This window comes from Oreochromis aureus, linkage group 14 (assembly GCF_013358895.1).
Source record: "Oreochromis aureus strain Israel breed Guangdong linkage group 14, ZZ_aureus, whole genome shotgun sequence".
NCBI classification, from domain to species: domain Eukaryota; kingdom Metazoa; phylum Chordata; class Actinopteri; order Cichliformes; family Cichlidae; genus Oreochromis; species Oreochromis aureus.
This window is the reverse complement of record NC_052955.1, coordinates 763,858-829,283: the sequence shown is the minus strand read 5'-3', so window position 1 is coordinate 829,283 and position 65,426 is coordinate 763,858. Positions and strand designations below refer to the sequence as shown.

The window sequence follows — 65,426 nt, the reverse complement described above, 5'->3', positions numbered from 1 at the left end:
AGGTTTTGTAGATTTTCTTTGTTCAGCAATAAATCTGTTTTGAGTTCACCGTTTTGTCTCCGGAGTCTGCACCTTGGGTCCTATTCCTGTCTGCACACAGCCGTAACATGACAGATTAAAGTCTAAATATAGAGTCCACTCTTTTTTTTTTTAAAATATTTAATAAAGTCTTCATCTTTAAGCAGTGATGTATTAAATCTCCAGTTTTTACTTGGCGTAGTATTATTCTTGTGCATTAGTGTTAAAGATACAGGAGCATGATCGCTGACAGCTATAGGGTGAATCTCAGTGTCTGAAATGTCCCTCAGCAGTGAGCTGCTGACCAAAAAATAATCCAGGTGAGAGGAGTGATGGACGTGAGAAAAAAGCATATTCCTTACTACTGGGGTGAAGGGAGCGCCATGCATCGCAAAGACCAAAGTCGCTCATATACTGTTTGATTATATTTGTGGACTGCCAATTACGCTGAGTTCCTGCTGTGTTGAGCCTATCCACTTCATTTAGTCCAAGGTTGAGGTCTCCCCCAAGAACAAGTGTGCCATCTAAGTGTTCAGAGAGTGCACTGAAAAAAAAACCATGAAAGAATGAGGGATCATCAACATTTGGACCATATACACTTACAATACATAGCTTTTATTGAGTTGGTTAAATATTTTTAACCTCTTTTCTCTGGAGCCAGCTCCATTTACATTCCATGTAACAAACCTCAGTGCACCCATAGATGTCTGTGTATAACTAGGGGTGTACGCTGTGTGTGTCGCTTAGACAGGTGGAGAGAGTACATCACTTGTTCATAAATAAAGAGAAGGAGAGAAAAAAAAATGTGTGGCGAGATGCTCCCTGAGTCTGACTATGTGTGTGCATATTTACTAATATGAGTACACTTGACTTAAGTGTGTGTATCCTGTAGGTCTGTGTGCACTGTCTGACGTAAATGTCCTGCCGTTGAGCGCATGACTGTGCGTGATCGTCCTGTGCGTATGTGTCGAAATAAAGGATGTTGTTTGTGGATGAGTGTGGAAGAAAACAAACGAGAAGAAAACAAAAACATTCCAATCAAACCATTGACGGAGAGTGACGGTGTAAATTCTGCTATGATGTCACACTTAAGTTGCGATTTGATACTGGTAAGTTAAACAGATGTTAATGCAAATTAGTGTGAGTGGATGGGAGAAGAGTGTAGTGGATTCTTATCTGGTGTGAAGTTGATACAGCCACGCAGTGATGTCGGTGTCGCGGTGGAGCTGTCCGTCCAGGTACAGCCGGCCCACAGCGATGACAGCGCGGGAGCCCTTCTGGATGAAGCCGCGTCGGATTGGGAAGAGGACCCTGCGTCGTTCCAGGATCTCTTTTGGGAACTGGTCATTTACGCTGAAGTCCGTTCCCTTTAATTCCCTGCCGCGACTTTTCACCTGTTCCTTTTGTTTGAAGTGGCCACGATAGGACGTGGTCTCCCGGCCGCAGCCCGCATGGGGCCGATGCGATGCACTCTATCAAAGGCGATGTTCTTTACGGTGTCCTCCGGCAGCTTCAGGAGGGTTTTGATGAAGCTTTTCACCGTGGTCTCCGCGTCCTCTCCAGAAAATACAAGATTATCTTGCATGCCACGAGCTTGTAGATCAATAACTGTCTCTTTTATTTTTTTATTTTCTCTATTTAGCTGGGTAACATTTTCAGTGAGACATTTGACCGACTCCCTTAGCGGCATTTTCAGCAGCGAGCGTTTCCACCTGCTGCTGGCTGAACTCCAGGGATTCTCGCAAGGATTTAAATTCCCGGTGAAGAAGCTCCACCAAGCACAGCCTTGCATCGAAACTGGACAATTGTTTGTTGATTGACTCTAGGATGTCTGCAATATCTTTGCCAGCTGGCGATGTTGTGCCAGGGGAATCTGCCGGGCGACATCTTTTCGATGATGGCATCTCAAGTTTGGCTGGGGAAGATGCACTCTGAGCCGCCTTCATTACGAGATCCTGGAAGCACTGATCAATGTAATCTTGGAGAGCCTCTAAACTCTCCCCGTTGTTCTCCAGGGTGTTGGAGATTATTTAGACAAATGTTGTTAGTTATAAGACAATTGATAAGTGTATTTGGTAATACTGAAGCTTAAGGGAATTTGTTCAAGTCTAAGCTACCATTCACTTTAAATTTCCGCCAAATTCTCCGGCGTCTGACGTCAGTTACAACATGAGTCGCTTACCTTGTCCGTCACTTACCTCTTACACCACACACATGACTGTGTTAATTGTCTGTTTGCGCTCACATGCGCGTGGTTATAAAGGTATTGATTACAGCTAACCGTGTCTGCAAACTGTGTTAATCAAAATAGGGGGCAGGCTGGTTCTGTTTTCCAAGCAGGGGTCTCGTTTACTGACAGTCTCCACTGTCGGTATGCAAGTGAACAGAGAGACCACATCAGAGGACTCTGTGGTTTCATCTGGACCGAGTTTCTGGACCTTGTTGGTGAAGTTCAGTTTTATTTATACAGTGTAAGGTGCTTTATAACGTAGACCCTACAATAATACACACAGAGAAAAATCAACAATCATATGACCCCCTGTGAGCAAAACTCCCTTTTAACAGGAAGAAACCTCCGGCAGAACCAGGCTCAGGGAGGGGCGGGGGCATCTGCTGCGACCGGTTGGGGTGATGGGGTGTGTTCCCCACAAGGGAAGGATACTGGCAAGGTGCTTGGAAATGATGTAGGTGAGTTTATACAGCTAACAATGGGTTGGTGTGTGGTTGGTGGCTCGGCTGCAGGGGAGGTTCAGGGTGTGGTGTCAGGGAAGGCTGCTTTTCACAAGCATCATTCAGTCTTCTCTGTTTCAGCAGTGGCCTGGCCGGAGAGGAGGAGAGAGCTGACAGAGCAGAGCAGCGAGCACTGCAAAGTGCTGAAGCGCACAGTGACAATAACATTGTGTATATAAAATAAAAAGCAAAAATCTGAGTCGTGTCGGGTCCTTTGGTTACAATCACCATCCAGGTAGAATCACCGACGGTTCACTACTTGGTCCCACCACAGCCAGGGTGCACTGATGCAGCGTGGACACTCGCTCTTTCATGTTCTCACAGTTTTCCTCGGCTCTGATTCAACATGTTTGATGATTTGTTTCTCTTTATGTAAACGAAAACATTTCCACCATCAGGATGTTTTTCCACTGAACACCAAAATCACTGATGTAAGAAAATCACATCACTGTTTTGTATTATTGTGCGAGCTCCAGTACAATATAATAATAATAATAATAATAATGCATTGGATTTATATAGCGGCACCCAAAGCGCTTCAATGACATTATTCATTCACGCTCACATTCACACACTGGTGGAGGCAAGCTACGGTTGTAGCCACAGCTGCCCTGGGGCAGACTGACAGAAGCGAGGCTGCCATATCGCGCCATATAAAGCGCCTTGAGGCGACTTCTGTTGTGATTTGGCGCTGTATAAATAAAATTGAATTGAACTGTTTTTAAACTGATTTCTGTGTTGTGTTGTAAAGCTGCTGTCCACCAGGGGGAGCTGCAGCTCCTGCACACCAGCCTGGACCCACACACATATCTGAGGCCTGTAAAGACAACTTACTGAAATCACATGTCAGACATTTAACTTCAGCTTTTACCTGGTAATTAAACTTTGTCCTGTCATAATGAAGGTGACACAACTGAGCCAATCAGAGGTAAATAAGATCTTTATGTGCCTTTTATGATTTTTGGTCATTTAACTTTGCATTTCAATTACAGTAATACAAACGCTCTCTTTCAAACCTCACTTGTTATATCCTGTGTAGCAGGTATCCTCAGTATACCCTCTGACACCACATCTGTCCACAACACACACTTAAAGGGATACGGGGTCCCCGGACCCCCTTATAACAGCCCCTGGCCCCACACCAGGGATTCTGTAGTCCTGCATCAGGAAAATTTACTTAACGGTTCACTGCACTGTTATGTGAGGAGGAGTGAGGAGAGAAGCAGCGGTCAACTTAGGAACTGTGTTGAATGACAGAGGCTCAGCAGGCAGCACTTCACATGGTTTTTCCATAAAAACGCCACCGTCGCAGCCGGGCACAAAACCAAGTCTGCTCTCCTTCTGAGGGTGACTGAGACCATCCAGAGTGCAAGAGCTTTTTTCCACACGGCCACTCTGATCACCAACAGTGTGTATTTGGAAGATGGTGAGCAGCTAGGAATATAATTGCTTATCAGTGCTCTCTTTCAAATCTGTTATGCTTCCTTCAGGATTTGCTAGATTAGCGGAGAGCATCTTCCACTATTAAAATGTATTTAGCTGCTATTTCAGCCTGTCATATTGGCTTTGGTATTGCACCAGTTGGCCGACATCTCTGAAAAGGTTTAAGAACAGGACGCACAGATTGAGGCCTACTGGTGAGCCTGTTGTTCCTCACATGTAGACAGGACTGAGGGGTATGTGTCCTGGGCTCACTCTCATAGAGGGAAGCCTGTAACAGCGGTGGTTATCACACTGGGTGGAAGAGGCTACTGTGATGGTGTGCAAGTCCCAGGACTGCAGTCTCGTGGGGCCTTTGGGAGTGTTTCTGTGGGACACATCTGCACACGCCGACTATGATTGTGTCACAGCTTTTATATATGTGTTATCATAAGGAATTATTTGTTTAAATAAATATATTTGTACACATAGGTATAACAGTTATTATTTACAGGTACAGACATCTTGACTTCATGTTTATTTTGCTGAAGAAACACGCAGATAGGACTCCAGCAGTTAAAATGTCTTGCTTGTACATTAACGTGGACCATGTTGTGAAGGTGTGTTTTTTCTTGTGTATGAGACGCGTTTATCTTGGCACAAAGAACAAGATTTTGTTGCACGCTATTATGGCGAGGTTTGGGCGTGATCAGGCTGTGAGGCCTGCGTTTGATAATCACGCAAAGGCTTTCAGTGAGCAATCTGCAGAAGCCTGGTTTATCTACCTTGTACAAGGTATTTGTTATACTTGTAATATTGTGCAAATTTGTAATGAATGGTGTTTAATTATTTTATATCTTAATTTAGAACACACAGGACTTTAAGGTTATTCATCTAGGACCTGCGACGTGTTTCGCTGCCACTGTTTTCTGTAATGACTGTGTGTTTAGTTCTCCGTTCACCAGCTTTTGTTGTGTTTGCGTGTCTTACTTTGAACTGACTGAAGGGCCTAAAGCATTTATGTTTGTAGTTTTCACGGCGTTCAATAAATGCAGCAAAGTGCCCGTCTTGAAGAAGCCATGCCTGTGTTGTGGAGTTACAATGATGATGCTCCATGTGACTGCACCCTCACTCGCACACTGAGTCCTTAGTGTGGGCTCCTAAAGACACGCAGACCTTGGGAAGCATTAACCTGCCTGGGTCGAGGAGTTACAGGCTTTGGTGCACGTAATCCGGGAGTGGCGCTGTTTCCCACAGCAAGATACTGAGTGCTGTTTGAAAGAGAAGGTTGGTTACTTGTATAACACCGGTTCTCTGAAAACTGAGTGAGATATCTCACCAAATTGCCCTACCTGCATGGGCAGAGGGCTGGGGATCCCCGTGTCCTTTGAAGTGACTGGACGGCCTCACACAGACCAATCACAGGAAGCGGAGGTGGTGGAGCTTCCATGATTGGTCACACCAGAGGGGGGTTACACAAGTGACCAAATTTTTTGTTGAATTTATTAGAAATAACTGCTTTATTTTCTTTTTATTACCAATAAAAAAAAAAAATGGAACAACTGTGAGGCAGAGAGGAAAAAAGTCTATTGGAAGTAGGGCAGTGACAAAGCTCGGCAGGTGTAGCCGAGTTTGTGTAAATGAATCCAATTAAAAGGAGCCGACTCTGGGGCACCGGGTTAGCTCAGTGGGAGAGCAGGTGACCGTAGTCGCAGAACAGCAGGCCTGGGTTCGAGTCCGACTTACTTTGTTGTCTATCAGCACTCCCACGGCCAAGGCCAAAAAACAAAAGCAGCTGACTCTGGTGACAAATAAAAACTGGTCTCGTGATCTGTTACAAAGTTTATTACTGGACAACCTCCAGCTGAGAGAGAGGAGCACTCGCCGCTCGCAGCCACAGGCAGGGCATGAACATAAAGAACAAACATCCACTCAGTTTAACCCTCTGGAGGCATGCCACACCTGTCAGATAAGCCCCGCCCCTCAACTAAAAACTCAATCACAGACGCCACTGTCCCTTTGAGTTCTGCAGGATGGGAGGCGTGGCCTGTAGCTCCCAGGGACCTCTTACTGTCCGATCTGCAGCTCCTGCAGCTCCTTCAGCAGCTGCTCCTCCTTCTGGATCTTCTCCACCTGCGGAGTAAAGGTTACGCTCAGAGTTAGCGTCGCTCTGCTCACAGCACCAAGATGTCAGCAATCAGTGACCAGTCATCATCTACAGCGTGATCACAGTTCCTCCACGCACCACCCAGGGCACGCTGATGACTGCGGTGCCCGGCGTTTGCCCCTCATGAGCCCACATTAGTTTGGGGGACATAAGTGTCAGGTCGTCTGCGTCAAACAGGCAGAAACAAAACACATCACCTGGTTCTTCTGCAGGACCTTCCCCGATGCCTGCTGCTCCTTCAGCTCCTCGATGGCCTTCAGTTTCTGAAACATACAAACATCACTGAGAGACTGGCCAATCAGAGCACCACACACCGCTGACCCCACCCCCAGGCTGAGATCCACCTGACTGACGTTCACAGAAATAAACCACCCTTCACCTTCTTTAAGTTCTTGATCTTCTTTTCCACCTCTGGGTCACCGCTGCTTGCCTCTGGTTGGCTGTTAGTGACAGGGGCGGGGTCAGTGGGAGGTTCTGGTTCTGGTTTCGTCTCCTGTTGAAATAATCAGATCAGCAGAGTTCTGAGTGACCACATGAACAATGACAGTGTTCACATAAAAAGGTGAGGCGCGCTCAGGTTGGCCCAGACGCCGATCACCACGTGTGACGCTGGAATCAACTCCCTGCTCATCTACTGACTGCCTCGAGCACCTTAAAACATGGCAGAACCCGGAATAACGGGAATGCTGGCAGGCGGTGTGAGTCAGATCCAGGTGAGAGCAGACAAAGATCCTCCACACCTGAAACTTTAAACTGAAGCCCAGCTGGCAAACGAGGCTGAAATGATCAGTCAGGCTTTTCCTGTTTTTAGCTCGCAGATTAATATCAGCAGATCACATGATCACACATCAGCTGATGATGAAGAAGCCTGTCAGCTTCTTCGTCATCATCCTCTCTGCCTATCCTCATCCTCTGCAATGGTTCAGTGACACATGAATTTAATCGGGTGTTATCAGACGCTGAATATCAGATATTTTATGTAAACAAGTGTTTCACAGTAAAAGGCAAACTTTAAAGTGCTTTTAATTTGAAAATGGCACAGCATGTGTAGTGTTCGTATAAACAGCTGATGCAGGAACTTAAAGAGAGCAGGGGCAGGTGATCGACTGCTTCTCCAGCAGCAGACGTGAGGCAGACGTCGAGTGAGCAATGGAGTGACGGATTTCAGCACCTGTGCTCGCACGTATGTCACACTTTCGAGTCTCACCTGCTTCGCTGCCTTCTTTGCTTCTCGTTTCCTCTGATTCTTCAGAGCAGATTTAGAGAGACTCTTCTCTCCCGAAGCTCCGGGACGAAGGTCCTGAGGAGGCTCGTCCTCGTGCTGACAGACGGGGAAAGACAGGTGAGGTAAGGTTACCATAACGACGACTTCTGCCTAAATAAACCAGAAAGCCATCGTCATCTTACCAGTTTGGAGCTGGGTGTGGCGGGCAGGTGTCTCAGTGCAGGTGGCCGGTATGCCTGTGTGGGCGGGGCCTGCGTGGACCCCAGCTGGCTGGGCGCTGCCTGGTACTTGATCGGTCGCTCGGGGAAGCTGCCATCGGGGAGCAACTGCCAGCGCACCTCCCACAGCTCCGAGCCGGCCGCCACGTCCCATTTTTGAAGCACGGAGCCGGTGTAGTGCCAGATCTTATAACCGTTACTGACCCGCAGCCGAGGAGAGCAGGTCGCCGTGACGATATGCTCACCATCGGGACACCAGGAAAAATGAGTGGCGTCTGGCGCCTGAGGTTTGGACACCTTGGACGAGACAGGTGAGACTGGTGAAGCCAAAAACGATGACGATGGCGTTTAAAGACAAACCGATGGACAAGACGCCAACTTGTTTGAATAAATCACCGATTCTTCCTATAAAACTGCCTGTAACAGGACGGCTCAATGAGGGCTGGGTTTAAAAAAATCGATTTGAGCTCAATTCATTAAATCCTGAATGAGTTTTACATATAAATATTTTATCAGAAACATCAGAATCTCAGGTTCAAGCTCACAAAACTATTTTGGCAAACAGCTCAAACGATTAAAGAGCAGGTAAAAACAGTAACCACAGAGCGTGGATCGTCCACAGACACGCCGTCGGGGCTGAAAGTCGACCGCTCACAGATTCTGAAGCTGCAGGTTTCGTCACTCTGACCAAAACTGACTGAACCAGCAGCAAAAGAAGATCAAACTACGCTTCACGTTTGATAAACATGCTCATTAACTCCCTCTGACTTTGGCTGCTTTACTTCCTGCACAGCTCTCTCTCTCAGTGCACTCAGAGACCAGTTTACCATCAAACCTCTGTTTTCTGCATTATTCTCTGCTGCTGTGCTCAGTGCTGTCGGCCTCTGACAGCAAAGCCTCATTTCTGCTGTTCAAACTGAACAAATGGAAACTTTTACAAATGATTGCTCAGCTGTGTCTGTAATCAAACCTCTGTAACTTTGCTCTGCTTCACTCAGCAGCATCAGGTCACGTTCACATGTTGATTCATGGTTTGCTTCAGTTTTTGATCGACTGCAGAACATTTTTAAGGTTATCTGCTATAAAAAGCCAGGACAGAAAAATCTGCTTCATGTTTTTCTGTTTTATCCTCAGTTACTTTTAAATTTCCAAGGTTTAGAGGGTTCTTTGGACAGCACACATCTAAATGATCAGAATTATATTATTTCTGACAGTCTGAGTCAAAACTGAGCTGAATTGAATCAGTGATGATACGAGCTGTAAATGAGAGCATCGCTTTGACATGTGATAACAGAAACACACAAACATGACGGAAAATACGTACGAAACAATAAAACTGTGTAATGACACACTTAAATAAAAAAAGCTTCAGCAACAGTCAAATCAGACTGAACATCATCCACAACCACAGATGGTTGTGGATGATGGGATCCAACAGCTCTCTTTTACATGTTTTGTGTGCTTGGTTTGAGGCTCCACCATCGTGGCCGGGTCAGAACTTTGTGACCTGGCCTGGTGTCCCTCAGGGCTCCAGTCAGCACCCCCTATGACTCTCATGTGTGAGCTGACAGCGTGTTGGTGATTTATTCCTAAAAAGAGCTAAAGAATGAAACTCACAATGGGCGTGTGCTTCAGCACTAACCACATGGCGCTGTGACGCTCACAGGAAGTGAAACACTGATCCACTGAAGGTCCATTTACCTGCTGCTTTTTGACCCACCCCCACCCTCCCTCCGCAGGTGTTTTTCCCTCACCTGTTTGTAGTTTTTCGCATCCCAGACCTCCATCTGACCTCGCAGGTTGCCGAAGCCGGCCAGGATCAGGATGTGGCCCTGAGGGCTACAGACAGGGAGACAGACCAACATCCAGCAGTTTAAGGTTTGACATCCAGCCTGATTTCTCCTCACAGTAAAAAGCTACCAATCAGGCGCAGCCTCTCACAGGAAGCATCCCATCCTACTGGCTACACTGGGTCAGGAGGTTTTGGTAGGCGTTACCCGGCTGCGCACCGAGCAGCCAACCACGTCTTCTGCTGCAGTGATATGACTCCACCGTCACGGTGGCGTCATTAACAGATCTGACCAAAGAGGCGCTAAAACGCCGTCAAGCACAGGCGGATTCTCACCTGTAGTAGGCTGCGTTTCGCGGTCCGGTCCCAAAGTCGTAGACGGGGTCACATTTGAGGTTGAAGACGGTGGCTTTGGCCGGCATGAAGCCATACACCACGCAGAACTCGGTGGAGCTTGGACTCCACGCCACGTCGTAGATTGGGCCGTTCTTCGCTGTTTCAAAGCGATAAAGAAAAAGTTGTTACACAAACCTTTCCTGTCGCTATCGCCATATTTTACCCCTCAGGTGACCAACGCTGGCGCCGCAGCGAGAAGCTAAACTGGGAAGTAAAAGGAGGATTTACATAGCTGGACCAGCGCCGTCTCTCCATTAACGCCGAGGTAATGCAGCGTCTGCTCTCCATAGTACGACGCGCCGGTTTTATCCACTTCAGTACTCGCCGTCACCAGCACGGCCGAGGCTGCGGGACAGACAGGCGGGTTAACGTCAGCGCTCACAGGGGTCATGGTTCTAGCTGTCTGGACTCGGGACGCCTACCTTTCTTGTTCCAATGCATCGTCACTCGGTCGGCCTTGAAGAAGCTCTTGTTGGCGAGCGCAGCTGTCGGGCCTCCAAACGCCGGGTACTGATACAGGCGGACGAACGAAGGCGCTCCTTTGCTGCCTGGAACGTAGACGGCAACCTGACGGGGACAGACGGGTGGGTGGGACCGTATTCATGTAGAATGAACTATGCTTCTGGACGCTCTGCTCACCTTGCTAGGCTGAGCTCCAGGCGACAGCGCAAAGTCGGACACCTTCTGCATGTGGAGCTTGTTGGCGATGGAGTCTGGGGAAAAAGATGGTGCAGACATCAGCTGCTGGTTGCATAGCGACAGAGCGAGCCGCCGGCTAAACACTGCACGCGTCCTTACCGAAGTCGTTGTTCTCATAGAAGTGCAGCTCGTTGTTGACGATCCTCACGCAGATCTTCTCATCTTCAGACCAGCTGGGACACCTGCAGACCACCACAGACATCAACACTGACAGGCAACAACCAATCAGTCGATCAATCAATCAGTCAGAGTGCGTCGGGACTGACCACGACTCAACCTTCTTCTGATAGAGGGCTTTGATGAGTCGTCCGCTGCGCAGCTCCCACAGCTGGAGGTTGGCTTCCCCCTGAGGACTGTCCTGAGTCTCTGCAGTGTCACAGAGTCAACTTTATTTAAACAGCACCGACACACCCGACACTCAAACACGCCGATCAGCAGAAAAACTGACAATTTAGATTCAAGCACAGCAACTTTCTTTCTTAAAAACTGTTACCTGCAGCAGGCCACACCCCCACACAAACTAAAGCCATGTGCTGCTGACACCTGAAAGAGTCGGCGTGGGTTTAACCCACACAGGAAATGTCCCTTTCCACCAGACTCCATTCACAAAAACAGTCATCTAACCTCAGAACACGAGCTCTGTGACCGTTCAGCCAGAACACATACTGACGTCTTTACCTGTGAATTATTTTTACATATAAAAAGGTAAAAACAGCACCACCAGGTGTGCAGACAGCCCTCACCTGTAAACGCCTACAGAACTCATTTTCTTTGTTTGGATAAAATTAAACATGCCATGCTGCAGGAGAGAGGCTCCATGCAGACACAGGCACACCTGCCTGCACACGTGCCTGCACAGAGGAACAAAGAGGAGTATCTGCGCAACCGGTCCAGTGTCACTGTCTCTGTCACCGAGCAGAGTCTGCAAACACCTGAGGAATGTTTTTGTCACATGACATCAGTCTACCTGTCCGGGTATAGAAGGACTCATGACCTCATGTGAACTTATTTTTATTAATCTCTCTATGGACGTGAAACTCCCTCCTCGTCTCTTACTTGTGTACAGTTGCCAGGTAACCAGGATGTTGTTCAGTGGGGAAAACTCCAGCAGGGCCGTCTTCGGGAGGTCAAAGGTCGACACCACAGCGCCATCTGAGGGGTTTACAACTGAGACACTGAAGTACAGGCAAACAGAGGGTTAGAGGTCAGACAGGGTGCAAGACAGTTGTTACTCGCAGGGATGGAGAGGCGGTCCTACTTTTGTCCGTTACACCAACCAAAGAGTGTCCCGTCTCTGCTGAAGGTCACACATCTGCTGGGCCGGCAGTCCCTGCCACACACACACACACACACACACACACACACACTGTAATCAAACAAACTGTGTCCGTGTGTGTTGGTGACAGGGTGCGTAGGGGGTGGGGTTACCTCTGAAAAGCTGCATGTGGCTCACAGTGGGGGGGGCCTCGGAGCAGAGACGTGCCATCGGATCCTCGCACTGAAACACAAACACACCAAAAGTATGTGGACGGCTCACTGACGCGTCTGTGACTCCTGTGCACTGACGTTAGCTCAGCGCTGTGAGGGAAGGTCTCACCGTCATCGATGCTCTCTAATATTTTTGAACTTTTTTTAATTGTTCATTCCTACATTGTTTATTGTTAGGATCTCAAATGTAAAACTGATTTTCATCGGAGCTTTTATTTTAGTTAACTGTAATTTTAACTTAAACATTTTCAGTTATTTCTTTATGTTCGCTGTATTGCAGTCAGACTGTTATGAGTCAACATCTCTTCGTGTTGACAGAGATTTGGAGAATCTGTGAGACTGAAATTAAATTCTGAACTAGAAAAATTTGCATTTCCTGCGAAAATGCTGTGTGGATGCCTTAACGCTGAAGCTGTCTGCTGAAAAACTGAAAAAGATGAAAAGTTGCAAAAAGTTGTATGGTGGTGAAAAAAAAAAAAAAGTCGCCCTGAGCAGGATTCAAACCTGGCCGTTCTGGGCTCAAGGCAGCTACTCATCTCACTGAGCCAAAGTCATTCTCACAAAGAATAGGTGGAGAGACGGACAATTCTGCTGAAATGAGCAGAAGCTGCTGAGAATTGTGCTGATAAGAGCTGAAAAGGCTGAAAATTTTGCAGAAAAGAGATGAATCAGCAGAATTTGGGCTGAAAAGAAGTGAAAATTCTGAAAATTCTGCTAAAAGAGTTCAATCAGCAGAACTTCTGCTGAAAAGAGGTGAATGAGAATTCTGCTGAAAAGAAAAGGAATGAATGAGCAGAATTCTGCTGAAAAGAGGTTTTTGCTGAAAACAGCTGAAAAAGCTGGTATTCATGCTTAAAAGGGGTGAAAAAACTAAAAATTCCGCTGAAAAGGGGTGAAAAAGCTGAAATTTGTGTTAAAAAGAGTTAAAAAAGTTTAACTGTAAACTCAAAGAAATGTTGCCATAAGCGGGATTTGAACCCCGGCCTCCCAGTCTGAGAACGGATGCTCATCTCACTGAGCTAAAACACAGGTCAACCCGGCAAGGAAAATCAGTGAGGCCACCTATAATATGGCAGAAATGGGCAAAAAATATTGCAAAAAAATTTCAATATCTCAAAAAGTATAGAAGTTATGAGCACCAAAAGTCATAGCCGGAAAGAGCAGAAAGAGCAGAATTTTTAAAGATTTGAACGGTGAAAATAGCACAAAAACTGTGGGAGTAGTACAGAAGCAACTAGAAGAATAATAATAAAGAAGAAAGAGAAACAGGAAAACAATAGTGTGGAAGCCCTTTTAGGGCATCCACACAATAATAAAGATAAAGAATAAAGAGAAACAGCAACTCAATAGTGTGGAAGCCCTTTTAGGGCATCCACACAATTATTCTTGCACCGTTATTGTAAACAGATCAGATTAAAGCGGCTCGCTCCTTCAGCGGTGAGATGCTGTTGAAAACAGATGCTTTACAACAGGGGTGTCCACACATCGGCTCTAACACAGACCCTAACGCAGCTGCTGCTCTGGTGTTTTAAAGCTCTTAATACCCAAAACCTCACTGACGTCAAACAGAAAACAGCGTGGGAAAATTCAACCAGCTCAGTTTTATTAACGGAAACACACACGGGCGTTATATTAGAGCCGAATCAACCCAAAGACTCCACCGATTTAAAAACTTGCAACATTTTCAGTCCGAGCGCACATGACTTTGTTATATTCGCACAAATTAATATTTTATCCGATTCCTTACAGGGTTTGGCGGGCTGCTGGCTCTACCTAACAGCACGGAGGTTTACGCTGGTCGTGGCAGATGTGTCGACTTTGTGTCGCTGTCCGTGAGTTTTTGAAAAGACAGACATTTTTTTTTATAAATCAAAATAAACAAAAATGTACCCACCTGCCAGCAACGGGACGGGGGGCGCCATGTTTACATGTGCCGGAAGAAGAAAACAGCATCCCGGAAATGCGTCAGATCACCGAGAGGTAGGTCTATCAGCGCCACGTCAGCAGACAGTCAGTGACACGTCGTTAAAAACTGAAAAGAAGACGCTTACTTTAACATTAATTAACATTTAATTAACGATTCTCTGATAAACGCGAGCTTATAAGATCAGCCACGTTCAACAATTATCATTAAATATCTTTTTTTTTTGATTTTGTAAATTTGCGGTCAAAGCTACATCAAAAGTGTCGGACACTGACTAAAAGGGATTCCACTTCCGCTTTCAAAATAAAAGGCATCTGAAAGCGAAGGAAGGGTAGGAAAAATTTAGGACCTCAGTTGAAAAGTTTTATTTAAATCAACTTTGTAAAAACAGTTTAACCTACCTCCTTCTCCGTACTTTCAGGGGTTTTGGGAATTCAAATCTGAGAAGACCTTTTAATTGCCATATTTGGAGTTCCAATGACCCCTCTTAATATAACTCCCCAAGCAAACTGAGATCTTGGCTTTTTGTTCCCTTCTTGCTAGACGCTGTATTTTACTTCTTTGGCAATCTCCAAAGATCTCTTCTGCATCGCAATGGCTTAATACTGTCCAGACATTTTTGAGGGTGGAGAAGATCTCACTCACAGTGAAAGGTAGTTCTGCAAAATTTATCCACAAGTGGACACCCTTTGTGGAATATCTCAAATCTTTTCCTTAGTATTTAGAACAATGCAATGTACCCACCCTGCAACGAGATTAAGAAGAATTTGAAATTTACTCTTTTTTAATGTAGACATAGGATTTAAATAAATAAAAAAATTAGAGGCGGGGGTTATTGTTTAATTTTAATGTTTGTTTTTTATTTGTTTTATTTTTTACTTTAGTTTTTACTTTATTTTATTTATTTATTTAATATTTATTTATTAATATATTATTTATTTAATATTTTTCTAATTTACTTACTTTTTTCTTCTGTTTTTTCAATTTTCTGTTCTTGTGTTGGTATGATGTTTTTTGTATTTTAATTTGTCTTTTGTTTAACAAGAAAAGGTCAAATGTTTGAGAAAATATGTCATGTAAGATGCATACAATATATATAAGTTTGTATAATCTCTTGATAAACAAAAGAAAAACTTTACAAAAACAACAGTTTAAACAGTAACACTGAAATGGCATGAGAGAAACCCACAGTGGAGAGAGGAATTTTTTTTAAAACACACATTTTATCAGAATTTTCACTGAATCTGGAATTGCTTTATATGGTTGTAAATAAATAAATTGTATGGGTATTAAAAAGATATAGATGAAAAAATGTGAACCTTTCCTTCTGACTGGTTGCAAATCATTAAAAACTGATAATGAACAGTTGAACCTATTTTATACTTTATAAATTACAGCCTACAAATTAAGTAACTATAAAGGGTTCAAAATAAAAGCTAACAGATATTACATCACCAGTTATTACGGCACAGAAAGGATATAAAACTTTATTTAAACACGATAAAAATGGATCCACGTCCTCTTGAACGGCAGACTACAGCTGGCTTTAATTTTGAAAGGGCCTGCAGGAAATCATGTTTGCGCAGTAAGGCACTTTCCGTGGAGTCCACGCGACCAGGGGCGTGACCAGCACCAAAAGGGGCGGGGCGTCAGGTTTTTGAGTACGTAGACAAACGAGAGTCGGTCCCAGTGCGTGAAGCAGCAGAGCGACGAGCGCGAGGACGAAACGACGACAAACAAACAAACAAACAACAGCGACGACAAGATGGTGGCCAAACAGAGGATCCGCATGGCGAACGAGAAACACAGCAAGAACATCACGCAGAGAGGAAACGTGGCCAAGACGACGGTGAGTTAAACCGGCATCATCATCGTCAGGGCGAAGAGCGCGAGCCGAAACTGATCGATAGCTGATCAGAAACCGATCGATCGCGTGAGGATCCGTCGGCAGGTTCAGTCAGGCCAACTTCAGGAGCACCTGAGCTCCTGTACAGACAGGCTGCAACAGATGGTTTTAAAAACGGGAAAAGCCAAAGGTCAAAGGTCAAAGATGACCGTTTTAAAGGTGAGACGCTTTAAAAGTGTCTCCACAGGAGAGTAAAGCGCAGGCATTGATCACAGCTGATCGAGTTTAGAGCTAATGTAACTCAGAAGTCTGAGAATTCCAGAGAAACGGGCTGTCCGTGAAGGCAGCACACTTGGAGATGGTCCCAGCAGGCCTGGGAGAAAGGTGGGGTACACCTGGACAGGTCTAGTTTTAGTCACCATCAGATTCAAACCCACAACCTTCCTGCAGCGAGGCGACCGTGATAACCGCTGCTCCACCCAATCGACAATAAACACAGATCGGGATGAGTGTGAAGGGCTGATCAATAAAGTGTGTGTGTGTGTGTTTGTGTTTCAGAGGAGCCTCACCGATGACAAAGGTGTGGGGCCGTGGCTGCTCGCCCTCTTCATCTTCGTCGTCTGTGGATCCGGTGAGTCCTCCTCTTCTTCTTCTGTCATAAATGATTTTCTGGTTTATGAAAGTTTTAAATAACTGATGACTAAAGTGCTGGAAATGGGCGGGGCCTGTCCCTGTGATGTCATGGCACGCCGTGCTGATGTGACCTTTAATCGATGAAGAGCACCTGGTGCTTCATGTGTGTTTAACCAGGCTGATCTGAGCACACTCAGACGTGATCACAGAGGTCATGTCAGGTTATCTTTAATGGAAACTAATTTTAAAAAATATATTTAAAATTTATTTAAAATAATATAAAATCAAAGGGAAAAAATGCTTTAAAAAAGTGCTAAAAATGTCATAAATATTCAAATAAACTGAATATTTTAACTTTAGAGCTAAAAAATAATAATAATATTACTAATGGATTGGATTTCATATAGCACTTTTCAAGGCACCCAAAGCGCTTTACAATGCCACTATTCATTCACTCTGGTGGAGGCAGCTACAGTTGTAGCCACAGCTGCCCTGGGGCAGACTGACAGAGGCGAGGCTGCCATAGCATTAATACTAAAAATAAGTTTGTTTTTTAAGTAAAAATAAGATAAAAATGTAAACAAATTCTTTAAATAATATCAAAAGGATAAAGAATTACATTTTCCAAGTGAAATCATTTTTCAAATAACTCGAGTGATAAAATGATCAGTGATTATTATTTTATTCTGAATAAAGATGTGAAACGCAGTAACGCTGATGTCTCGCCTGTCCTGCAGCCATCTTCCAGATCATCCAGAGCATCAGGATGGGCATGTAGAGTGACGTCATTGACGGGGGCGGGGCCACGGAAGGCGCGGCGAACGCCAACACCATCGGAGCGCCGTGTTGCCACCCCAACCCGACCAAAACATTCCTGAACTCTGACCGCGGTCACCTGAGCAGACCAACCCCCTGCCCCCCCTCCTCAAACAAACCCCGCCCCCTGATACCAGCCTGTTATCTGTTGATTTAACCTGTCGCCACCCACTGTCCTTCTCACAGTGTTCATGTTTCACTCTGTGCCTTTCTGTGTATACCTGAGCTTTGGCCACGCCCCCCTGCGGGGCCAGCTGCAGACCAAAGTGATGGTGGCGTCTGGACATGAAGGTCTTTTGAATCAGAAGGTAGTGAGGAGCTCACAGGTGAGCCTGCACCGTGTGCAGCTGCACCTGAACATTCCCGTTCACTCAATAAAGTTCACTTTGAATACGGAGCGCCGTGTGTGTGTCATGTCTAAGCCCCGCCTTTCCTCGCTCACCAAGTCAAAGCTGTCGGCGCGATCGTCTCTAATCAGTCATCAGGCCTGAGACGGCGACTTCGTCAGAGTCAGACCTCTGTATCTGTGAGTGTACTGTAGTTCCTGATTACATCACAGCGATCAGTCGGTGGTCACTGGTGGGTGTGACGGTGTCACAGTTGCAAAGATGATGAAATTATTTTCAGACTCAAACTGAAATGAGCGTGTTTACAGTGTAATCAGATTACATTTACCCTCACAGGAGGGTCGGTCGCTGAGTGATGTCACAGGTTTCAAATCAAAGGTAACGTTAGGACTCACGCTCTGACGAGGACCGTCAGCTGTTCCTCTGAGGTCTGTGATGATGTCATGAACTGACTGATCAGCTGATCAGTGTTGAAGCTTCTTCCTGGATCAAGGCCTGTGCTGACCTCTGACCTCTTACTGTGCTGTTACTCTGACCAATCAGGTCTGAGCAGCTTTGGTGTAGTTGGTTCATCCTCCAGGGGGCGCTGCAGATACTTCCATGCAGTTAAAATAATTTTGTTTCATCAAAGTAACAATTGACTATGTGCACGTTAGCATATGCTACTTCCGGTGCGGAAACTCCTGTGGGGAGCTTTGTTTCCGGTGTCCTATTCGCGCCTTGTTTACGGTCCAAAACAAGTTAAGCAAATGAATGAATCAAGCGGCGATTTACATTTCTATAGATGTTTTGGGCATTTACCCAATATACCTGTAAATGATGTTCATCGACTTGTCGATATTTTTCCCCCGCACCTCAGGGCAAAAGAGAAAAGGGATTCAAATGTTATATTTCTCAGCTGTCCCTCGTTTATGGCGGGTGTTATGTTCTAAAAATAACCAGCGATGGGTGAAGTCAAGTAGCAAGTTTTATTTTTTGATGCGTGGACATCGTGGACATCCAGTACTGCACTTCAGAGTCACACTGCTAGCGATCGATGCAGCGATTCTGTACTGTACAGGAGAGACGTCACGGAGGAGATCGTCTGCAGCGATCAGGAGGCAGGATGTGATGTAAAAAAACAAACAAAATAAGCATGCAAACTTGCACTAAAAATCTGCGAAACAGCGAGGTGAAAGGTGAACTGCGTTATAGCGAGGGACCACTGTAATTTTGAAGGTAAGTCACAACACACCCTTCATAAATACTAATGTAGAGAAACCCTCACCAGCAATCGTTCATTTTTTTGTGTGGCTTTTTTTCATGGTTTGTTAACATGCTGTGTAGGTGTGTACTTGACTAGCTGATATCGACATAATGGGGAAATATCTGGTTTGACTATCGTTCACCTGTAGTTTGAATGCTGAACATTTGCCTGTTTAAATGTCTTCTGCATGCAGTAATGCAGTTCTGCTTGTGTTGAGTGATGTAAACAACTGATCGATCTAAACTCTTTAAACGTCAAAATTGATCATTAGATTTTTTATGACACAACAGTGGTGAGTGTTCCCACCTTCTCCTCTTTGTAACTTAACGCGATCTTTCCGTTTTCGAGTTTTGGACATGATTTTGGAGTATATCTTCGCAGTAGCGATTGACCGCAAAGTAAAGCTACCGGAAATGTACAACCCCACATCCGGTCTCAAACCAGGAAGTTAGCATTTTCTCGTGCACAGGGTCTATTCCTCACCCCTCAGTTTATTTATTACACATTAGCTGCGTCTCAGTTCATAGGCTGCGTGCTCCTGAGGACCCGGCCTTCGTCGTCTATGTGGGCCGGGTCCTCTGAAGGCTGAAGTGAGCGACTGTGAAATTGGACGGTCTAACTTTCTGATCTGCGTCACCGCCGTCTTGGTGGAGTTTAATAAACTCGGCCGTCTGCTCCTTGCTATCTAAAATATAACAGGACACTGGAGTAAACCGTAGACCGTCTCACACTTCTGTTTAATCAGCTGTGTGAAAACTATAACTTTAATCTCAGCCAAACCGATTTACTCAGGAACAAATGAAACACTGAAAAAAGCCAAACATTTTGAAGTTATCTAAGTGACTTATATATCATGTTTAACCTTTTACAAATATGTGGTGTCTTGATAAATCTGCAGATATTTGAGGTTTACACAGCTACATTCTCGCCTGAAAATATGTTAAAAGTTTACTTTGTGACCCAGAAAGATTAATAAGAGTAATATTAAATCTAAGTAGCTGCCGCCATTGTTGGAAACGCTATGAATGCTGGGATATGGTGGGCCACGAAGGATACACCCGACCCACCCTTCAAATCTGGAAAAAAGAAGGACGCATTTAGAGGCGTCTATGAATTTGGACACCCTTCGTCGCGTTGCTGTGACGTAATCGGCCTCAGGAGGATGCAGCCTCTGAATTTGGACACAGCAGCAGGAAGCTGCTGCAGTGGCTCTGTTGGCCCACCAGGTGGTGCTGTGTGAGGGTGAACCATGTTTTCAGGCCTCATTGATCAGCATAAACAAACAGCTGATCAATCAATACTCTGCAGTCTGAACTTTTGAACATTTCGAACTTATTTTCACATAATTATTTTCACATAATTATGTGAAAATAATTAGTTTCCATTTATTAAATACAATATAGAAACAACAACATGAATACACACATAAGACTGTCAGTGTGTGTGTGTGTATGTGTGTGTGTGTGTGTGTGTGTGTGTCAAAATGGTTATGTACATTTTTTTGTCCTGAGCTGCTCGTCACCGTAAACAATTATTTTTTATAGATTTTATTATAAATATTATTTTGTATCTTTTTACACTAAATGTGTTTTAATTCTGTCATTTATTGTTTTTAGTTTACTTCCTGTTTCCTGTTCGCTGATTTGTTTATTTATTAATAGTAATTGTGTAAAAATCAAAAATATCACAAAACAAATCTTTGATTTACTTTCAGAATATTCATATTTCACGTTTATTTTTATCTATTTATTCTATTTATTTGTTGTAGTTATTTAGTTTATAATATTTTAATTTGAGATTGTTAAACTTTGTTTGCCTGTTTTTGATTTTTAAAACGATTTTGTCGGTTTGTTTGTGTCTGCAGGGTTAGCGACCCACGCTAACCCTGCAGACACTCTTTGTTCTCAGGCCTTTGTTTCCACGAACATCAGCGTCTCTCTCTCTCACACACACACACACACACACACACACACACACACACACATTCATTGTCTAACCCATTTCTGACCTGTTTTCATCTGAATATTCATCATATTTCATCTGCCACCAGCGGGCTCGACCCTCGACCACATATGAGCTGCGTCCAGCAGGAAAACATTTACTAAAATGTTTCTGTTTATTTCTGTAATTTTTAACAAAATAACAAACATATGTCACACATTAAGGACAGAAAGAGGACACCGCCAGTTTACTGAGTGAAGGACTCACACCTGTCGTAGCATCCATCACTCGCATCCAGAGTGCTGCCTCCTGTCCTACGGGTTCTTCTGTCCTCCAGTGGACGGACGATGACATCAGACCCACTCTGCTGAACTGCCTGGTCTACTGTTTGTGAGGCGGGATTAGTCTGAACTGTGAATCATGCAAAGCTGCTCTGCTTCAGTCCAGCAGTCAAACCGTGGCGGTCAGGACAGGCGGGGCGGGGGAAACAGGAAGTGCACAAAGATGTGAAACAGCTTTCCCATGATGGAGGACAGAGGAACAGCGTCTGACAGGATACAAGTCTAAGCAAAGGTCAAAGGCCAAAGAGGGATTACATGACTGTCGTTGCTAAGTAACTAACTCAAACACTGCAACTAAAGTGGGCGGGGTCAAAAGCTGCGGTTCCTACGGGGTATAGAAATATTCTCACGTACGATGAGCAGCAGGCTGCTCATCACCAAAACGCCATCCACTCAGCTCAGTCACCACTTTACACATTGTGATGTCATTCGCAGTCATGAGAAGGGGGCGCCGTGACATCACAGAGCTGCCAATGGTTCGTTGTTCTTTAATCTTTAAAGTCCATTGAGGTCAGGAAAAAAGTCCACAGACACCACGCTTCCTGTCGGGTCACCTGTCTGTCGTCTTCAGCTGTTGGATGGCTGCTCCGGCTTCAGTCGGATGGCCCAGGAGTTTGCAGAGACGATGTCGCCACGGCGATGGACACGGCAGGTATAAACGCCTTCGTTGAACTCGTTGGCGACAATGCGCAGGTCTCGGTCCTTCATGACGATGTACCCTGGAATGGATGAGAGGATCTGCTCGCCATCTTTGTACCAACTGCAGGAAAACCACAGACACAACAGACCTTTAAGCTTTCAGCTCCACCCACAATCATTCAAACAGCTGTACAAAAAACGACCACAAGCCCCGCTCGTTAACTGTAACTCCTCCTGGCTCCTTTATTTGAAACTCTCCGAGAAAGATTTTAACCTTGATGAGCTGTGACCATGACCAGTGACACCTCAGCATTGACTTCAAAACATGAAAAAGGAAAGTTTGAAGCCTAATCTTGAAAGTAGAGATAGTGTCTGTCTCCTGAATCCAAACTGGAAGCTGGTTCCACAGAAGAGGGGCCTGAAAACTGAAGGCTCTGCCTCCCATTCTACTTTTAAATACTCTAGGAACAACAAGTAGGCCTGCAGTGTGAGAGCGAAGTGCTCTAATAGGGTGATATGGTACTACAAGGTCATTAAGATAAGATGGGGCCTGATTATTTAAGACCTTGTATGTGAGGAGCAGGATTTTGAATTCTGGATTTAACAGGAAGCCAATGAAGGGAAGCCAAAACAGGAGAAATATGCTCTCTCTTTCTAGTCCCTGTCAGGACTCTTGCTGCAGCATTTTGGATCAGCTGAAGGCTTTTCAGCGAGTTTTAGGACATCCTGATAATAATGAATTACAGTAGTCCAGCCTGGAAGTAATAAATGCATGAACTAGTTTTTCAGCATCACTCTGAGACAGGATATTTCTAACTTTAGAGATGTTGCACAAATGGAAGAAAGCAGTCTTACATATTTGTTTAATATGTGCGTTGAAGGACATGTCCTGGTCAAAAATGACTCAAAGGTTCCTCACAGCATTACTGGAGGCCAAGGTAATGCCATCCAGAGTAAGAATCTGGTTAGATACCATATTTCTAAGATTTTCAGGGCCGAGTACAATAACCTCAGTTTGATCTGAATTAAGAAGCAGAAAGTTAGCGGCCATCCAGGTCTTTATGTCTTTAAGACATTCCTGCAGTTTAACTAATTGGTGTGTGTTACCTGGCTTCATGGATAGATAGAGCTGCGTGTCATCTGCATAGCAGTGAAAATGTATGCTATGTCTTCTAATGATGCTTCCTAAGGGAAGCATGTATAATGTAAACAGAATTGGTCCTAGCACTGAACCCTGTGGAACTCCATAATTAAGCTCAACGTGAGAACTGAAGAGGACTGTGAGATAATTATTGGTAATTTTTTCTCTAATGATAAAAATTTTATTTGTGAAGAAGTTCATGAAGTCATTACTAGTTAACGTTAAAGGGATGGTTGGCTCAGTAGAGCTCTGACTGTTTGTCAGCCTGGCTACAGTGCTGAAGAGAAACCTGGGGTTGTTCTTATTTTCTTCAATCAGTGATGAATAGTAAGATGTTCTGGCTTTTATGGAGGGCTTTCTTATAAAGCAGCAAACTATTTCTCCAGGCTAAATGATGATCCTCTAAATTTGTGACACGCCATTTCCTCTCCAGCTTACGAGTTATCTGCTTTAGGCTACGTGTTTGAGAATTATACCACGGAGTCAGGTACTTCTGATTTGAGGCCTTAGTTTTCACAGGAGCTACAGTATCCAGAGTCGTGCGTAGTGAGGAGGTAAAATTATTAACAAGATAATCGACCTCTGTTGGAGTAGCGTTCAGATAGCTGCTCTGCTCTATGTTGGTACAGGGCATTGAAGATGATAACAGTGGGTGGATTATATTCTTAAACTTAGTTACAGCACTTTCAGAAAGACATCTACTGTGATAAAGTCTACTCTCCACTGCTGTGCAATCAATTATTGTAAATGTAAATGTTATCAGGAAATGATCAGACAGCAGAGGGTTTTCAGGAAACACTGTTAAATGTTCAGTTTCTATGCCATATGTTAAAACAAGATCTAGAGTGTGATTAAAGTGGTGGGTGGGTTCTTTTACATTTTGAGAGAAGCCAATTGAGTCTAATAACAGATTAAATGTTAAGGTTATCATTTTTAGCATCTACATGGATGTTAAAAATCACCCACAATAATGATTACGTCAGCATTGATGAGCTGACCTGACTTTGGGGGGGGAGCGGGTGTTTTTTGTCCCACACCGGAAACCCACCACCTTCCCCCGAGGAACCATCTTGATCTTCGTGTTGGCTGCCGGCGGCGTTGCTGTGGTGACCACCTCCAGAGGCTCTGCAGTGGGAAGAGGATGGAGACGGGCAATGAGCGTCATGCGGGCTTCTGTGAGGGTGTCGGAGGTCAGAGGGGCCTCACCGTAGCAGAAATCACAGCGCTGAGGACAGTTCTTCTTCATGAACGTCTTCCTTCGCTCGCAGAAGCCGAGCCGAGCCCACGGGTCGCAGACTCGCTTCTTATCCAGACAACCTGCAGAGCGACAGACGCGTCCAGTCACTTAAACACAACAAACACACGTCACATGATGCAGCGGCGTGTTTCCGCCTGTCTGCATCAGTGGATGTTTATTTCTGATCGGTCAGACCCCAGAGCAGTTTCCCCTCAGTCCACCTTAAATATCTCAAATACATATTTGTGCTGTTTCCCAGCTTTGCAGTGAACAGCTGTAAACCTGACTGAAGCAGGAAGAGCTCGTTGCCGGCTGCTCTGGTCGTTACCGTAGAGTCTCTGGATGCCCCACACGTCGTCCTGGGCGATGTTCCTCTGTCCGGTGTAGGTGGCATTGGGATGCATCAGAGCCTGAGGGTCTCTGGAGTGCCACAAACCCAGAGCGTGGCCGATCTCGTGTGCCGCCACCTGGACCAGGTCGTTCAGCCAGACTCCTGCAGGAGGGATCACATGACCGCAATCAGTCAGAGGCTCACAGCGTCAGCGAACGGTCGAGAACCCTCCGGCCTGGAAACTGCAGCTCTGCAAACATGATTTCAAATTTTTACATCCAATCATCATCATCCTCAGAGCACCGGCTTCAGGGTGGTAATGATGTATTCTCAGAGGAGCGTCACTCCTGCTGCAGTCTCCTACAAACAGACCACGCCCACCACGCTCGCAGCCTGTGACTGCTGCCCCTCAGCAGGCTTCCAGAAGCTGATCAGAATGATCTCTGTGAGGTTTCTGCTGCGCTCTTCCTGTCAGTCATGTTTCAGGTGTTTGTTTAGATTTTGTCTCATTTAAGAAGCATTGAGGGATAAATCCTGTCACGATATCAACACTGCTGTTTATAACACACACACACACACAGTGTTTTTCTCCCATTAGAGACACAAATTCAGACAAAAAAAGAAAAACGTATAAACTCTTAAGCTGAAGCTTCCCTTCAGAACCTTAAACTTCAGACTTTCAAAAAGTCTGAAATTCAAAGAAGAACACCTGAAACAACATTTGTACTGTTTCTTTAATCTCTCAGAGTACGGTGGCCTTCTAGGAACACACTAAACACACACAGAACCATCCTACGTGCTCCAACCTTGTTTCCAGCTAAAGCGGGACTTCCCGAGGATCCAGAACTCGTGGTTGTCAAAGTGAATTTCTCCCCGTGGTGGCAGGAAGGCGTGCGCCAGCTCGCCGTTCAGCCCATCGAAACACGGGTGGAGAGGAGACCACCAGCAGTCCGTGTGGTTGAAGGTGTAGAAACCTGGAAACAGGAAACTGAAGTGGAACATCTCAGAGGACCAAAGCAGAACTTAGCCAAGTGCAGGAAGAGCTCCTCATCCTGCAGACGTGTCCTTTCATGAGGACGACCTACTGAACCACCTGATCCACCAAGATAAAACCCGTTTCACGCACTTGTTTAATTACCATCAGCAACATGCAGCCTTCACCCTTCACCAGCAGGGGGCAGAGTTTTACTCTTACCGCCGCTTCGTTCAGAACCTTCAGCTTGTCCAGCCCACTAGCAAAGGTTTGGCTGACTCACTACGCCATCTTGTGTGTGTGATGGCCAATCCCATGGCCACACTCTAAAGTCGGTAAGTCTTGTGTATTTTCATTTCTTTGTTTGAACACAATAACACACTTTAGTTTCCGATAAGTTTGATGAATGGTTTGGATACATTTGTTCTATTTGTAAGCGCGCACATTTAGTTTACTTATGTATTCACACCAGTTCATTACTTTGATTTTTGACTAACCTTTGTTTCTTTTACTTCTTACCTGCCATGATCCGGGGAGTTGCCAGACAAAAGGTGGTAGCCAGGGTTTGAAACCATTAAATACAAAGAGGGATAATTGGACCGCACCACCACTTCCTGCTGAAGGGGGAGAATGTGTGTTTTCTTTAATTAAAAACAAAGTATTTGTATTTAATTAAATATTTGAGTTTAGGATTTAATGTGTTTGATTTTCTTCTTTGGTGTTTAGTTTATTAACAAACCAGACTGCATTGTTTGTTGTTTATGATTATGTTTTGTTTTGTTAGTGTGTCATGGTGGTCTGATCAGCCATCATATAAACCCTTGTGTGTCATTTCATGTTTAGGTCAGTTATGTTTGTTTGGTTTGTTAAGTTTTGGGTTCTTTGCCTGAGTTCAGTTTTGTTTCTTTGACCTTTTATGAGCTCAACATTTATTACTTTTGTAAATATAATTTTGGGGTTAAATAAATGGCAGCCCTATTTTTCTAATCATTCCTGTGACTCCTCCTGCTTTTTCAACTCGGTCCATCACAGTGGTTCAAACTGGTATAACATGAAACAACAGCCTGCTCTATTTTAATATCAACTGATTTCTGTTCAACACAACATCGAGGTTGTCTCTCCACCTTCTGTTGATACTTTGGTTGTTTTTTCTAAGGTTTGAATCACTTTGAACACAGGCAGTTACAATTGCGAGGTGACCTGTGACCTGTTTAGTGCCCGGGTTAGGGCTCTAATCCATGGCTTAGCATCACGTTAAGCAGAAGTTAGCCCTTTACAAATGAAGTCTCCCACACAGAGAGAGGTGCGTGTTAACCTGACCCTGCGGGTCAACAGCAGGTGTCAAAGTTAAGATAAGATGAGATAAGATAAGATAAGATAAGATAACCTTTATTAGTCCCACACGTGGGAAATTTGTTTTGTCACAGCAGGAAGTGGACAGTGCTACCAAAGTAAACGTTCAGTCCTACCGATGGTGATGTCAGCAGTAGCGTTGCCGTCAGTAACCTCGGTGAAGGTCAGCGGAGACACGTCACTCCACTTTGTGAAGGCGATGCCGATGGCCTTCCTGGTGTCCTCCACATTCAGGGTGTTGGGGAACTGGATGATCCTGAGATGGAAGAGACAGACAGGTATCTGGACTCTGATTGGTCCTCAGAGAATGATGCTCCGCCTCCTCTGATCTCAGTTGTGTGATTGGTGTAGAAATACAATGGGAGGGCAATCAGTGAGGTAGGGACTCATCAGCATCGAATCAGGAAACATATGAGCCAATCATGATGCTGCACCATTTGCTTTCTTCATCATCATCTGTGAACGTTTTTCAGTCATTAACAAAACAATGTTAATTGTCAAATAAAGTCACCCGGGCTCCACCTGGGACTTAAAGCCCTTTACCTATACCTGCATGGGAGGGACCAGAATGAAAATAACCACCCAAATAACTGCCTGCAGGAGTTACAGCGATGGTTCCTGAGTGTCAAGATTGTTTCTAGACTTTGACCTGAGGCTGCTGCTGATGATGATGAGGAGGAGGAGGAGGAGGAAGGGTTGGTTTCTGTGCTGTTTATTGGTTAGACTCTCGGACACCAGAGATTATTCTCTGTCTTGTGGTTTATATTCGTGTCATTATTTTTGACTTGTATAAATTGGAGGCCGACCACGAGGCTCTGAGGGTCACTTTCATTGTTCAGGCTCCTGCTGGGTGACATCCTGAATCATAGTAGATACGACAGCCAGCAGGCCCTCAGTATTAAATTGAATTTCAGGCTCCAAATGTTTACCTTCATAATTAAATATTCTACACGTGGAATGTGCTTTAATACAAGCTGTGGCAGAGATGCAGAGGTCCAACCAATAAACGCTGAAATGCAGCAAAATAAGAGAAAGAGCCACAATTAGACAATGAAGACATTAAATCATTAACTTACACACGATCTTGGAGAACAATTAGAGAAACGGAGCATTTTGAAGTTCCTGACCTTGTAAGAGTACATGTGATGACCTCAGAGCTTCACTGAATGAATCACAGGATGTTATTAAGTCTGTACAGGTGTTTCTCTACCTGTACGTGACGTTGTGGTGAGTCCACTTGTGTCCCAGAGGGTTGATGGCATAGCGTTTGCTTCTTGCTGCTCGGTCCCCGAACACTTCCATCGATCTGCTGCTGTCAGACATCTGAAACACAGCAAACACGCAGAGTTAATGACCAATCAGCTTTCTTAAAATCAGTTGCAGTGCCTCTAGCGTCCAGCAGAGGCAGCAGTGAGTCAGTCCCCATAGACTCCCGTTTTCAAACTTTGCAGAAGAATTAAACATGTTTACAGCCTGATACACAAACTGTTTGGTCTCTGTGGATACGGGACGTCTGGACTGTGTTTGTGCTGTTGGGGCTTTTTTAATGACATCATCTGACCAATAATATGTCTGCTGTGAGGTCACTGTAGTGACAGAGCATCCACAAAGGCTGAGCTCCAGGATTAATGCGGCAAACTGGAGGATTTTGATTGGATGGTACTGAGCCCTAATTAGCCAGTACCCGTGTCTGTGGATGCAGACCAGCTCATGACTCAGCCACGTTGGTTTTGCTGACTGGTGCTGTTTTATCGAGCACGGCGAGCTCCGTCTGGAGGTTTTCTGTCATTGATGATTTGGCACCACCTGTAGTTTCAGGTCATAGGTCACATAAGTGACTGGTTTTACCAAAGTCAGGAGCTGATGCAGCATTTCGCCCCAGTAATAACAGGAAGTCCTGACCTCTGTGATTTCCTGTGACTATTTCAAAATAAAAGCTCGAATCCCAGCAGCCGTGAATGTGACGCTGTTCAAACAGAATCAGAAATACTGCAGCTCTCTAATGAAAAAGGAGACTCTGGCAGGCTCTGTGCGCAGATGTGGGCAGATGTGGCAGTAGGCTGATTCCATACAGATGTGAAACACTTCCTTCTTTGTCGCTTTCATGTGTGGCTGCTTTGATCCCCCCCCCCACATTTGTGTCAGCCACATGTGAACTCGGCTGACCCTCCTCTGCCTCCACGTTTCACTTGTTAGAAAGTCCACTCGCACATCTGAGCGCTCAGACTGAAACGACCCCACAGGCTGCACCCAGCGCCCCCTGCTGTGTGGACACCACCATCTACAGATTCTGCTGTGGCGCTGTTCATTCACCCGTTTATGCTCTGCTCCCAGCAGCTGTTTGCTGTTACTGCAGGAAACTTGCAGAGCGCCCTCTGGTGGACAGACTGTGCAACATCAACACTCCAAACCTGGCTGAGGGGTGTTTCTCCTGTTATCAGTGCTGACACTGACAGATCAGCTCACAGACAACATCAGCGGCTTCACATTTGTGACAACGAGCAGCAAAAAATGAATATTTGATCTGTTTCAGATCTGGATCGACTGAAGGAACCAAAACTGTGATAACGATGGGTGAGTTCAGACTGACAGCAGACTGCAGGTGATGCTAACACACCGGGGACCTGAGTGTAACTGAGGAAACGAACCTGAGACCTGGCTGGAGTCTGTTTCACAGGTAGTGTCAAACTTACAGAGTTTGATCAGATTTCAGACAGTGTGAACGTTTTTACATTCAGTCTGAGGCACAAAGCAGTAAACATTTTAATCAGCAGTGCAGGACTGTGTGAGGTCACCTCTACGCTCTGCAGGCTTTTAAAGGCTCATTCCAAATATTCAAAACCAAACCAGTCAGCTATTTCAGCAAAGTCAACTTAAGATGTTTAAAGAATCATTCCAAAAGTTTCAATGAGCACAAAGAGACGGCAGAACCACAGAGACCACAAAACGTCTGCAAACGTCTTCAGAGAGCTTCGTGGAAAACAGACTCAGACTACATCACAAAGAGACGCAGCGAAAAAAAGATTACAGCGCAGACACACTCTCGTCACGTTTCACTTTTGTTTCCTAACTTTAAATCGAAGAAAATGTTGTAAACCATTTCACAGATTTATGCTTCAAGGACTTTTCAGACCCAGAAATCAGCCCCCCACCCACTCTCACAAAAGCTCCAAACTGATGTTGGAGTCTGAGCGGGCCACCGATCAGTTGCTGTCTGACCTTCAGGGTCCCTCAGCTGAGAGCCAATCACGTGACTCCAATCGCGTGTTTATTTGAGTTTGATGTGTGAAAGAGTGAAAAACGTTCAGATTCATCTTCAGTTTATCGTCAGAGAGAAAGAAAAGCGCGAAAACATCTGATCTCAGGTCAGAAACTTCATCATTTCCTGTTTTAAGGATCTGAACTAAGTTTGAGCGAACAAGAGCCTGCTCCAGCGCCAGGATGAAGAGGAGGAGGAGGAGGAGGGTTATGATCTGTGTCTGACCTCAGGCTGACTGCGCGCTCTTTGTTCTCTCCCAGTTTGTCTGAAGTCGGTCCCGACACTGACCTTCATCATCACCATCACCATCATCATCATCAGTTGAACGAGGTCCATGGCGAGTCTCGGACAGCGTGTCCGTCAATCAATCAGTCAAACAATCGATCGGTGAGCGCGTGCGTCATCCCACGGAGTTTCCAGGCGCGCAGATTTACGCACGGATGCTCCGCGGAGCTGAGAGTCGCGCGAGCTCCACTTCAGGCAGAAAAACAAAAAGCGGGAAAGATCCGAACCCTGGAGACCCGCCACGACCCGATCCGCTCCGTGCGCGTGCTCAGCGTGGTCCGGGACCCGAGGGAGGAACGCGCTCCGCTCGGGAACAAACTGAGTGAAGTTCCCGGAGTGTCCGCTCGCTGCTGCAGCGGGGCTGGTCCGGAGGGGCGGGGTCAGGTGAGGAGAGCAGTTTAACCCTTTCCCACCGGAACCACGGTTCTGTTTAAGCACTGAGCTCACTCAGCGGATAAACAAAGCCAGACCCGCTCCTGGTGTTCCCCTCTGGGGCCTCAGGGGCCCCTCGGGGCTCCAGACTGCAGGTTGGGCCACCCTGAGGTGTTTTCCCAGCAGCAGCGGTCCAGATGTGCAGCAGTTGTTTCGTCTCTGCTAAGAACATCTGTCCAAACACTCAACAGCTTCCTGTGAGAGAGGCACGAAAACAGCAAAAACCAAAAATCCTTTACAAACTGAGAAATACTAACAAAACAGACCTGTAGACCTAAAAATACACACATCAAAAAGTCCTTACATACTACAAATACTACACTACTAGTACTACACACACACAAAGGTCCTGTTATTGAACAGATTGAACTCGGTGCAGGTTTCTATCCGTTTATGACTTTACAGAAATAATGAAGAGAAAAAACTTGATGTGGGAGGATTCAGAGGAGAAACCTGTGATAAACTCAACAACGTGTGGAGTTCCCCAAGGCTCCGTCATCGGTCCTCTGATGCTGATGATCTGGCTTTATTGATTTGCTTCATGCCGTTGTTTGACGGGTCTTACATGTTTAGACTTTCAGTTTAGAGGTGAGGAGCATCCACAGTTAGCTTGTTATTCACACAGCAGCGATGGAAACATCCAGCCACGTTTTCTGTTGAGACTTGTGCTCTGAATGTGGTCGTGACCTTTTGCACACCCACAGTCATTAATATTAAAGTATTGATTAATGTGGCTGAAACAACAGAAAGGCAAAGCCCTGCTGATGGATTAATTCTGGACGTCTTATTGCCTAAAGTAATCTGGGAGGGATGAATTAATCACTCCTCGCAGGCCCCTCAATAACACCCCCCCCCCGTTTGCATTGTTGTCTTGTTTATCTCTCCGCCCACACTCGGCGTCTCTGTCCAGTTCACGGTCACCTTCACTCTGACAAAGTGCCTGCAAGGCATCTTTAGAGGAGCTCATCATATGGCGCATGTTAAGCAGCTCATTAACGCTGCATTGTGAGCTGAATGAGGTTTAAATGTTGGCAGCTGAGTGGCCTGGCAGATTCCCATCATGCACTACAACACTGCTGTGACCTCACAGCCACTCGCTCTGTGCTGGCAGGGTGAGAATCGATCGATACATTGACAGAAACCTGAAACCAAAACTCATCCGAGAGCCAGTTTGTTAGAAAGTCAGTGTTCTCCTGAGGAAAGTGAAGGTCAAACTGAGAGAAGAGCCGTGATTACGCTTTGGTCCCTGAATGTCTCATCATCACTCTTTCTTCACGATGAGCCTGACATTAGTCTGCAGGACTCGCATTTTCCACATTTCTCAAAGAGAAATGACATCTGCAGCAGGTACTGCTGATACTGCACCTGCTGTGAGACTGCTGACATCACACTCAGCGCCATCCATCCTGTCTTTGTCTTTATTGTCATTATAAATACATGAAATAAATACATGCAATATAATGAGATCAAGTGCCTTCCTTACTATGACAGTCATTCACACCATTGCACCTGTAACTCTAATGTGACACCATCTAATGGGACGGTGGCAGAACGTGGACGTGGTGCGGCTGCAGCGAGGCGGACGCACCTGAGCGGCACAAACGATCACGCTGCACCTGCGTTAAAAGGGTGAAATAGATCCTGTCTTAGTTGTTGTTGTTGGGGAGCTGTGAGCTTTAGAACTCTGTGTGTGTGTGTGTGTGTGTGTGTGTGTGTGTGTGTGTGTGTGTGTGTGTGTGTGTGTGTGTGTGTGTGTGTGTCGTGACGAGAGTAATAACAGAATCCTGAAAAGCATTGAAATGTGGTCGCCTATGCTGTGTGTTTATTACAGTGGACAAAGCAAAAGCCATGATTGTTGACCTCAGGAGAGCACGGAGAGATCACTGTCCCCTGAACATCGATGGATCCTCTGTGGAGGTCGTCAAGAGCACCAAATTCCTTGGTGTCCACCTGGTGGAGAACTTCTCCTGGTCCCTCAACACCAGCTCCATAACTAAGAAGGCCCAGCAGCGTCTCTACTTGTGTGTGTCTGTGTTGTTCTGTTCTGTCGGGTGTTAGACTGTTTTTTGTTTTTGCACACTTTGCACTTTATGTAGTCCTGTGTTGTTGTCTGTCATATGTAGTATCATGGTCTCGTTGTCTCACTTCACTGTGTACTGTACTACTGCACATTGTTGGAATGACAATAAAACCACTTGACTTGTTTGATGCCCTGATGGCCACCGGATAGAAACAGTTTTTCAGGCCTCCTGTGTCATGCCAGATGGCAGGCTGTTGTTCCAGATGGAACAAATTGTGACTGGGGTGTAAGGAGTCTATTAAAATGTTCTTGGCTCTTCTAAGGCAGCAGGAGCTTTGGAGCTCTTCAGAGAGGGCAGAGGAGAGCCGATGGTCTCCTGGACAGTCTGAATGATTCTGTGGAGTGTTTTCGTCTACGCTGTTGTGCAGCTGGAGAGCCACACACACAGACAGTAGCACAGGATGCTTTCAATACAGCATCAGTAGAAGGACACCAACAGTTTTTGGGAGATGTTGTTTTTCCTGAGGACTCCCAGGAAACAGACGTCCAGTGGTCCACAATGATCCTTGGTCTTAGCTGTTTCTGGATCAGGTAGTTCCTTGTGCACCACCCTGTCAGCAGTTCCATTTTGTCCCCGTAGGCAGAGACATCCCCACCAGAGAGGAGCCCCGTAGTGGGCGGGGCTCAGCACACAGTCCTGGAGAGAGGCGGTGCTGATGACCGAGGTGTGAGGGCCCACCTGTCAGAAAGTCCTTAATCCAGCAACAGGTGGAAGAAGGCAGTCCAAGGTCTGCACACCAGTCTGTAAGGAAGGATGGTTTTAAAAGCCAAGCTGAAGTCAATAAAGAGGAAGTGCGTGCAGCTCCAAGACAGCATGGAGGCCAATCGTCAACCTGTGAGCCCTGTAAGCAGACTGGTGTGCAGCAAAGGAGGGAGGGATGAACGACGCGCTATGAATCAGTCTCTTGAAACATTTCATCATGCTGGGGTGAGAGCCACCTGCCAGGAGTCATTCAGGCAGGCGACAGGTGATTTTTTGGGGAGGGGGAGGGTGTCAGGCGGGGTGGGATTGTGGCGTCAGACGGTGACAGATCAAAGATCTATGGTAAAGACCACGGCCAGCTGCTCTGCACACATCCAGGAGCAACATCAGGTCCAGCTGCCTTCCTGGGACAGCCTCACCTCACACTCCTCCACCTTGAGGATGGAGGTGATGTTGTTGTACGCTGCTGCATGCAGCTGCCACTGGAGGCTCTGCCTCAACATGAGCAAAGAAACAATTCAACTTCTCCACTAGTGAGACTCCACCTTTAGCTGCTCCATGACTGGTCCTGTAGTTGGTGATGTGCTGGACCTGCCTGCTCTTGTTACTGTACAATACAGTTACAGTACAGTTTTATTTATATAGCACATTTAAAAACCCGAAGGCACACCAAAGTGCTTCACAGTAATATGGAGAATCAACATAAGTCAATGACAGGGTACAGATCAGGCTAGTGCTAGTGCACAGACAGAATAGAGGCATTAATAGACCAGAGTTAAATAAAATAGGCATCAACCTCAATAAAGAGGGAAGGTCAGATCTCAAATAAAAAATCCACTACGAAGACAAAAACCGCAGTAAAATTAATAACAAAATAATACATTTAATAATTTTAAATAAGTTTAAAACGGTATTAACTGGTCAGGAAAGCCAAGTCAAATAGATATGCTTTCAATCTTGATTTAAAGGAATGGATAGAGTTCAAGGCTCGAAATAGAAGCGGGGAGGCTGTTCCAAAGGTTGGGTGCAGCTGAAGCAAAGGCACGATCACCTCTGGTCTTCAGTCTAAACTTAGGTTGGGCCAGGAGTAACTGACCTGATGATCTTAATGCACGACAAGGAGTGTACAGATTGAGGAGATCAGTGAGGTAGCTGGGCGCAATGTTATTCAGGATTTTAAAAGTGAGTAGCAAGATTTTAAACTCAATGCGATATTTAATAGGTAACCAGTGTAGATCAACAAGAGCCGGAGTAATAGGGTCAAATTTTCTAGTTCCAGTAAGAAGGCGAGCCGCAGCATTCTCAACGAGCTGCAGTCTTCGAAGAGAGAAGGCTGGGAGACCACAGTAGAGAGAATTGCAATAGTCTAACCTGGAGGTCACAAAAGCGTGGATAAGTTTTTCCAGGTCCCTGTGTGGTATATAATGCTTAGCTTTAGAAATCAGGCACAACTGAAAAAAAAAACAGATTTAACTACAGATGATACTTGCTTATCGAGCTTAAAGGAGCTGTCTAAATAGACACCCAGGTCATGTATAGAATCAGAGAGAGAGTTAGCTAGGGGCCCCAGCAGGGCAACAAGCTGGTCTCGAGGAATATGTGCAGGTGCTCCTCAACCCTCTAGTCCCTCTAAGCCTTTCTGGACCATGACATGCTGTAGAAGGCCTTGTTACCAGGCCTGAAAGCTCTCTTTAAGCAGCCGCTGGACCTTCCTGGTCATCCAAGGCTTCTGGTTGGGAAAAGCCCAGATGTGTTTCTTCACACCGTCAGTGAATAATTCCAGGTCTGTATGTTCAAAAATGTCCCAGTTAGTCCTTTCAAAACAGTCCACAGAGAGGATCATCAGGCCAGGTTGAGATGGTTCTCGTAGTTGTTAATGCAAATGTCCTGAGAGGGTGTATGCAGGAATCATAACCAGTGACATGTGGTCATACTAAGTAAAATGTATTTATATAGTGCTTTTCACAGATAAAGAATCACAACGTGCTTCACAATAAAATAAGAAATGAATAAGAGATAAGATAAGATAAGATAAGATAAGATAAGATAAGATAAGATAAGATAAGATAAGATAAAACTTTATTAATCCCTTGGGTGGGTTCCTCTGGGAAATTCGGTTTCCAAAAGCACAGCACCGACAGAAGTTACAGAATGTGAGCAGAATATTATATATATACATACAGTGGCTTACAAAAGTATTCGGCCCCCTTGAACTTTTCCACATTTTGTCACATTACAGCCACAAACATGAATCAATGTTATTGGAATTCCAGGTGAAAGACCAATACAAAGTGGTGTACACGTGAGAAGTGGAACGAAAATCATACATGATTCCAAACATTTGTTACAAATAAATAACTGCAAAGTGGGGTGTGCGTAATTATTCAGCCCCCTGAGTCAATACTTTGTAGAACCACCTTTTGCTGCAGTTACAGCTGCCAGTCTTTTAGGGTATGTCTCTACCAGCTTTGCACATCTACAGACTGAAATTCTTGCCCATTCTTCTTTGCAAAACAGCTCCAGCTCAGTCAGATTAGATGGACAGCGTTTGTGAACAGCAGTCTTCAGATCTTGCCACAGAAAAACAACAAATTAATTAAAAGCTTGTCTCAATAAAAATGTCTCCAGCTGCTTTTTAAAAGACTCAGTGGAATCTGCAGCCGTGGAGCCTGAAAGGCCCGATCACCACCAGCAGCCTCTGACATGATGACCTCAGAGCTCGGGAAGAGGTCAGAGATCTACTGGGGAGCTTGACCATGTAGGGCCATGCTCAAGCTCTACATGGTCAGAACCTAAATTTACTGCCAACCAATGAAGAGAAGCAAGAACTGGAGTGATATGAGATCTTTTGTTTGTGCCTGTTAAAAGTCTCGCTGCAGCGTTCTGCACAGTCTGAAGACGATTCAAAGCTGATTTATTAAAAGAAGTAAAGAGACTGTTACAGTAATGCAAACAGGAAGAAATAAGAGCATGAAGATCGTGGCTCAAGAGTTGGGAGTTCGCCTTGTAATCGGAAGGTTACCGGTTCGAGCCCCAGCTCGGACGGTCTCGGTCGTTGTGTCCTTGGGCAAGACACTTCACCCGTTGCCTACTGGTGGTGGTCAGAGGGCCCGGTGGCGCCAGTGTCCGCAGCCTCGCCTCTGTCAGTGCGCCCAGGGTGGCTGTGGCTACAACGTAGCTGCCATCACCAGTGTGTGTGAATGTGTGTGTGAATGGGTGAATGACTGAATATGTAAAGCGCTTTGGGGTCCTTAGGGACCAGAAAGGCGCTATATAAATACAGGCCATTTACCATTTACCAAGAATCATCTCAGGTTCAGCCTTTGTCATCAGCAGTCTGAAATGTTCCTGAGATAATAAAAACATTTCTGGACCAGCCGTCTGTTGCTCAAACAGAGTGTCAAATATGACACCGAGCTTTCTGAGGCTCGATTCAACAGAAGAGTCTAAGAAGCTGAAATGCTGCCTGATTTCTGAAATCATGTAGTCGGGAGCAAGAATCAGAGTTTAGCTGGAGGATGTTGTTGTTTAACCATTGCTTGATTTCTGTCAGGCAATTTATAAAACTCTTTGAAAGAAGAGTATAACTGAATGTCATCAGCATACGGATGATAGAAAATATGATTGTTACGCCTAATGATTTGGCCTAGGGCGAAAATATAGAGCAAAAAGAGAACTGAATCAAAGACAGATCCCTGAGGGACCCCACAAAGCAGAACAGTAAAAGATCTCTCAGACAAATATGACAGCAGAGCAACTCTTCTCCATTGTTTATGGGAATGTCCTAAAATCCAGGAATTTTTGAAAGATGTCATCAAATGTCTTAAAAGGTAAACTTTGTGTACTTGGAATATACCCAAGGGAATTTAAGCAACCGGGGAAAAAAACTAAATTACTGGACTATGGACTACTTCAAGCCAGAAGAGCCATTGCACTATGGTAGAGGAGTATGGATGCTCCCTCCATGGGACTCTGGAAGAAGGAAATTGCAGACTCTCTAGGCCTGGAAAGATAAACATATATTGCAAAAACTGGAACTTTGTGAATATGTGGAAGCCATATATGGATATTTTAGGGAATGGAGGTGAAGGATGTTTATGAGAAGGAAGAAAAAGAAGAAGGGAAGGAGCGGAGAATCTTGTTTATCCTAATTCCTTGTATTTTTGTATTACTGTGAGAACTATGCTTATTTCTACATTTGAATATGATGTAGGCCGGTTTGATGTATGGATGGGTGCGTGAATGTGAGGGTGTTGAAATTTTGTTTGTATTTTACAACAGAAAATTTCAATAAAAATATATAGAAAAAAATGAACAGCAGTAATCCCAAACAGGTGCTTGAGCCTGTTTATCATGATGCTGTGATCTACAGTATTTAAGGCAGAGCTGAGGTCCAACTGAACCACAGCTCTGGACTCTGCTGCCATCAAGATGTCGTGACAGTCGTTTCAGTGGAGAGCAATTTGCAAAAAGCAGACGGAAAATGTCCATAACATTATTTTTTTCCCAACAAATAGTTACATTGTGTTGCTACTGTTTCCACGATCTTTGACAAAATTTGGACGTTGGCCAATAAAGTCAAACACACTAAGCAGGAAGGACGTCAAGGGGGCTTAAAGTCGGTTTCATATGACCAAGACGAGCCCTGACATCCTGTAACAGGAGCGTACTGGGTCAGACGTGGGAGCTGCTTAGCTCTGTAGCCCAGGTTGATGTTAGAGTACAGCTTGTCCAACGTGTTGAATCTTCTGGTACTTCTGCACTTTACACGTTGATGGAATTTGTGGAGCGCTATCCTCGGATCCACATGATTGAAGTCCCCGCAATAATGAAACTGCGTCAGGATAGCGCCTCTGCTGTCTGCTAATGCTCGTGTATAGTTAGCTGAGTTAGCATTAGCAGTCAGTGGAAGGTAAACAACAGTGAACTCCCTTGGTAGGTAGAAGGGTCTCCATTTCATTTACTCCATGTCAGGGAAGCAATGGCTGTCCACAGTCACTGTGTCTGTACATCACTTATTGTTGTGTACAGACACAGACACACACACATTCACAGTGCGTGAATGTGTGTGTGAATGGGTGGATGACTGGATATGTAAAGCGCTTTGGGGTCCTTAGGGACTAGAAAAGCGCTATATAAATACAAACTTAAAGAAGTCCAGACGCCTTTCTTTGCAAACTCCTTTGACTACGATGACCTGGATGACTGAGAACCTTCACAGACATAAATACAGGCCATTTACCATTTATTGTTGATCTACACACACCCCACCTACTCTTCTCTAACCATGGTCCTGTCTTAGCCCCATGTTGTGTAGTCTGTTGGCATGATGGCTGAGTTCGGGATGCATGGATGAAGTCAGGATTCTGTGATCATAAGTACACAGCTATCCTAATGGTGCGATCTGTCACAACCTGGAGCCTTATTTCGTCCATTTTGTTGAAGAGGGATCTGGCATTACTGATGAAAAGACCGGGAAGCGCTGGTTTATGAGGCTGTCTCTGTAACTCCAGCTCTGCAAACTCACTTCTGCTTCCTTTCCTTGCACCACCTTCGCCGCCTTACGCTCTGAGCTGAAGGAGCACCTGCGATGCTGGAGGACGGTGTAAGTGTTATCCATGTTAGTCCTCCTTTAAAATCACTTTTAATTATTTTTAGTGGGTTTTATTTAGCGTGACTTCAGATGCATCGATGCTAAATGAAGAATTCTGCTCCTGCAGCTCTGCTGGAGCGATTGCAGGCTTCCTGAAGGAAGTTCAACCAAATGCTAAATGAGTACAGAAAATGAGCCAGGTGCCAACAGGTGGGCTTCCTGTTCAGGTGCACCTGAGGGCTCATTGCCTCACATTAAACAGGTTTTATTACATTACTTTGAGTATTGACTACAGATGGAGACCTCCACCCCACAGAGCAGAAACTGAACTGTTGTCTTCATCCTTTTTAAACAAACCTGAGGAAACACTAACACCCGCACAGCTTACCGCCTCTCAGGTAGCACCTGCTGGGTATCCCATCATGTTTCAGTGTTTCTGGACCACTGCCTGGGGCCCGGGGCCTCGGGGCCCAAGTCCAGCTGGCTCGGAGGCCCGGAACGTTGGGATCCTGACGGCACATCACTCAGAGAGACGGAGGAGGAGACAGACTTTCAGCCGGAGCTGAAGGATGACGATTTAATTACACTTCTGTCCATTCATCTGTCCATCCACACACACACACACACACACACACACACACACACACACACACACACACACACACACTCGTCAGCAGATTCCCACACCTCACAAACAGACCCTCCGTCTTGTTCTTTTCTTGTATTTTTTTCTGGCCGATGAAAAGAAACAATTCGCCGTCTGTTTTTACAAGCTGCTGGTTGCCATGGTGACCGGGAGCGACCAAAAACCGTCCTGCAGGTCAAACTGGACGCCTCAACCATCAGCAGAGAGACGAGAAATCAGGTTCCTCAGTTTAACTGAAGCTCCAGTTTCATGACTGAATATTATCACCTCTGCAGAAACTCTGTGTGTGTGTGTGTGTGTGTGTGTGTCGGGAAGCAGAGCAGCTTCATGTTTATGTTGTCTTTAGTGTCATAGCCTCAGTATGAGCTGCTGTTAGACTGAACCTGCAGTTCCTCTGACGTCCAGCAGGGGCAGCAGTGAGTCAGTCTCCATAGACGTCCATGTTAAAGCTTCACAGCAGAAACAAACATGTTTACAGCCTGAAACACAATCAATCTCTAGAGGTGTCCAAATTCATAGGCGGCGTCCTCCTGAGGACCCAGCCTTCGTGGTCTACGTGGGCCGGGTCCTCAGAAGGTTGGGTAGACCGGAAGTGAGCGGCTGTGAAATGGGACGGTCTAGCCTTCAGATCTCCGTCACCGTTGTCTCGGTGGAGTTTAATAAACTCTGGAGTAAACTCTTGACCGTCTCACACGTCTGTTTAATCAGTTTTCTGTTTGACGTTTATTCAGCTGTGTGAAAACTACAGGGAGTGCAGAATTATTAGGCAAATGAGTATTTTGTCCACATCATCCTCTTCATGCATGTTGTCTTACTCCAAGCTGTATAGGCTCGAAAGCCTACTACCAATTAAGCATATTAGGTGATGTGCATCTCTGTAATGAGAAGGGTGTGGTCTAATGACATCAACACCCTATATCAGGTGTGCATAATTATTAGGCAACTTCCTTTCCTTTGGCAAAATGGGTCAAAAGAAGGACTTGACAGGCTCAGAAAAGACAAAATAGTGAGATATCTTGCAGAGGCATGCAGCAGTCTTAAAATTGCAAAGCTTCTGAAGCGTGATCATCGAACAATCAAGCGTTTCATTCAAAATAGTCAACAGGGTCGCAAGAAGCGTGTGGAAAACCAAAGGCGCAAAATAACTGCCCATGAACTGAGAAAAGTCAAGCGTGCAGCTGCCAAGATGCCACTTGCCACCAGTTTGGCCATATTTCAGAGCTGCAACATCACTGGAGTGCCCAAAAGCACAAGGTGTGCAATACTCAGAGACATGGCCAAGGTAAGAAAGGCTGAAAGACGACCACCACTGAACAAGACACACAAGCTGAAACGTCAAGACTGGGCCAAGAAATATCTCAAGACTGATTTTTCTAAGGTTTTATGGACTGATGAAATGAGAGTGAGTCTTGATGGGCCAGATGGATGGGCCCGTGGCTGGATCGGTAAAGGGCAGAGAGCTCCAGTCCCACTCAGACGCCAGCAAGGTGGAGGTGGAGTACTGGTTTGGGCTGGTATCATCAAAGAGGAGCTTGTGGGGCCTTTTCGGGTTGAGGATGGAGTCAAGCTCAACTCCCAGTCCTACTGCCAGTTTCTGGAAGACACCTTCTTCAAGCAGTGGTACAGGAAGAAGTCTGCATCCTTCAAGAAAAACATGATTTTCATGCAGGACAATGCTCCATCACAAGCGTCCAAGTACTCCACAGCGCGTGGCTGGCAAGAAAGGGTATAAAAGAAGAAAACTAATGACATGGCCTCCTTGTTCACCTGATCTGAACCCCATTGAGAACCTGTGGTCCATCATCAAATGTGAGATTTACAAGGAGGGAAAACAGTACACCTCTCTGAACAGTGTCTGGGAGGCTGTGGTTGCTGCTGCACGCAATGTTGATGGTGAACAGATCAAAACACTGACAGGATCCATGGATGGCAGGCTTTTGAGTGTCCTTGCAAAGAAAGGTGGCTATATTGGTCGCTGATTTGTTTTTGTTTTGTTTTTGAATGTCAGAAATGTATATTTGTGAATGTGGAGATGTTATATTGGTTTCACTGGTAAAATAAATAATTGAAATGGGTATATATTTGTTTTTGTTAAGTTGCCTAATAATTATGCACAGTAATAGTCACCTGCACACACAGATATCCCCTAAAATAGCTCAAAAAGTAAAACAAACTAAAAACTACTTCCAAAACATTCAGCTTTGATATTAATGAGTTTTTTGGGTTCATTGAGAACATGGTTGTTGTTCAATAATAAAATTATTCCTCAAAAATACAACTTGCCTAATAATTCTGCACTCCCTGTATAACTTTAATCTCAGCCAAACCGATTTACTCAGGAACAAATACAACACTGACAAAAGCCAAACAATAACATTTTTAAGTTATCTAAGTAACTTATATATCATGTTTAACCTGAGTAGCCAAAGACCGCGGGGATCTGAAAACGATGAAGCCGGGAGTTCGCTGTTCTCGCCGCCTCTAGTGACCCTTGACCTCCCGGCTAGCTATCGAGCTGGTGGATAACAGACGTCTTTGAAAATGTCGGAGCGCTTTTGCAAATATGTGATGTCTTGATAAACCGTGCAGATATTTGAAGTTTACACAGCTACATTCTCGCCTGAAAATATCTTAAAAGTTTGTGACCCAGAAAGAATAATAAGAGTGATTGTAGCTGCCGTCATAGGCAACTCTCGCATTTAAGTTCATTTTATTAGATATTTAAGGTTGAAACAATTAGTAGTTGAAATATTAAGAAATAAATAGTAATTCATGTTTTGTTGATTAGATTTATATGTTTAAATGTGTTATTTGTGCTAATTGTGCAATTAGATAGGAACCTTTCCTATAGTTCCGTCTGTTGTTGCTAAGAGGGCATTTTTGTTGGCTGACACACTCAGCAAGCTAATTAAGAGACGAGCCACGAGGTTTGCACGTCTACAGAAAGATAAATAAAAGAGTGCCTTTTTTGGACCTCCCCACGACATAAAGATGAAAGTTTTATTCCCTTTGAGTGAGGCCAATGAGGTAAATGTTTATTTTGTTTATTATCGTTGTATGTAAATACGCGAGTGTTGCGTGATATTCCAGTGCAATTCCCGCAGTGTGAAGTGTAATGTGTATTTTATTGATCCTTTTGTTGGAATGTTTCGTTATATAATGCTTAAGGACTTTATTAAGTTTGTATTTCTTTTTAGTTCTGACGGCATTGTATCGGCTGTGGTTGGACATCATTACATGTCAAGACATGTCGAAGAATCCTCCTGTCCGAAATAAATGTCAGTTAAAACGCAAAGAACAAGTTGAGCTTTAAGACTCGAGGGGAGTAACAGTAACATTAAAACTTAGTAGCGTCGGCTGCATTCGGAGTAGTCTACGAATTTGGACAGCCTTTGGCACGTTGCTGTGACGTAATCGGTCTACAAATGCAGCCTCAGGAAGATGCAGCCCATGAATCTGGACACCACCCCCAGTCAACATTTGCCCCCCTTCATAACACCAGTAGGCGGGGAAATGTTTATATAACTCACCTGTTTGCATTATTAGGGGTGTGGCCTCTTTGACTGACAGGTAGATGGTATCTGCAGTTTGGACTTCTGGACCAACCCAGGCTACGTCCACACGTATCCGGGTATTTTTGAAAACGCAGATTTTTCTATGCGTTTGCACCTTTCGTCCACACGTAAACGGCGTTTTCAGTCACTGAAAACGGAGATTTCTAAAAACGCCTGCCAGGGTGGATATTTTCGAAAACCCGCTTTTGCATTTACGTGTGGACGAGGAAAACGGAGAAAACGCAGCGTCATAGGTGTGCGCCTTTTGACGTCCACACTGTGCGCCACGTTATTGTTTCGTGAAATTAATTTCTACAATACTGTTACCGTTAATTGTACTCTCTGCAGTGTTTAAATGCTTACATATACACACACAGTTACTGTCCCTCCACACATACGACTCGGTTCTGCTTCTATGCCCCATCTTTGTTTACTATTTCCACCGAGGCTCCTAGACTTCTGATTGGCCAACATTTCTACGGTTAGGAATATATCGCCACCTGCTGCTTTGGCATGTTCCTAGCAGCGTTTTCCTTCATTTCTGCGTTTTACGTGTGGACGGGATTATTTTTAAAACGAAACGGAAAATCTCCGCAAAAATACCCGTAACGTGTGGACGAGCCCCCAGTATTACAACAAAGCATGTAATAGCCCTGCTGCTGCTCTGCCAAGCGTGGTGTGTACACGCTAACCTGTGTTTACATGTAAAAGTCTTAATAAGGTCTGTTTAAACGTTTCACGTCATTATTTCCATGTTGGCTTGAAATGTCTCCCTCTGCTGGCTCTGCAGCTTACTGCACATTTGGAGGGTCACAGCGTGAAATGGACACTGTGGACGGCGTGTCTTTTACCCACTTTGCTGTGATATCGGGACAACGGGACAGCGTTTGTGCTGTTGGAGCCTTTTTAATGACATCATGTGACCAACAATATGGCTGCTGTGAGGTTACTGTACAGAGCGTCCACAAAGGCGGAGCTCCAGTTTGAGTGAAATTCAAGGATTTTGATTGGATGTTACTAATGAGCAGGTATGTACGTAATTTCTGATTGGATCAAAACAGCCTGGAGTCCATCTTTTATGTACAGTCTACTGTGAGTAAGCACGCGTCACGCCGCTTTCACTGGTCCAGCAGTCAGCACTGGTGGCTGAAACAGGCTGCAATGCGGAATCAAAGGATTCTAAACAGCGCAATGACATCATAAGCGTGATGACCTCATCGGCGGCGTCTGTGGGCGGGTTCACGTAAACAGACTGAGACACTCGGAAAGTTTATTTTCACTGCTTTACTGAGAAAGATCCAAACGCTCTGACAGCGATCACATCAGCACACATCAGCCTCAAAGATTCAGCTGTGGCGTGATCGCCGAAGGCCAGTGATGCCTCCAAGACTGTCACAAGGAGCCACAACACCTGAGGAGGAGGAAGAGGACGAAGAGGAGGAGTTAATGAGCAGCAGATGATGAAGAGTGGAATTCAGCGTGCATGTGACAACTTCCTGTTCTCACCTGAAACTTGATGAAGGTCACAGGAAGTGTCCAGACCTCCTCATGTCCAGCAGCCTGGTGCTCGGCACCCCCTGCAGGAAGTTCTGTCAGCGCTGTATTTTCTTTAGGTTTTGATTTTCTCGTCCAACGCTACAAAAATCAAAACCTAAAAAAACCACAGAGCCGCAGCAGCAGCACAGCGGCGCCGTGGGACACGCCCCTTCCTGTTTAGAAAAAAAACAAACAAAAAACACACTGGGTCACACAGACACTGCTGAAGGAATACCTGAGATCACGCTTCTTTACCCTCCCCCACAGCCACACCTCCAAACATGACGGTCAGCACCGCAGTTTTAGGTCACGCCCTCCCTTAAAGAGGAACCATCCTCTGACCCTGCTCCGCCATGATTCCTAACAGCATCCATGCAGCGATCCAGGAATGTTGTCAGAGCTCGCTCGATGTCAGAAACATTTAGTAATAAAAGGTCAGAGCGGCGTGCCTGTCTGAGGCCACAGCAGAGGGGATACAGCGGCGAACAACAGCTGCTTCACAGGTGACGTGACCTGTGGAGACTGTGCGCCAAGTTTTACCGCACGGTTGCCGGGCTGGTGTCACTACGTCAGTCCTCAGGTGGTTGAACAGGACAGGTGAGCCCTGTGGGGTTCCTGTTCCTGTCACCTGCATCCGATTGTATCCAGATATCAAACATGGCCGACACTGCGGTGATCGTTACCGACCTTGATGCATGCGCACAGTCGAGCTAACATTGGAAAAAGCTCTCGTCACCTGAGACCGCCTCCTCAGCCTGAACACGAGGTGATCGGGGTTGTCCGGGTCAGAGTGCGCTAACACGTGTTTCATCCACTAACGTCCACATCACTGCCGCTCCAGCTGTTCTAATGCGGCGCTCAGACGTCCCTATTATACCCGATGTCCTGACGGGCCTGTCGGAGCAGATGCTGTGCATCGACCGGAGGTCGGACCAGCGAGCTCACCTGTGAGCCCGGCGTCGCTCACTGAGCTTTCTGTCAGCGCCACAGCCCTGCTGCTGTTGCCTAGCAACAGGCTCCCTCTGCATTTCAGCAGGACCGAAGGAAGCTGCAGAGCGTCACGTTCAGCATGCAGCTCTGTAGTAATCAGTAATCAATCAACATTAATGAATCCATATGGATGACCTCAGCAGGCTCGCTGCGTTACATTCTCTAAGGGTGTGGAAACACTCCAACATCTTTACCACGGAAACATGTTTCCATGGTTACTGCTGGATGATGAACAGTGACGGCCATTTAAAACTTTTCTACTCCTGGATCTTTATGACATCATCAGCACCATACAGATTGTGAGGGGCAGCCAATCAGAAGCCAGCTGTCTAAAAGGGGAGGGACTACAGTAACTTGTTTCAGACAGATGATGATGTTAGGATAGAGGAGTATGACTGCGAGCCCTGAATCATGCTAAGCTGCTCTGAGTAAAAGATTCTGAGCATGCTGAGTTCTCACCTGCTGTCATGGCAACAACCTCTGGAGATCAACACCGCAGTCGTGGATGAGGAGCTGACACTGTCAGTCAGAGCCAATCATAACGGAGAGACACAGCTGCACAGAGAAGAAGAGGGCGCAAGTTATTACAGGCAGCACCTAGGAAACACTCCACACAACAGGGGGGGCTGTTCCCGACTCGGAAAACTCCATTCCTCCTGGTCGTTGAGCTATCGATCCCGCTTATTGGTTCTTGCACTTGTGTTATGATCAGCTGATTTTAATTGGCGTGTCGGAGGAGGAAAACGGTGGCGCAGTCTCCAGCGTGGATATGCACGTCACTTTTATTTTATTGCACAAAAGGACGAGATACAAACTGCAGTCTGCTGCTAACACAACTTCACTCTTTACAAGCATCTGCACAGACAGCATGCTAACGCTAAGCTAGCCAAGAACCCAGAGTGCACCAGGTAACAAACAGATGAGCAGTCAGACTGCAGCCTCCTCTACCTGTTCAGAATCACTGTTGCGACCGCTTTTTGTGCTGGTTTTCATCATTGCGTTGTACTAAGGCAGGGGTGGGCAACTCCAGGCCTCGAGCGCCAGTGTCTTGCAGGTTTTAGATATCACCCAGGTTATCACACCTGAATCAAATGATTAGTTTGTTACCAGGCCTCTGGAGAACTACAAGAATGGTTGAGGAGGTAATTTAGCCATTTGAATCAGCTGTGTTGGATCAAGGACACATCTAAAACTTGCAGGACACCGGCCCTCGAGGCCTGGAGTTGCCCACGCCTGTGCTAAGAGAAAGACCTGAGAGACGTGTGTGCTGCTACGTGGGGCTGTAGCCTCGGGGTTATATCGTTAGATGGTAATTACGAGCGCTTCAGATCATTTTACACTGGAACATGAAAGTAACGAATAGTAGAACAAAGTGTTCTGTGTAATATGTTACTGATGACAACAAAGAAGGAAACCTCAGCAGGCTCAAACATGCGACCCACAGCGTGTAGTTCATTTACATGACTGTAATGACTTAGTAATGCTGGTGACAGACAATCCATAAGAGACTGAATACTGGGATCGCTCAATTCCTATCAGTTCCCATCCCCAGCCAGCTGATGACATCATAATGTTAAACTGTGACATGAAATGTGGACCGTGGGTTCAGGACCTCAGCGTCCACGCACATAAACATCGCTCAGCTGGAAATGAATCTGCAGTAATCCTGATGACAGGCAGGCAGCTGTACACTCTGAAATCTGACTGTCAGAGCAGCACCTGAACAGAGCATCGTAAATAAAGCAGAGTCCATCATTATTTTAATTTCACACACAGAGACCAGCTGTCAATTTACCTTCTTATAAATATACATCATCTTTTCTAAAGAAAGCTCGTTTGTATAAATGTGAAGATGCATTTGTGGTTTTCCTGTAAACGTCAAACTACACCACTCCGTGCGGATGCTTCAGATTATAAAGATGAAACGTTTAAATGTTGGCGGACATGTTCTCCCTTTTATTGTTTCATATTACACATTTATTTTAATCGTAGACACGAAAAGGCGTTTTGATATTCACATATGAGAACACAATAAGAACATCTCCACACTGAAGGTGAAAATGAACGCTGACAGCCTGCAGTTACCCGCTGATAAACCTTAAAAGGGGCGCATTCCGAACCCCATTGAAGAAATCTCCGTTTTAACGTTGGTGTTAAATTTCCCGGGATAGCGAAGGAAACCCTTCAGATCGGTTAGCGGCCGGTAACGGCGGGCTGTGCCGCTGTTTTCGGCAGCCTCGTTTATCCCCCAGTTATTTGGACCTGGACGGGAGGACTGAGGTTTCCACCCAGTCACGTAGGTTTCGGCGCCGCCGACGAGAATGGTATTTATCGACGACAGCGACACATAAAAACGCTAAAAAGGTTCATTTTTCTTACACGCAGCTTCCTTATGGGTGAGCCGAATTGACGGGCGGCTTCTCGGCTCTCACTGAGGACATTACACCGCAGTTCAGGCGGAAAAGACGGGAGCGGTCAGCGCCAGGAGCGAAAACCGGGATTTCTGACGGCTGCTTCGGAGCTAGCCGTTAGCAGCTGCTGCTAGCGCTGCCGCAGCGGTCAGCCACCGCTGCTGCAGTGCGGACGGACGGACTCACGGGCAGAGCGCGGACCGCTCCCGGTGCTCCCCGGCCCCGCGGACAGGCCGCTGGCTCTCGGCGAGGACTCCTCCCGTACCCGCGAGCCCTGCCGTCGATCCATCGGGGCGTTAGACCGTGAGGACCGGACCCTCCGTCTCCTCCGTTCGGTGCCAAGATGTCTGCGCCGCGGCGGAGCTCCGCGTCAGCTGACGGAGCCCCGCCGGCCGCGTCCCGCTCAGAGCACCGCCCTCCTCCGCCGGGACACTCCCTGCCCTGCGGGACAACAGCTGACCGCCGCGGCTCCCTGTGCCAGCGGCCCGGGGTCTGGTGTCGATGTGGTTCGAACACCGGCGCGTCCCGGTCCCCCGCCGTGCCCGCTCCCGGAGCCCGAGGCGGCAGCTGAACGGTTTGGGACGCGTCCCAGCAGAAAATAGTGCGGTGTGAACACGAGCCAGTGACGTCACTGTCCGGGCCCAGACATCAGGGGTCCCCAAAGACCAAGGTTAGGCTTCAGGGTGACCGTGGGAGAATGTGTTCACTACAACGAATTGATGAAGGAGGCGTGTTTTGTTTCTGAGTGGAAAAGTTCAGATTGAAGCTCTTCAGGGTCACCGGACATATTTCTCTGTTTTTACATGTTCTGGATTCTTTTTCAAATATTACCTAGTTTTGACTTTTACACTACCTGTATAAATGAATTACTTTATTATTTTTATTCATGTGGATATTGAACTTATATGTCTATAAATCCACATCACGTGAAAAATGACACGTTTATTTTGTTATAAAAATAAACTTGTGATATTTATGTCATATGTACTATATCCACATGAATAAAAAATAAAACAATTCTGACCAGTTCTGTTTACATTATACATGCTTCCCTTAGGCAGCATCATTAGAAGACATAGCATACATTTTCACTGCTATGCAGATGACACACAGCTCTATCTGTCCATGAAGCCAGGTAACACACACCAATTAGTTAAACTGCAGGAATGTCTTAAAGACATAAAGACCTGGATGGCCGCTAACTTTCTGCTTCTTAATTCAGATCAAACTGAGGTTATTGTACTCGGCCCTGAAAATCTTAGAAATATGGTATCTAAGCAGATTCTTACTCTGGATGGTGTTCACCTGTCTCACAGAGCCTGAGCTTCACGGCCCATGAGGCCTCTGTGTTTTGTAGTTTTTGTCCAGCGTCACCCATCGTTCAAAGAGCCTGCTGTAATCAGCTCAGCATGCAGATCGGACAGAAGCATTTCACACGTTTCAAAGACTTTTATTGTTTTAAACAACTCAAATGTCTGCAGAGGATTCACAGCGTTTCTCTGAAAGCTGTGATGGAGCAAGAAAAGGTGGAAACGTCACACAGACAGCTGGAGGAAGATTTAAAGGTGACTGTGAACCGCTCGGTCACATGACTCCGCACACCTACAGAGGTGGAGCTTCTCAGAGGTTCACGAACCTGTGAACATCTCATCTACACAACGTGACATCATCAGGACACTCAGAGCAGCAGGAGGAGTCTCTGTGCGCAGGGACGAGGCCGATAACGAATAAAAGGATCATAGTTTGTGAGATTCACACAGTCTGGTTCATAAAAACAGGAAACTGTGACTGTTGGAGTCTTTCTGGGTTCAGTCGCTTTGGTCTCTGAACGATGTAGAAACTGTTCTCCAGGCTTTGGTCACCTCTCAGCTGGACCACCTGACTCAGGTAACATCAGCAGTGAAACACGCCCAAAGCTGCACCGTGGATCAGGACCATCCTCCAACCACATCGCTGGTTTCACTGGATTTTTCTTTCTTTCAGGTTTGGTGTTTCAAATGTCTGCTTCACTCTGCTGTCACTAACAAACGAGTGACCCGAAGACACGAGCGGCTGAAACCGGGTCAGCGCAGACTCGAGGAAACCGTCAGTGAGCTGGACTTGCTGGACCTGCAGGCCTGCGGACGACAGCCAGGTTGGCAGGGCGTATCTGCGGTCAGTTTCCGTTTTCTCTCGCTGACCTGAACCTGTTTCTGCTTCCGGTTTGCATCTCCTGTCGAGCCCAACCCGGCACACGTTTCAGCCTCCAGCAGCTCCTGGAGACGAAGCTCAGCTTCCCTCTGAGATGTCCTCACGGACAGGAAAAGGAGAACGCCGCTTCGATGGAGAACAGAAGAGCCTCAGAGCGAGGTCCTGACGTGATAACGGATCAAATCGAACACTCCCGGCCTCTGAGCTGCTCCGATCTTCAAACACGTGAGGATGGCGGGTTGGACAGGTGAGTGCTGGAGGCAGGTGAGGTCAAAGGTGTGCCGCTTCACAGTGGAGGTTCATAAATAAATTCTAAATATGACAAAGAGCAAACCTTCGAACTCGACAGTTTATAATCACGAAAACATTTCCAGGTCCCACATCATGTGATCACATGTGATCACATGAGATCACATGACATCCACAAAGAAGTCGCCGGGGTTTCCCATGGCCATGCGGAAGGACTGTCGGGAGGCGGAGACTCCAGGCTGGGCTGTTGGAAGGTCGTGGCGCTGACCTCTAGATGACGGGAGGAGGTCTTCAAAGGAGGTCAGAGGTCGCTGGATGCTGCTGTCGCTGAGAGGCTCCGCCTCCAGACGCTTCTCAGTAGAGGCACTCGCTTCCTGTTTGGAGGCTCTCAATTCGCTCCCTCCTGCTCCTCCCTCCTTCTGATTGTCGCTGCAGTTTGAGCCGCTGCTACAGCTTCCTGTGAGGTTGCAACAAACATGACATCATTGCTTAAAAGATCATGATGTCAGTCATTTCACAGCAACCATATTTGGACAAGAGCGGCCAGCTGATCAGTAACAGCCAATCAGAACCCACTGCGAGTGTTTGTACACGAGCGCGTCCGTTACCTTCACTGGGTGGGCCTCCTCCTCCTCCGAGGGCTGGCAGCTGGTGGAGCGGGTGGGGGGAGCTGTAGGGGTGGGGGATGGGGTACTGGTAGGGGAAGGTGAGCTGGTCGCAGTCAGACCCTCGACTGGAGGCTCCTTCCTGATCCATCAGTGACATCACAGCCATGTCTGAGGAGGAAGCACAGAGTCATCATCAGAGCAGCAGAAACCTCAAAGTCACGCTCTTATTGTGAAACGTTTTTAAATTCCTGCCCTCACCTCCACAGAGATCTCCAAACACATAATAGCACTGCTCGGAGAAGGTCACCTTGTTGATAGTGTGCCGGATAAACCCGGCCTTCAGCAGGTTGCCGGCGTACTTGCGAGCCTCGCGTCGGTCGATGAAGCCGTCTACGTTACGGTGCAGCCAGTCCACCACGTCTGAACCTGCGCGGGCAGAGGGAGGCCGTCAAAGGTGAGGCACAAATAACTTCACGCTTTCCCAAAACCAACCCCCGCTGCGGTTGAGCCATCACCAAAGCTCTGCGGGGATCCGACGGTCCGCAAGCCGATGAACGTCCCTGGAACCAGAACCAGCTCTAACTGGTACTCGCTCGCTCTCCGAGCCTCGTGGAGTGAACGTCCTCACAGGGCGCCATTCATTGTCTGACGGCTTCTTGCTAGCAGACTGTGGTTACCTAGGTAACCCTCCAGCGTATTTACTACCAGTGTAGTATCCTGTACTCTCATTGGTTGGAACCTTAGTTGCTCATCTCGAAGCTGATAAAGGTTTATCTTGGGACCCGCGCACTTCAGTGTGGATAACAAACGCCTGGCACACTGATGATGATGGTTTTGCTACCATGGCGCCCCGTGGGCGACATATTGCTCCGTACTCTTATGATAGTACTGCTAGCTGCTGTCGCATCTGGATCTTCAAAGCTAACGTTGGTCTGGATTCAACATGGCCAGTGACCAATCAACACTGTTGTGATGTCATAGCAATGTGGAAAAAAAACCTGTCGAGCATGCCTCGTATAAGAAAAGAACTGCTCTGACCAAGCAGATAGACCCTGGATAAGGGCAGCCTGCCACCAACACCGTCGGAGGCACTTATTTCCCTTGTCTTAAAGAAAAACAAAGACCTGCTTGACTGTAAGAGTTACAGACCAATAAGCTTGATCAATTGCGATTGCAAAATTTTAGCCAAGGTACTAGGAACCAGATAAGATAAGGTCATGACTTACTTAATACACCCCGACCAAGTTGGTTTTATTCGGACTCGCAGCTCTGCCGATAATGTTAGACGCCTAATTGACATTATGTGGGCAACCCAGAATAAATCCCCTACGGGGGACTTTTCTCCAGCTATAGCCCTCTCCCTAGATGCAGAGAAAGCATTCGACAGGGTAGAGTGGCGTTTTCTATTTTGTGTAATGGAAGCATTTGGCTTTGGCCCAAAATTCATAAGGTGGGTCAAACTTCTCTACAACAATCCAAGAGCATCAATACTAACCAACCGTATTATATCACAGCCCTTCGACCTCCACAGAGGTACGAGACAGGGCTGCCCACTGAGTCCTCTGCTTTTTGCTCTAGCTTTAGAGCCTCTGGCAGCGACAATACGTAGAGACCCTGATTTTCCAGGTATCCAGGTCCACAATAATAATCACAAATTGATGCTCTATGCTGATGACGCCCTGATCCTAATATCGCAGCCAGAACGCTCTCTACCTGCTCTCTTAAGAATTATTAACCGGTTCTCTAATATATCAGGATATAGAGTAAAATGGTCAAAGTCTGAAGCGCTCCCTCTGACAGCCTTCTGCCCCAAAACCCTGTTCCAGCCAGGGGACTTCAGCTGGCCTCAGACTGGTATTAAATACTTGGGCATTACATTCCCCCGTTTGTTATACAACATAGTTCAGGCTAATTTTGAACCTCTATTGCAGCGGTCCCCAACCCCCGGGCCTCGGACCGGTACCGGTCCGTGAGTCGTTTGGTACCGGGCCGCGAGAGTTGAGGCTCAGGTGTGAAATGTATGGTTTTCAGGGTTTTTATCGGTTTTCAGCGTTATTTTGTTATCGTTTTTATTGTTAACTCGGTTTTCCTGGGTCTTTTCACGTGTGTTATGAATAAATCTTCTTTTTTTCAGTACCGGTACTAGTTTTATTTTGTTGTATTTATCCGCGATACCTTAAAGGCCGGTCCGTGAAAATATTGTCGGGCATAAACCGGTCCGTGGCGCAAAAAAGGTTGGGGACCGCTACTCTATTGGACAAGTTCAGAACCGACATAATTAGATGGTCCCCTTTGTTTCTCACCCTTTGGGGTAAAGTTAACATCATCAAAATGAATTGTGCTCCAAAAATTAATTACCTACTACAAACACTCCGCGTAAAAATCCCATCAAAATATTTTCAGCAATTTGACAGGTTATGTAACCAATTCATATGGAATAACAGACGCCCTAGAATACAGCTTAAAAAACTACAGCAACCAGTGGACTCAGGTGGCCTGGGGGTCCCAAATTTACTGTTTTACCATTATGCTTTCAGTCTGAGACACATGGTTCACTGGGCTCTCCCTCCAGAACGAGCCCCCCCCCATGGTTTAGTCTGGAGAGTGCTTTGTGCTCACCACTCCCTCCGATGCACATTTTAACCACCAAGCTCCCACCAGATATACAAACCCACCCCATTCTTTCGTTTTTGCAGACGACATGGAAGAAGGTGGCCTTGCTATTAAATTTTAACTCCCACCTTCATACTGAGGCCTCCATATGGCTCAATCCCAAACTCTGCATTGATAAGTTTCCGTTTTTCTGGAGACTGTGGGTCCAGAGAGGGATACTTGTTCTCGGAGACCTGTATCAGGGGAGAATTCTCAAGTCCTTCAACGACCTTAAAGCACAGGTTCAGTTGCCACAGAGTCAGTTTTGGAGGTATTTGCAGCTCTGGCACTTATTGCTAAAATCCTTTGGTTCCTCCTCCACACCACCTCCACCTATTGAATATCTCAGCTACATCAAACAACTCTTTAGGGGAGGTCGTGAAGTCTCTAAATATTACTCAATGCTTGTTGAGGGCACAAGTAAAGGGCTACCCGCCCTCCGGTTAGCTTGGAAATCTGACCTTGGTGTGGTTTTTACAGATCAGGAATGGACTACAATTTTGCAGAATAGTAAAAAGGTGTCCAGGGAACCTAGAACGAGACTAATCCAATTCAAATTATTACACTGAATTTACTGGTCGCCACACAGACTGTATAGGGTGAACCTCATACAGTCCCCTGAATGCTGGAGATGTCAGACTGGGGTGGGCACATTGACCCATATGATTTGGAGCTGTCCTAAAACCCAAATCTTTTGGACTGAGATATATGACTTTATCAAATCAACTATACGATGGGATATTCCTTTCTCACCAAGACTATTTGTTTTGGGGGACCCATCACTCCTTAAATATGCTCTGCCTAAGGCCGCTGAGTGGGTACAGACTGCATTGATGCTGGGGCGTAAACTCATTATCTCCCAGTGGAAGGCCCTTCCATCCCACCTGTCTCTGTATGGCATATTCAACTAGGGAGACTCACACTAGAACAGGGGTCGGCAACCTGCAACTCTCTTTACACAGGCTTCTTTGGGAATAAATTAGAAGTGGAGAGTTTCCACCTGAAGATGGATATTGATCCATATCTGTCCAGAATAAAAACACCATGATCAGACTAGAACTTGGAGAGTGGCTCCACCGTGACAGACATTGCTCACGCCTCAATTCAGATGACAGCTACAGTCCTCGTAAACTGACTCAGGCAGATGTCAGAGTGTTCAGGATCATGTCATTGTAAGACCACGGCAGACCCGTAGATCAAAGGCTGGCTGTTTTGTTTTGTTGTTTCGCGCCACAGCCGGCTGTAGCATAGAACTCACAGCCCAACACAAACCACCAACAACAACAGCAGAGAGAGCACAGACTTTAAGTTTGTTTGTTTGTTGCAGACCACGCCCGCCGCACACATTAACCAGGTTTTTTATTTATCTATTTTCATCTTTCTAGTGCTTTGTTATTTTTTTAAAGTCCCCCAACAGCATTTTGGTTTTGTATTCTACTGGATCATTTTAGTTCTGCTGTCTTTGCTGATGCTTTTTTTTAAGAGTTCAAAATGTGATGTAATCCTGTCTCATGGACAGTGGACTGTAGTGTTCTAAAAAACAATATATACAATCAAATATTAATCACAAAAAACAAACAAACCTGTCGATGTCCCCTCGGGGAAAAAATAAAAGGATCAGACTAGAACTTAGAAAGGGACAGACATTGGAATTCTGACGAAGCGCACTGGGATGTCAGAGTCATGCAGTAAGACCCACGTCGGCTGGCTGTTTCCATAGTCCAATTTTGTTTATCTCTTGCGATGACACTGTTCACAACAATGTGACAGGTCACCTGCCATGTTGAACCCAGACCAACGTTAGCTTTGACGATCCAGGAACAACACCAACACGGGAATACCAGAGCGAACGCCTGCTCCTACAGGGGAGTGTGGGTTCGGCCGGTGGACATGACCCAGTACACCGCGCTGGCTCGCGGGCTAAACGAGCTGAGGGTAGCACACAAAGGGCCCCTGTGTGTGACGGACATCATTCATAGCTCTAACGTTGGCGGTGTACAAAGTCATAGAGTGGAGGGAGGGTCTGGATCGACTGAAGGTGGAGACCAGGTCAGAGCGAAGAGCGAGTACATGAAGACGAGACGATGGGGTTTTCTCAGTGACTGAACCCACATGTGATGGTCAACAGAGGTTAAAGGTCAGGGTTCCAGGATTCAGACCGAAATATGAGGCGGACTCCTTACCAATGAAAGCGTTGGGGATGGTGATCTTCAGCCACATCCTGTCTCGGACCTCCAGGCCAGACTCGGGATTGGCCATCGCCTTGACAACCATGGTCATGTCACTGTGGATATTGAGGTGGTTCTCCTCGTTCACGCCTGGAAAAAAGCAGCAGGTTAGCGTCTGACGGACAGGTGACGGTAGCTGCAGAGGATGGTGGGTGTCATACTGTAGTGTGGGAGGAGCCTCCCCGTCATGGCGGCGGTGTGAGACACCCAGGCAGCGGGGTCGATGGGACGGACTGGCTCGCCTGTGGAGATTTGGATGTGTGATGTAATCAGATTACTTTATGTAACACCTCTTGTGTGCCAAACAAATACCAATTATAACTCACTTCTCGGCAGCGTGAAGCAGCCTCGCGGGTTCGGATCCCAACACTTTGCCACCGTTAGCGTCACCGGACTGAAAGGAAGATGAAACAGATCGGTCATTATTCAAACAGTAACTTTATTCTCAAAGCAGCCTCCACACAAGCTATGGACTTTGCTCTGACATAACAAAGTCCATAAACTTTGTTACGTCAGAGCATCAAACTCTACCACGATTTCAGGTTATGCAAGGTTACACCAGCCACCAACCAGCTGATCGTTCCTCACTGAAGCCACCATTTAATCGCTTTATCACTCAATGCAGCTCCGAGCTGAAGCACGACAGGAAAACTATTTTAAAGTACAAAAAGAAGGTTTAGAAATTGCTGAGAATCTGAGGATGCAGTACCAGTAATGACCAGCAGATGGTGACAAAGATCAGCTTAAAAAAACAAACAGGAAGTCACACGATCACGAGAGTGACGTCATGTTTTTTGTTTTGGTTTGGAAAACAAAACAAAGGAAAACTTTCAGCAGCTCCTTTTAGGAGGCGCCACAGCAGAGCTTCTCCTCCTCGGTCACTCCAGCCCTCTGCACGTCCTCCTCTCCTCCCGCCTGGCAGCTCCACCTCCACCCTCCCTTCTCTGCACATGCTCAAACCAGCTCAGCCTCTCTGACTCTGAGTGGTCCCTCTGATGGACTCATCATCTCCCAACAAACATCTGAACACCTTCAGCTTGACTCCACCCTCTCCATCACATCACAGCAGGACATCTTTAAAACTTCTCCTTCGGTCACACTCGCCTCCAACCGCCCCACCCTGCCTGCACTCTCCTCTTCAGCTCTCTGTGGATGGTCGATCCCAGGTATAAAAATTCCTCCACCATCACTACCTCTGCTCCCTCCACCAGTGCCCCTCTCATTCACACACAGGTTTTCTGGCTTGTTTCTAGTGAATTTGATTCTTCTTCTCTCCAGAGCATACCTCCACCTCTGCAGCTCTCCTCCACCTGCTTCCTGCTCTCATTACAGATCACAGAGTCGTCTGCAAACACGATCATCCACAGTAACTCCTCCCAGGGATCTGTGTCCTCTTGAGACCCAACTCGTTGGGTGTACTGCACCGTGGAGTCACTCGATTTCAATGTCAGCCCTAGAAAACGTTTTCATTCAGTTACATTCAATTCAAATTCAAACGGGCAATTCAAAGAGCAGGAAGAGTAGGTGTAAGAGCCAATTAAGTGCTAGTTTATTGGTATTGGTAAAATGATTAAAGGAGAAATCTACATTTTTGTTGTTAAGTATATAATTTCCAGTTAATTTCCAAATACTGTTATGTTAAAAGTATAGAATATAGAAGTGCGACATTTTAATGCGCTTTTTGGTATTTTGGGCTTCCAACACACTGTAATTACGTAGTTGGGGAGTCGGAGAAGCTGGAAGCAACACAGTTTTTTGACCGAGTCTTGCCATGTAAATTCAGTTTCATCACTGCAAAAACTCAAAATCTTACCAAGAGTATTTGTCTTATTTCTAGTCAAAATTATCTCATTACACTTAAAATAAGACAGAATCAGCTAAAGGGCAACATTTCAGTAAGCTAAAGGAACTTATTTCAAGCTAAAATATCTTGTATTAAGTAAAAAAATCTGCCAATGAAACAAGTGAAAATTGTCTAGTTTTTTTTCTAGTTTTAAGATTTACTGTCTTGAAACAAGTTCCTTTACGTAGCTTACTGAAATGTTGCCCTTTAGCTGATTCTGTCTTATTTTAAGTGTAATGAGATAATTTTGACTAGAAATAAGACAAATTTGAGTTTTGAGTTTTTGCAGTGATTAAACATCCTTTTTAAAAGAAAAGTACCTGGTTTTGCTCGCGTTTCAAATGCATGTTGCCGGACTGACTCCTAAAGGTGGTACAGAAGAGTGAAACAGAGACGGAGTGCCGCCGCTACAGTAGGTATGCACTGCTCAAAGAAACTAAGGAGACACTTTGCAAACATCAGATCTCACTGGGAGAAATGAAGTTGGGTAAATGATGGGGAGGAAATGATGCCACATCGCTTGACAAAAATGAAAATGATCAACCTGCAGAGGCTGAATTCAATGACACCCCAAAAGATCAAAGTGATAAAATGATGCAGCAGGCGAGTCCATTTGAAAACTTCCCTGCAGCAACTCTAAACGGTCCTTGGTAGTTTGTTTGACCCATCAGGGCTTTTAATGAGTGGAACGTTGCTGTCCTGGGGTCCAGGAGCTCAGAGGTCATCTACTGGCATCAGTTCCTTCATCCTGCAGGAAACGCCTGCACTAATGGCAGTTAGGGTGTTGCTGCCTGTACAGGTCTGTATGTCCCTCCATGGATATGGGGTGGCTGTAGCTCAGGAGGTAGAGCAGGTCACCTACTGATCGGAAGGTTGGTGGTTCGATCCCTGGCTCCTGGCCAAGATACTGACCCCAAGTTGCTCTCTGATGCATCCATTGGAGTGTTAGGAAAGCACTCAGTATAGAGAATGGGTGTGACTGGGTGAATGTGGCGTGTTGTTCAGAACGGTTTCAGTACTCCGAGAGAGTAGAAAAGCGCGGTATTACAATCAGTCCATTTACCATATGCCTCCCCATCAGTGACGGCAGAGCACAGACGGTGACTGCCCAGAACTATCATTGTATCTGTACAATGAGAATAAAAGGTTATTCTACTTTATTCTATTCAAACCCACCATACCCAGTATGAAATCATAACGTTCTCAGACCCCTTCACATCTGTCACATGGGGTCCGTTCTTCGTACCTCGCTAAGTAAGTTAGCCGGATTTGATTGTTGACGATTTCGCGTGATCTTGGATCGTTCGGTTCTTCAAGCTCATCCGGGACTTGCTGTCATAGCAACAGATCCGTGGCGTAAACCTGCTCGGGAGCAGGCTTACTTTATGTAAACAGGATTAGATCGCGACCACTCAGGTATGTCCGCTTCATTTATCTGAAAGCAACAGCGATATTTCTCCACTGTTTCTCCATAAATAAATATTATCAATGTAACTAAAGATAATGCAGTATTTGATTCTTTTATTGATTTCATACAGATACATACAGGTCATTTCCTAAAAAGGGAAATGTACTATTAATCATTCTATTATCATGTATTTGATTATTTCAGATGTAATTCATATTTTAGGATAGTAATAGTAAATTACTATATATATATATATATATATATATATATATATAATCAAGATGAGAGACCACGGCTATAAAAGCAAAGGTGGATTTGGGAAGTCTGTCGCATCTTAGCCATGTCCTGTCCGTTTGTATCTGCTGAGCAAGGAAGGTGCAAGATTGATAAGGAGAGTTTACAGAATTTAGCGTATATTGCGGGATAGACAGGATCCTTCCTGTCCTTCCTCCTCCTCATATATATATATATATATATATATATATATATATATATATACACACACACACACACACACAGGGGCAGGACCACCACCTGTCTTTATTTGCTCTGCCCTTTTTTTGGTTGCTGTTATAAACAAACAAACAGATTATTTCAGGGTCTCTTTTCAGGAGACTAAAAGCAATATAAGTGATAAATATTACCATTCTGTAGAATATTCTTATATTTCACTTTTACTTGTTCCCATGTTCTAGTGGGTCCTGTTTATGTGGGATTGTCTAATGTGAAAGAGGATATAATGGAATATGATATAAGCTAAATTATTCTGTGCTGTCGTCCAGTTCAATTTGTCAGCAACTTTCTGGTACCAGCCCCTCTCCCTTGCTTTTGCAGCCTTTGCAGTGTTCCATCTTCGTGCGTTTTAATTAAACTCTGAAACTCCTGAAATCCCTCAATCAAGAGGGTTCTTGGTCTGTCTGTCAGTGGCTTCTATCTCCTGCTTTGGCCAGCCTATTACCCCAGCAGGGTACCTGATCACCGTGAAATACTGAGCGCTGCTGTTGACATCTTCGCCGACCAATCACAGGGTTGCCGATCAATGTTTCTACTCCATGCGTAGCCTTTTAAGCCACCCAGTGATCTCAGATTACTTCATCCAGCTATACTAATCGTCAACAACAGGTGTGTTCGTGTGTATGTATGAGAACCACCACCTGATTAGCGAGACTCAAAGTTAAGCGATAAATATTACCATTCTGATTTGATCTTGTCCCCATGTTCTAGTCATTTGATCTTGGATGTATAATGGAATATGATATAATAAATTATTTACTAACAAGAACCCTCTCTCCTTGCTTTTGGGTGTTCCCTGTTTAAGAATATAATCCACCCACTGTTATCATCTTCAATGCCCTGTACCAACATAGAGCAGAGCAGCTATCTGATTACTTCATCCAGCGCTACTCCAACAGATTAGCGAGGGTCGATTATCTTGTTAATAATGTTTACCTCCTCACTACGCCCTGTACCAACACAGAGCGACTCTGGATACTGTAGCTCCTGTGAAAACTAAGGCCTCAAATCAGAAAACTAAGTCCCAAATGACCTGACCGTGGTATAATTCTCAAACACGTAGCCTAAAGCAGATAACTCGTAAGCTGGAGAGGAAATGGCGTGTCACAAATTTAGAAGATCATCATTTAGCCTGGAGAAATAGTTTGCTGCTTTATAAGAAAGCCCTCCATAAAGCCAGAACATCTTACTATTCATCACTGATTGAAGAAAATAAGAACAACCCCAGGTTTCTCTTCAGCACTGTAGCCAGGCTGACAAACAGTCAGAGCTCTACTGAGCCAACCATCCCTTTAACGTTAACTAGTAATGACTTCATGAACTTCTTCACAAATAAAATTCTTATCATTAGAGAATAAATTACCCATAATCTCTAATAATCGGCTATGTACCACAGGCCTTCAAGCTGGCTGTAGTTAAACCTTTACTTAAAAAGCATCTCTAGACCCAGCAGTCTTAGCTAATTATAGGCCAATCTCCAACCTTCCTTTCATATCAAACATCCTTGAAAGAGTAGTTGTCAAACAGCTAACAGATCATCTGCAGAGGAATGGCTTATTTGAAGAGTTTCAGTCAGGTTTCAGAGCTCATCACAGCACAGAAACAGCTTTAGTGAAGGTTACAAATGATCTTCTTATGGCCTCTGACAGTGGACTCATCTCTGTGCTTGTCCTGCTAGACCTCAGTGCAGCGTTCGATACTGTTGACCATAATATCCTATTAGAGCGATTAGAACATGCTGTAGGTATTACAGGTACTGCACTGCAGTGGTTTGTATCATATCTATCTAATAGACTCCAATTTGTTCATGTAAATGGAGAGTCCTCTTCACACACTAAGGTCAATTATGGTGTTCCACAGGGTTCAGTGCTAGGACCAATTCTGTTTACATTATACATGCTTCCTTTAGGCAGCATCATTAGAAGACATAGCATACATTTTCACTGCTATGCAGATGACACGCAGCTCTATCTATCCATGAAGCCAGGTAACACACACCAATTAGTTAAACTGCAGGAATGTCTTAAAGACATAAAGACCTGGATGGCCGCTAACTTTCTGCTTCTTAATTCAGATCAAACTGAGGTTATTGTACTCGGCCCTGAAAATCTCAGAAATATGGTATCTAAGCAGATTCTTACTCTGGATGACATTACCTTGGCCTCCAGTAACACTGTGAGGAAACTTGAGTCATTTTTGACCAGGACATGTCCTTCAATGCACATATTAAACAAATATGTAAGACTGCTTTCTTCCATTTGTGCAACATCTCTAAAATTAGAAATATCCTGTCTCAGAGTGACGCTGAAAAACTAGTTCATGCATTTATTACTTCCAGGCTGGACTACTGTAATTCATTATTATCAGGATGTCCTAAAACTCCCTGAAAAGCCTTCAGTTGATCCAAAATGCTGCAGCAAGAGTCCTGACAGGGACTAGAAAGAGAGAGCAGATTTCTCCTGTTTTGGCTTCCTTCATTGGCTTCCTGTTAAATCCAGAATTCAAAATCCTGCTCCTCACATACAAGGTCTTAAATAATCAGGCCCCATCTTATCTTAATGACCTTGTAGTACCATATCACCCTATTAGAGCACTTCGCTCTCACACTGCAGGCCTACTTGTTGTTCCTAGAGTATTTAAAAGTAGAATGGGAGGCAGAGCCTTCAGTTTTCAGGCCCCTCTTCTGTGGAACCAGCTTCCAGTTTGGATTCAGGAGACAGACACTATCTCTACTTTCAAGATTAGGCTTCAAACTTTCCTTTTGCTAAAGCATATAGTTAGGGCTGGACCAGGTGACCCTGAATCCTCCCTTAGTTATGCTGCAATAGATGTAGGCTGCCAGGGATTCCCATGATGCATTGAGTTTTTCCTTTCCAGTCACCTTTCTCACTCACTATGTGCAACAGACCTCTGCATTGAATCATATCTGTTATTAATCTCTGTCTCTCTTCCACAGCATGTCTTTATCCTGTCTTCTCACTCACCCCAACCAGTTGCAGCAGATGGCCCCGCCCTCCCTGAGCCTGGTTCTGTCGGAGGTTTCTTCCTGTTAAAAGGGAGTTTTTCCTTCCCACTGTCGCCAAAGTGCTTATTCATAGGGGGTCATATGATTGTTGGGTTTTCTCTGTATGTATTATTGTAGGGTCTACCTTGCAATATAAAGCGCCTTGAAGCGACTGTTGTTGTGATTTGGCGCTGTGTAAATAAAATTGAATTGAATTGCTCAGAGTGAACCTGCTCTCGGCTGTTGAAAGTCTTGGGCACCATTGGTGGACCTGCCAGTTCTGGTATTCTATGGCAAATGCCTGTCGGGCTCCACGGTGCCGGGCAGTGAGCACAGGGTCCACTAGAGGACGTCGGGGCATCAGGCCACCTTTGTTAGTCTGTTTCTGATTGTTTGGTCAGAGACGTTCACACCAGTGTCCTGCTGGAGGGGACGCTCCTCGTGTTCCTCCTTACAAAGAGGAGCATTTACCAGTCCTGCTGAAGGGTTAAGGGCCTTCTATGGCCCTGTCCACCGATAACTGCCCATCTCCTGAAAACTCCTGCATGCTCCTGAGACTGTGCTGGGAGACACACCAAACCGTCTAGCAATGGTACGTATACGTCATCCTGAAGGAGTGTTGGGAAGGTTACTTTTAAAATGTATTCCACTACAGACAACAGAATACATGCCCCAAAATGTATTTTGTCACGTATTTCATTACGTTACTCAATGAGAGTGTTATGATCCAATGTTGTCAGTGTTTGTTTTATGTGTGACTCCTCCCACCAGAGGATGGCTGTGGGTTTTTTCCCCACAGCCACAGGAGGTGGACACCTGGGCGTGCCTGCTGAGTAGTTGGGTGGAGTCTCTTCCTGTCCTCGGATTGGATAATTGGTTGACCACCTCCAGTATTTAACCACCAGATGATAGCCACCTGGCCCCCCCTCTCCTAGCCTCCACCATCCAACAAAGAGCATGTGTTTTTGATTCGTTGTTTCGTAGAGTGTCTGTGCCAATAGATTTGCAAGTATAACCTTATGTGTGTGTGTCTGGCGTTAGTACCTTAAGCTGTAAATAGATTTGTAATGTAGCAATTGTGTATTTTTTTCACCTTGTATATATTGTTCACTGCAGCAGCCTAGTAGGCGTGAGAAGCCATTTTTGTTGATTAAGTTTTCTCCTGTTTTTCGATAGAAGGTTAAGTAAGTGAATTGTCTTTTGGTTGGTTTTCATTTGTGTAGGAAAGCATAGGGACCATTAGGGAGTTTTGTTTGTTACTTTTGGCATTGCTCACTGCTGAAGCAAATAAATGGCTGCTTAGCACTTTAAAAGGTACTACTGTTTGTGTTCTTTCTTGGGTGGCTCGTGTGTGGGGCCAATTTCTTGTTGCGTTTAATACACGGCTAGACTTGGAACATAACAAGAGTAACGTATTCTGAATACTTTGGATTACTTAATATATTAACTCTTAATATAAAATGACTAACAGTAGGTGGACATTGGGTAAGGCTGCACTTTTTGCAGCGATCTCGTATAGAAAACTATTCCGCACGTATATAAAACAGGTCTGAATAGCTTACTTACAGCTGGGCTCGTCAGACACTCTGTTTGGCTGCAGTGGTTATTATTATATTTACATGCTTCCAGCTCCCGTTTCTGCTCGGTGACAGCTCGTACTTTTCCTTTTTCTCCCTCCCTCGCTCACAGACACATCACAGGTATGACAGTCCATTCTCCCTGCAGCACGGACTACACTGCCCATGAGGCTACATTCTTTAGGGCTGTGCCTGTAACACTCTGCCTATTGCCTTCATATTAAATCATTTTTTGAATAATAATTTTTAAAAATATTTTGTCATGTCATTATGCGGCTGCAAGTAGAGGTGACATGGGCCATGAGAGTGAGACACAGGCATTAGAGCCTCTTAATGCGTGTTTTGTTTGGGTTTCCACCGGCGTGGAATTACCAAAAATAGAGAGGGCACAGCCTAACATATGACACAGGAAAAGACCGCCGTGTAATCCATTTATTACAACAAAGTAACTGTATTCTGAATATCACCTTTTAAACAGTAACTGTAACGGAATAAATTTTGTATTTTAAACTGTATTCATGTACTCCATATCACCTTTAACACGTACTGCGGTACATGTACTCCATTACTCCAGTAACTGTGAACTGAAACTGTCATGGTCCTGGGTCGCTGACCCAGTTACTCATTTGGTTTCATTTGTGTTTGGTGTTTATTTGATTCTGTAAACATCATCCCTACCTTTGTGCCCCGCTCAGGTCCCTGCGTGTTTTGTTGTAAAACAGTCTGTGTGTTTCGGTTTTACTTTGTA

At 45.5% G+C, this 65,426-nt stretch overlaps 4 protein-coding genes and 1 long non-coding RNA gene across 6 annotated transcripts in view; 1 reads left to right on the top strand and 4 right to left on the bottom strand.

The window, feature by feature from the left end:
* Window positions 1–5,668: 5,668 nt before the first annotated feature.
* Window positions 5,669–14,251, bottom strand: eif2a (eukaryotic translation initiation factor 2A). The gene is made up of 16 exons (XM_031759019.2): window positions 14,044–14,251; window positions 12,090–12,159; window positions 11,920–11,991; window positions 11,718–11,836; window positions 10,928–11,027; window positions 10,761–10,843; window positions 10,602–10,675; window positions 10,385–10,529; window positions 10,191–10,307; window positions 9,903–10,059; window positions 9,532–9,616; window positions 7,742–8,074; window positions 7,542–7,655; window positions 6,714–6,827; window positions 6,532–6,597; window positions 5,669–6,300 (listed from the first exon to the last, which is right to left on the bottom strand). Exons 1-16 carry the CDS (start codon window positions 14,069–14,071, stop codon window positions 6,235–6,237), a joined length of 1,743 nt encoding a protein of 580 aa, XP_031614879.1. The 5' UTR covers window positions 14,072–14,251; the 3' UTR covers window positions 5,669–6,234.
* A 1,490-nt stretch (window positions 14,252–15,741) lies between these two features.
* On the top strand, window positions 15,742–17,765 carry LOC116335349 (stress-associated endoplasmic reticulum protein 1). The gene is made up of 3 exons (XM_031759018.2): window positions 15,742–15,922; window positions 16,478–16,550; window positions 17,290–17,765. The coding sequence occupies exons 1-3, from the start codon at window positions 15,839–15,841 to the stop codon at window positions 17,328–17,330; spliced, it is 198 nt and encodes a 65-aa protein (XP_031614878.1). The 5' UTR covers window positions 15,742–15,838; the 3' UTR covers window positions 17,331–17,765.
* A 3,316-nt stretch (window positions 17,766–21,081) lies between these two features.
* mmp23bb (matrix metallopeptidase 23bb) lies at window positions 21,082–30,791 on the bottom strand. Of its 2 annotated transcripts, none has more exons than XM_039622498.1 (8): window positions 30,402–30,791; window positions 28,128–28,240; window positions 27,034–27,173; window positions 25,398–25,565; window positions 24,589–24,753; window positions 24,230–24,340; window positions 24,022–24,148; window positions 21,082–22,003 (listed from the first exon to the last, which is right to left on the bottom strand). In XM_039622498.1, the coding sequence occupies exons 1-8, from the start codon at window positions 30,510–30,512 to the stop codon at window positions 21,811–21,813; spliced, it is 1,128 nt and encodes a 375-aa protein (XP_039478432.1). In that variant the 5' UTR covers window positions 30,513–30,791; the 3' UTR covers window positions 21,082–21,810. The 2 variants fall into 2 exon arrangements, with proteins under 2 accessions (XP_039478432.1, XP_031614850.2); XM_031758990.2 differs by having other exon boundaries at window positions 30,465–30,791.
* Window positions 30,792–44,734: 13,943 nt separating this feature from the next.
* LOC116335358 lies at window positions 44,735–48,891 on the bottom strand. Its single transcript, XR_004200631.2, has 4 exons — window positions 48,593–48,891; window positions 46,455–46,550; window positions 44,976–45,178; window positions 44,735–44,880 (listed from the first exon to the last, which is right to left on the bottom strand). It is a non-coding gene; the product is annotated as an uncharacterized LOC116335358 (long non-coding RNA).
* A 949-nt stretch (window positions 48,892–49,840) lies between these two features.
* LOC116335330 (segment polarity protein dishevelled homolog DVL-3) overlaps window positions 49,841–65,426 on the bottom strand; it is a 28,235-nt gene continuing 12,649 nt past the window's right edge. Inside the window, exons 11-16 of the mRNA XM_031758989.2 lie at window positions 56,660–56,727; window positions 56,495–56,575; window positions 56,289–56,423; window positions 51,712–51,879; window positions 51,454–51,621; window positions 49,841–51,302 (exon numbers count right to left, since the gene is read on the bottom strand). Coding sequence (XP_031614849.2) covers window positions 51,007–51,302; window positions 51,454–51,621; window positions 51,712–51,879; window positions 56,289–56,423; window positions 56,495–56,575; window positions 56,660–56,727 — 916 coding nt within the window. The 3' untranslated portion in view covers window positions 49,841–51,006. The remainder of the gene's footprint in view (window positions 51,303–51,453; window positions 51,622–51,711; window positions 51,880–56,288; window positions 56,424–56,494; window positions 56,576–56,659; window positions 56,728–65,426) is intronic.

What these genes read in the sequence shown, in the direction of transcription:
- eif2a (XM_031759019.2), bottom strand. Translation starts at nt 14,071, where the DNA reads ATGGCGCCCCCCGTCCCGTTGCTGGCAG. An exon ending in GGTTGGTGTAACGGACAAAA is followed by an intron (nt 11,837 to 11,919) that starts GTAGGACCGCCT and finishes CCTGTACTTCAG; the next exon opens with TGTCTCAGTTGTAAACCCCT. An exon ending in GATGCATTGGAACAAGAAAG is followed by an intron (nt 10,308 to 10,384) that starts GTAGGCGTCCCG and finishes TCTGTCCCGCAG; the next exon opens with CCTCGGCCGTGCTGGTGACG.
- LOC116335349 (XM_031759018.2), top strand. Translation starts at nt 15,839, where the DNA reads ATGGTGGCCAAACAGAGGATCCGCATGGCGAACGAGAAACACAGCAAG. An exon ending in GAAACGTGGCCAAGACGACG is followed by an intron (nt 15,923 to 16,477) that starts GTGAGTTAAACC and finishes TTTGTGTTTCAG; the next exon opens with AGGAGCCTCACCGATGACAA. An exon ending in CTTCGTCGTCTGTGGATCCG is followed by an intron (nt 16,551 to 17,289) that starts GTGAGTCCTCCT and finishes CCTGTCCTGCAG; the next exon opens with CCATCTTCCAGATCATCCAG.
- mmp23bb (XM_039622498.1), bottom strand. Translation starts at nt 30,512, where the DNA reads ATGGACCTCGTTCAACTGATGATGATGATGGTGATGGTGATGATGAAG. An exon ending in GGGCATCCAGAGACTCTACG is followed by an intron (nt 24,341 to 24,588) that starts GTAACGACCAGA and finishes GTCGCTCTGCAG; the next exon opens with GTTGTCTGGATAAGAAGCGA. An exon ending in CGCTCCCCCCCCAAAGTCAG is followed by an intron (nt 22,004 to 24,021) that starts GTCAGCTCATCA and finishes GTTTTCCTGCAG; the next exon opens with TTGGTACAAAGATGGCGAGC.